Here is a 60,024-nt window from a genome sequence, read left to right on the forward strand (position 1 = left end):
TTCTTTGCCATTACCCAATCTCATTTAATATACTTATTAGACAACAGAAAGACAGACAATATGCAGGGTTACATCCTTAAATGACGATTCACCGTGAATGGAAGGGGTTCACTGCCAAGTTGAAGCTCCTTGTGTTGGAGAGGTATAGGTACATTCTGCGCTACGGAGTTCTCATTTCAAACTCTTTTCAGTGTAATGTAGAACTATGTCTTATTATGACAACACATCTTCATCAAAATGTCGAAATTTGAATATCCATTTTAGTACAATTTACCCAAAATGGAGCCTGAGTTTTAAGACCTTTTCTAATATAAATAAGAAGTGGAGTTTAGAACACCTATTAAAACATACCATCTTACATATTTCGACATTGAGTTTGCAAATAAAACATTCCCTTGAATGGTATCATCACACTGCTGTCATTTGAAATAAAATTTGCACTCTGAGAGAATTTATAAAGCGTTATTAGTGTACTGGAAAATGCCATTCTCTGTAATAGCACGGACTGTGACAAAACGTGAAACCGTGAGTTCTATATAAGTTTGTTGAACGTAAATAATTCCATTACAGCATTAAAACATGAAACTTAGTGCTGATGGTCAATTCAAATAATGGGTCAAATATTTTTTTAGTCTATGAAGACGAATCATGTATATTTTATGTAATAGATTGAGAGTTTCCTGTCACCCAGATTATTTGGAAATCTGTTTTTCAAAGCTAAATTTAGATAGCACCGCAGTTCTATTCAACCCACACATTTATAATTATAAGCAAACGCTGTTTTATTTTAGAATTATCTTGCGAGCATCATTGTTTGTTGTCATCAGAGTACTTCGCTAGGACCTACAGGACTCTATAGTAAACGTGTCGCTCTCCATGACCAACTTCTACAAAGTACCGAAAAATCTAATTGTTGAAAACATCACTACCGGTAAGTTGAAGATTATGAACTGGAACTCGAAGGCCTCAAAACACATTCTGTGCCCAGGAATATAACGGCACACGGCGTTTGAATCAGTCACAGTACCGACCGTTACATCGCGAGTCATCGAATAGTAGCACCGCAAACCAAGGGTCATTCAATAACCAAACACTCCCTTGCTCTGTCCGACTGTGTGCGACCCGAGTCCACGTCGCGAGCTCAGTTTCTATTTACGAAATACCAAATATATTGATACTAATGGGCCCGGCAACGTTAAATTATAATGTGCCACAACGCCATTGAACAATCAATACGTCACTTCCTGAGTCCTATTCGTGAGGTCGTATCTGTGAGGTTCTATTCGTGAGGTATATAGCGTGCGCATACATCAATTGATCCCCACCAACAGGATCGCAGCAGTCCAGGGCGCCACCTACGCCAACTTGTCAGGCTTGCCGCTCCGGCTGCAGTGTACATTTACCTCTATGTAGGTGCTGCCCTCACGACTCGACATGTGCAAAATGACGTCATTCCGTATGTAACAACATACGGTGTAATAGATTACCAACCTACCTCGACCTTTCTATGATTGATTGTGAACTAGTTTGAAAACCATTCATATATCTGTAACATTTGTTGGGATATAATATAGAAAGCTATTCAGGCTTGTTTCAGCAGGCTGCCTTATTTTCATGTATTCTCGGGGGCGAAGTCAGAAGCGTAAATTTTGACACGAAATTGTGCATGGAAGGGCGAGATCTGCTCACCAAACTCGCGCAAACTGGCGACCTTACTAGGGGGTCCGGGGGTATGCCCCCCTTAAAAATGTTGAAATCTGGGCCCTCTGAAACGCTATTTCTTGCATTTTGAGGGGCAAATTTTTCTGACACAAAGGATTTCAGCTTGATTTTGGAGGGGCGACCCACCCTGTGCCGCCGCCACTGAGGGTAGCAATATTATTCCTACATGTACAACATATATAAAATCGGTTGCTCAGGAGTACTTTAAAGTGAAGTTTGTACTGTTTTCTTGACTTTGGAGGTTTTCACCGGCGTTCCACAACAGCTCGCGCAGAGCGAATATATATATATATATATATAACTATTTTTCACGAAATTCAGTAAACGTGTACGTGAGCGTTGGCATTTCGGAATTTAGAACAGTAGATGGCGTTTGTGTGTGTGTGTGTGGGGGGGGGGGGGGCTCTCATCTTTTCCATGTTAAAATCAGCCTTTTACCTCTCCTGTTTTCAAGTTTTTTCCCAAATTATGGTTATATTGTTGGACTTTACATTAATTTTAGTTTTTACTGTTTTTGGCTGCAAGCTGTCTAACTGTAGGAACCATATAGATCTTATTGCATACATGTTATGAATACCTTACTACATTGTACAGAATTATATTCCTGTTAACACATGTATTGCTTCGTGTTTAGCTCTTTCGATCTGAACAATGACGCATTGGCACAAATTCATTAAAGCGGGGTAGTCGTCACCTGCGCGTGCGTCAGATGGCCATAGCCATGTGCTATCCATGTGCTTTTGCGTTTTTAGCTCGTGTTGTTATCGTCGCTTGGGACTCAATTCCCGCGCGTGCGCAGGTGACGAGCCTCCCGCTTTAATATAAGTAGATATCGTGAAATATCGTTAGAGCATGTAATCAGTGCCATTGTGTAACTGTGTCACTGAGCTGACATGTTTCCAACATGCTATTTGTAACAAAGCTATTGTAATGACTCGCAGTTGAGTCGATGCATATATACAAGGCAGAATTTGAGAATGCAAGCAGCTCTCTGATTGGTCTGACTGTTTGGTGTTAGGGTTGGGGAGCCAATCAGATACAATATTAATTGATCTCTGATTGGTCTGACTGTTAGGTGTTAGGGTTTGATAGCCAATTAATAGGCACAAGTAGCTAATTCGCTGACAACTTTGGTTTTGACAAAGTAGATTTGACCAACACAAACAGTTTTGCACCTCATAAACCTATTTAACATATTGTTTTTTTTAGCAAACCAACATTTAAAAAGATCGACTGTAATTAAATTGCATTTGTGGCCTCGTCATTATATCTTGGATCGGACATTATATAGAGAGTTTGAGAGTTCCTTGACCGAATCAGAATGCTTCATTGCAAAACTCGTTTTCTCAAGTCATTTATTTTTGCCCTTAACCGTAGGTCTATGTTGTAACACGACATATTCGCAGTCACCATTTCAACATGGCTATGATAGCACCATGGACGTACTAGTACGGCCATGATAGCACTAACTGCCTATGCCGACACTTCGTTTAACTTGTTTTGTTGTCTCTCTTCTACTGAGTGATTTTCTTCGATTGATCTGTTAAGATCAAAAGTCAACAATCAAATCACCATATATATACATTTTTAGATACAACCATAGAATCTATAAAATATATGATACAACTATGGACGTATACAAAACTTGGGGGTTATTTGCATGGAGCTAAGCTTGACCATTATGCAGATATTGCGTACAGGGAAGAAATGTGTTAACTCCATACTAGTATTGGATTTTGCAAAGGATTGTGGGGTAGAAAACCAAACTGTAGAGGACTCACATCTTTTCCATTGGATCCCTGTTTTCAAGCAACGCGTTAGTTTTTTTTTTAATTTAAATAACTTTATGGTTATATTGTTGGACTTTCCGGTAATTTCACTGGGAAGATTGTTTTGAAAGTTTTTTATTTATTTTTTTACTGTTTTTGGCCACAAGGTATAGGAACCATATAGATAGGTAAGTGTATTTGATTTTTACTCGTTCATTTATTATAATTTATGTTTTATTATTTTCTTTATCACAGTTGAAAAAAACATTGATCTATCTTTGGCTGATTTTAAATCATTTTTAGAAGAGATGTTAAGTCTAGAATTAAAACAATGGAAGACAATTTAGGCTTAATTTGTAAAGTGTAACTGACACCTTTTTTTAGACTGACGTAACCTATAAAATCCTGCTGTTCTAAAACTAGAATGTGTGCGTCTGTCTGATTATAGACAACAAATGCATATTCACACAAGCTAATTGATATTCTTCGTAGTGATGTCACGAGCTGTGACAGCCACTCATCGCAGTTTTAAATAGATGCAGGGCTAATTAAGGTAGAGATGCAGATTCGTGGGCATTTTTCGTGAATTTTTTGTTGTTGCTTTTTCTCACCCAGATAGTCTTGGCTAGATAGTGTTAAAATTTCAGAGCATTGTCATTGTTGGAACATACTCAAAAATCAATTTTAAAATATAGGAAACCGAGGCACGCGTACGTGATTAAAAGTCCCAAAAGTTTGTTTGCGTTGCTCTTTGATTGGCAAGTCACTGTTGATGTTATATGCAAATGCTGGCCCCAGTTACGGAGCAGCCGGTGTGCGACTTCCTGTCCTGGCTCTCTGTTTACTTACCTCAAGCGCGATCAACTAGCAAACTACAAAAAACAGACAAGACGTAGACGCTTCCAGCATGCAAGCAGAATGAAACAAAACATACACTTGTAACTGATAGTAAACTTTTTCACCCTTAAATAAATTGGTTTTTCATTTATTTTCATGTAGGAGGTAGCGTCGATAGGGGGATTTAATTTTCGCGCAAAACAAGGCCACAATTTTTGTTGTTTTCTTGGTGCATAGATTTCAAGCTTTTTCGTATTGTGGGCGAAACTAAAAAATGTTTTCATAAATTTTTACTCCAACGGCATTTTAAAACTGAAGTAAACATTTTTCGCTTCGATGTAATGATTATCGTGCTGATAGAATTGCGATGCAATTGACAAACAACACTGCTGTTGCTGTCATCGATAACTAACTTTTCAGTGCCAAAATACTCAAACATAAAATGCTCGGTTAATTAAAAATAAAAAAAATACCCTGGAAATTACCGAAAAATCGGCAATGAGATGCTGTTTTTAAACACCACGGAAAAATCATGCACTCTGCGATGCCATCTTGGTTACCTTAATCGGAAACCCCCTTGTCAGCTAGCATGCACCGGTAGCGTTGTCGCAAACTACGTTGTATGGTCGTGATCGGCGACCTCTGGTACTAAGGAACTCTATGAATGAGGTATTTCCAGCGGTCAGAGTTCGTTTAATTTGCATCGACCTGTCTCGTCTGTAGTTGAATGAAACCTGTATCGATTTACAACAGTTCCCTTTCCAATGTGACTTTATTTCGAATTTGTTTCACCGGCGGCGTTTGCGAATAGCCGTTGTGTAGTAAAATATTAGGGCCCATTTCAACCTGGTCGTCTAACTTCGCACGGTCCACGGAAACTGCGTCATACAAAGTATTTTTTAAAGGTTTGAGGGAAGGTAAATTTAGACTCAACCCACCCAATGGCGATCGCTATGTTTATATAACTGTATGAATAAGTCATCGGCTTTACGTAATCCATTGTGTCCCTCCCTCAGTGGAATTGATAATACGACGCCATGACAGTTTTCACGCTAGGTTGAGACTTCGCGGACGATTTTTTGTCCGTTTCCCTCGAATTGTAAATGTTTTTATTTTATTTTTTTTACCTGACGATTTAACATCGACAAATTACGGTGTATGGTGTATTTCTAGGAGTTTCTGTTACACATATGAAGCGAATGATTCGTTTTAAACCTTTTTTTTTACAAAATGGCGATTATCTCAGTTTCATTTTTTACTCCAAATTTCAACTTTAAAACTATTTAACTTCAAGACGGTTCATTTGTTTTCGATGAAATTTTCAGGGGTCATTATTCAGGTCTATCCTAAGTAAATGGCTTCGTATGGTTTCACTGTCTTTACTGGAACAGAAACAATAGAGCTGCCAATTAGCGGCTCTGTTAACTGTGAACGATTTATAAAATGTGAATGTTTCAAAGAGCACTGTGTAAAAACTTGTCAATGGAAGCACTAATAAATAAGCCATTATGTTCCTAGTAAACAGAAGTTTTAAATAAGTGTTCTTAAATTAAAATCAGGGTATGCATTCAAAAGTTAAATAGTTTTAAGTGCACTTTCACCTAAAATGCATGATTTTAACCCAAAATCAACACCACTTAATATGGTATCATAGTACATTATTGTAAACCATAAAACTCAAAAGTTTAAATAAAACTCTTTCAAATGATATATAACTTGATTGGTAAAAAGTATATTTTACTCATGTAATTACAGTAATTAGAGGCAATTAGAAATATAGTCTCCCAACCTGCATCTCTACCTTAAGACTCCATTGGGCGTGACGTGATGAGGGTGCTGATATGCACGCAATACTACTACATAAATATACCAACCGTGACCAGTAAATATACAGAGTAATATACCTTTAGCAAAATTGTGTCAATTCTACAATGCAAACTAATTACAGTGTGAGATCAACTGCACATTCTTCGTGTGAAAATGATACGAATCAACTAACTTACAATGTACAAAAGAACATAACTCTTAGCCATTTTAATTAATTAACTGAATTGGCAAAGCACTGTGAATTGTTTTTTTTTAAAAAGTAAAAGTTATGTCTCTGTTAAAGTTAACGAGTTCTAAAAATGGTCAATTTGGGTTTACTACTTAATGTATTGTATTCTCACTGAATAAAGGATAAATCATCTGATACTTGTTATGTATGCCCTAGTGTATGCGACTCAGCAGGGCTAACATAACATACAAAAGACGACAATCTTCATTCCTGGATTGTATTTGATAATACGTAATAATTGACACATATATAAAAGGTAAACTCCCTCACGACATATAAGCCAAAAGTATGCATACTCCTTACGTATATTCAGACATATGGGAAATAAGTTGACGGCTCACACAAATTGAAGCTAGGTGAAAGGTCGACGCGAACGTTGGGAACGTGGATACGGGTATGGTGAGGATGATGCCTTTATTGATCACATTATCACGTGATACCGGGTTCATTGTCTATGGGAGACTGAATGAGTTTCAAATGCCGGTAAGAAACTAACATTATTGTTAAGTTCAACTAGTATTTCATATTAATTTTAATGAATTTATTGGGAAAATATATACTAGTAAGTTGATATATTTCTTGACTGTTCGGGCGACTGGTCGGCTCGAATAAATGATTTTAAGCTACAATGACATGGTCAAGCTTGGATATGAATAATTGGGATGAAAAAGCGCGGTCAATAACGCCGTACTGCAATAAAACGTAACAGCTTGTCATGGCTATTTCGATGAACATACTGAGGCCTGATCTAGGCCTCTTAGCATACGTAAATATCACGAACACTCCATATTGCTTTGTTGTTGTACGTTTCTGTTGTTTATTTTGATGAGCAAAGTATAATGACGTTGGTACACACGTTATGTGCCGCTTGTCACGTGCTGCTGACACTAATTACATTTTAATAGTTACATACATACTGCAATTTCTCTTGGCGTAGCTTTGCAATTATTTTGATTCTTCACAGACGTTAAGTAAGATAACATGTTTTTATTTTGTATACTACAATCAGTTCAGTGTCGAGGATTCGTCTTTTCAACGGCGATTATTCCGAAATAGGTTGTTTGCTAGTTTCCCCGCGATTTTGTTATTTGTTAGACAAAGAATTTCATGATGTTACAAAAGTTTCAACATTTTTTTTAAATAATGAAAACTTACGATATCAACAATGATACTAGAGAAAAAAAGTTGAAAAAATAATAATATGAACATTATGCACAGAGAAACTAAAATCAATTTTATTGTTTCACAGAATTCGCTTTGTGCAGGTATAGTCTATATTTAGTAATTGTTGTCGTTTACATGTTAAATTATGGCATCATCACGGAGCACAGTGTGCTGCGCACCTCTTCATCCCATTCCTAAAGACACCCCTACAAGTTCCATGGCAGGAGACGAATATACTATCGAAAGTACGCAGCCAAACTCGCGTAAGTATGGACAGACGACAGCTGCGTTATCTTAGCATTTATGGGGAAAATATGTAAGTTAGGGTTCGACCGTATCAATATGTTGTACGTTATACCAAGAATACTAAATTTGTCTTTTGCTTTATTGATGCTGGTCGCACACTTTGTGTGTGTTTTGTCTCACACTGGACAGTTCCAACGGTGTCACGATGTGTCCTGTTATTTGCTTTCTTTCCATGTGAAATACTTGATAGTCATGTGTCGAAAACTATATTCGAACAGTTTGTATTTTGTGTTAAATCAATTATGGATATTGGGTGGCCAAAGCTGGTAAAAATAGCATAAAACCTACATCGCGGGGGCGTGGCACTTCTCCCCATGGGTGAATGGAATCAACTGGTGGTAGTGTACGCGCAACTATTTTGCGCAGGACCAGACTTCGTCATGAATATTGAGCCTTCATTTTGTTGTTAGTCTGTCCGATTAGTACTGTATTCGTATTGTCATCTTTAATAACATCATATCATATTCACAACGAAACCATGTCGGATGAAGACAGTAAGTTTGCTTTCATTGCTTCCATATGCTTCTCGATTCACTGTCAGTGTTTTGAGCCCGAGGTCGTGGCTGCGATTGAATGATGAACACGACTTGCGGCGGAATGACAAACGTTGACAGGGAAAGTGTATGGACACCAACAGGTGGCCGATTGTTGACTTGATTGCCGTTTATGCTATTATTCCATAATATAATCCGTGTATGTAGGTGTAGTAGACGAGCAATTAGTATCACGAACTACAGAGGTATGTCAAAGTGTGTCCGCTTTTCACTGGTGTCATATGTTACTTTGTGAGGCTGCCCGTGACTGTATGTGGTTGTAGAACGTGTACGTTCGCCGGCGAAGTGTCCGCTTGTTGTGCCCGTACTACAACACTCGTTATAGTATTTTCATATTACGTTCAGTTTCAGGGGGTGAGATGGAAGGTGAAATAATAGAAAATGAAACAGGCACAGGTACAAACAGCAAGAGAAAGAAACTATGGAACAGTTTTAAGAAGAAAACTAAACCCAAGCGATGGAGCAGCAAAGAGAAACATAAAAATAACGGTGACCCAAGAATGGCTATGAGCCAACCCGATATAAACAACGAGGCTAACATGGACGATGTGGATCGATCAGAATTTGATTCGCTATTTGAAGCAGCCAAGTCCAGACGTGACGACAAAATGGGGTTCAGCGATTCCGATCTTCCAAACCTAAAAGACCGCAGTGAACTCAATGGTACTGAAAATATGGAACGCCCAAAAAGTTTGTCGCTGGAAGAAGGGGCACCCAGCAGTCCAACCACTACCAGTCCTACAGAGGTAAACATTCTTTTCTTAATACATATTTGTAATTGTCAAGGTGTCATTAATGCTAACATGCCTCTAAGCAGAAACAAGCCTGCCCCACCCTTCACGAAAAAAAAAAAAAACTTTTGTTTTTTTTCTTATGTTGAGAATGCTTTGCAAAAGTTTATATATTATTATTTGAGTCTTTGTCATATATTTATTTCTTATGTATTGTCTGAAAAAAGTGATGCAGTTGAATCCAGATATTTTAACATTTTTAAATAAATAAAAAGATAATATGGATGTTGGAAAAGGTGATAGTATACCAGTATTAATTCATACATTAGTAGAACCCTGGCAAAATATGTGCTAAATTTAGCTGTACATTAATATTCTTAAAATAAACTTGTAGTGGTTGTTGTCCGAGTGACACATTAATTTAAATGTTGTATGATTAACATATTGTTAGTTGTCATTATTATATTTTGTATAGGCAATAAATAGGTCGCGTTAACTAGTTTGTTTGTATATGCTTCTTGTTTGTTTACTTTTGAAGGTTTCAATAATAATTCTATTTATTAATAAATGACAGTATAAATGACAGTAAGTGAGTTATGTTTAAGATCTACATGCATTAGTGAAGGTATAAAAACAACTAGACACTTCGAAAATTTGTCAAAACTCATGTGGCTACAATTGATGTATATTTTGACAAATTCCTTTGTCACCAACCTTTAATTTGCATGCTTTTTTTTCCCATAAAAATTTGAATGCCATTTGCACATTTTTAATTTCTTAAATGTTATTTTTAAAAAAGATCAAATTTTGGCTAAAAATCTGGAAATAATTTTGCTGTTAATTTTGTGAAAAGGTGATAAAAACTGACTTTGAAGGATTACAACTAGAATCTCTCAATATTTTACCCAATTTCATCAAAAAGTGTTGTTTTTTTTTTTGGGGGGGGGGGATATACCGGAATGGTTTCTGGGGCACACTAGATTGGTTTTGGGGGCATACCAAAATATTTTAGCGAGGCAAACCAGAATGGTTTAGAAACATATAAGAATGGTATATTGGGCTTCCTGGAAAGTCTATTCAGGGAAAAAAGTATCATGTTGCAATGAAAAAGTCAGGTTCCTTTTTGTTAAAGTGAGAGAGGAAAATGGAACACTATTTTAGAACTAAAAAACACTATCACTCTCAATGAGATTTCGGCGGCCATTTGTCTCTATTCTCAGGGGCAGACATTTTTGTCCGCCGTTCCAGCAGCTCACACCGAGCCCATAGAAATACATTGTCCAGTTGTGCCTGTCTTAGCAACGTAGAATGTTCTGTGACTTAGCTCGGCCCCCAGAAATAGGTGTACAATCCGTAAACAGTATTAGAATGCCGAAAATAGGGAGCTTCAGTCTTCCATATTTAGTTATAGGAAACTGTTCCATAATTTGCATCCTTCTCACACATTTTATTTTATTTAAAGTTATATGTTCCCACCTTGTAAATCGGTGATATCAGTAACGAGCATACGCTCGTTAATTTATATACCATCAAATGTTGAGAATGTCAATGGGTAATGTTAAACTAACGACAAAATATGTATATAATTAAATAGTTCTCCTAATTAAGCTTGAGTCAATGGGCAGAAATATGATCGGATATTTTTTAATGTATCATTTTTTTTTTTTTACATAAAACAGCATTATGCTTCATATATTTGCAAAGTGGTAATGCATTTTAAAAAAAGAAATCAACACTACAAATATACTTCACATTAAAAAGAAAGTTTGTAATACTAAATATGCATGTACATTTTGGCTGTCCCTGTCGCATAACCTGAATGTAAATTTGTTATCTGTGTACGACCATACAACTAGCTCAGTGCTGCAAATTGATAAATGCTGTATTTTTTTCGCTGAATATTTTTTTCACAATTATGTTTTTTTTTCTAAATACATGCACACTACACTGAAAAGACATCAAAAGAGAAATCGGTTAGTGACATTTATGATGTCATAGTATTTTTTTTTTATCTTGTTCTTTAAATATAATTAATGTCAGACTTAATGCATGTAAATCACTGACTCTTGATTAATTAGTACATGCCATGGAATTTACATGCAACACCAGTTTATGTCGTAAATTAAAACAATTTTATACATTACATTATACTCTATCAGTAAGTGCAGTAAACTCATTATTCAAGTAATCTGACCCATTATTGGCATGGAATATTGATGCTACAGTAAAATATGACCCTATAATTAATGCTCTAGTCATCTTGTGATTTTCATCTATTATCTTTTGTATAATAATTTTTTTGAAAACTTTTTTTCCTAATTTCTTTTTTTTGTTTGTTCATTTCATTCTAATTTGCTAATAGGTTTCATTACTCTTACTCTTAGTAACTGTTTTAATTTATATTAACCTTATTATTCTTTTCATCAAACAATTAATCTTGGTTTTTAATCATATATCTCAAATCTAAATAATACTTAATATGTTCTATGTTAACAAATAATGAATGAATGTTTGAATTGTTATGATTATATAACATGACATGTAATTGGTACCATTATAGTTGTCTCTACTACAGGCTGTTAAACTGTGACGTCATTGTTTTACATTTCTGCCAACCAGCATGTCTAACAATAATGCATTGTACCCTCCTAATTACTAGAAATCTCATAATATTTCCACCATATTTTGTTTGCGTAACATTTGGTAACTTTTTAGTGCATTTTTTTACAATTTTGAACCAAATTACCCTTAGCATGAAGGTTTGTTCAAAACTGTTGACAAAATATTGAATTAAATTATGTGCGTATGTTTCGTGAAAAGATTAGAAAAGTTTACTTTGGCGTTCAAAGATTAGCGAACATCCACATTATTTTATCTTTGAGTGCAAATGACTGGTTCTTGTTAACTGACTAGTCAGGGCACATGTGCATGTGTGCAACAAGTAAACAAATGTGACAGCGTATATACATATGTAGCCTTATCACTGAATTTAAGTTTTATAAATTCATCTAATACTCAAATTCAAGTAGCGTTTATTAGTCAGAACCGACCATAGGACAATTTACTCAACATTCTTTAAAAATGGATGCAAAATTTAGGAAAGAACATATTTCTATGTATTGATTATTCTTTGTAGCATCCCATCACCCTAACCATGGTTCCAGGTCAGAAAACTGCTCATGCATTAACCTTAACAAAATTGGATAGAATTATAAATTTTATAAAAATTATTTGAAGCATTTGGTAAAAAATATATTGACGCACAAGTCAGATGGCTTATAATACGTGTCGAGTATGTATTTGTTATGAAAACTAACCGTTGTTATTTTTTCAGAGTGTCAAATCTAGTGGCAATCAGTTTGCCTTCTACGTATTAGAAGTTGTCTTAAAAGAAGGCAAAGACCTGGCTGTTAGAGATAAATCAGGTAAGAATACATGTGCAAACATGTAAAAATGCAAACCTCATGGGTAGATATTTGTTTGTAAACAACGAAACACTGGCCATCTGCCACTTCCCTGCTCTAAATTTGCGAAAATAGTGAAATATTAATAACAATATATTCTGTTCTATATATACTTGACTAATCTTATCTGAGCTTTTATGGCTCTCTGTAAGCACTCTTGATTAATTATACATTCATTTAAAGGTTTATTTTAAACAAAATACCTGGTTGTTAAGCTGGACGACGACTCTGATAAATGCTTGTCCATTTGAAAATATTGTTGTTCACGATGACAACCACTACGAGAAACTGCTTGTCCACATAACAAAAATGTACATGATCAATAAAGCGTTTGTCTTTAAGCTTTGAATGCAAACACCAACTGTGTCAGTATCTGATTTTTGAAACAAGTAAGTTTTAAAAAACTTATTTTTGTGAAACTAGGACCACTTCCCACTTATTTTACCACTGTACAGCGCCCTCTGTTGACAAATTGATTGAACCATCAAATACTTTAGCTAAAAAAATCGTCTCACTGGTTTTGACTAGTAACATTTCTTTTTTTTGTAAGACCTAAAAACAACCTTGTTGCAAGTAACTGCAGTCCAATCGTGACAGAATTTATACTTGTTGAAGTGGATGTTTACACTTTGCAGATTATTATCAGTGAATTTTTAACAAAACTTAACTATATACTGTGTTTGCCAAATTGTTGATACCGTTAGTTTGGCAAACCTTTACAACTCAAGACACCTTGTTATAAACAATGCACACATTCACATTCATTGATAAGAAAAATAAAATCTGCAGAAAAAAAGAATTTTTACAGAAAATTTACAGAACAGAAAATATATAAAAACAACATACACTTGATAGAAAAAAAATTGACAGCAAACATCGTTGTGAAACAAAAAAATCAAAGAGAATATGAAACTTAATTACACAGTAGTTCTACCCTTTTCCATGGAGTTTGAAATGCATTGAAGTGATTTTCAAATCTACCTAGTCCCCGGAAATTTAACACAGCACAGAGAGTTAAGTTTTCATAAAATAAAATAAAATGCCTTGAATGATCTATTCAAGCATAGTCCCCAGTGGAATTCTTTGATCAGAGGTTCTGACAATTGCCTATTATGAATGCACGGAGGGATACATTTTCTTGTAGGTGAAACCCACACAAACCACCCCAGTCCTTTTTAATGTTATCATGCTGGCTATTAAGAACTCCAGAGGATGGGAGAACATATTTTTTCATTGTATTATTGCAGAGGTATATGGTTTTTTTGATGATGCTGTACATTTTTTTTTCGTAAACTCAGTTCTTCTGTCATGAACCCTGCAGTATTTATCATTTTCCTGATGTTTTTGTCAAATTTGTTTCCAAATTTACCTTCATCCTAATATGGTCTACCCCTTTTAATGTCAATTTTACTGTCAGGCTTCCCACTTAGTCATTATTGGGTAATAGATAGTGAAATTATCCTATAAGCTTTGTTATTTACAAAACATGTATCAACATCCGAATGTAATTATCATGTGCATAATTATGACAGTAATACTGAAATCATTATGACAGATTATTATATTTGATTAGTCATATTTACAACATCATATTGCAATATTAACCTAATTATCTAAATTTGACTGCCACTGCTAACCTCTCTGATGTTTCAGTACACCTAGTTGGGTTACTAGCATAGTGATCAGCACTCGATCTTTTTAAACATGACACCGATAGGGTACATATTTATTCAAATTAGTGTTTGAAATTATAGCTAATAAAATAAGAACTGATTCGTTAAGTAAACCAACTGTTAGGCCAATTAAAAAAATACTGCATTTCCGGTAACACAACCTTGCCTAGACTTTTCAGGTCGACCCTGTATCTTTTTATGGCCAAATTGGAAAAAGGTCATTTGTTAAGGTACCCTGTTAAGGTTTACTTGAAATTTTTCATTTTTGAACCAAAATGTCAGTCTGTACATGCAAGATGTGGTGTAATATTGAAAAAAACTTTCATATAACAGTATGGGCCAAGCATCACCGCGAAATAATTTTCATAAAATGAAAAGTTATGATAAAATAAAAGTTGTTACCTACCAAACTTTTGTTTGCAATGTTACCAAAACCACACTTTTTATTTCCTTAGCTTAAAAAAGGATTAATCCTAACTCATCCTAATAAAAATTACATTGGATTTTGAGTCACATTTAAATTACTGAAAATTATATGTACACACATAATATGGGCAATGCATTTTCGCAGAAAAAAATATTATCACACTGGAAACTGGAAAATATTAATGAGGTAATTAAATTTGTTAGACATTAAAATGTTTTTATTTTTATTAAATGGCTAAGGGTGAGGCAAATATATCATGATGGCTATAATTTGCGAAAGCCGAACAATGGTATGTATATTCCACAACTGAGCACATTTAAAGTTATTTGCAAATTCAACTTCTGGATTCTACAGATTTTTGCAATAGTTCCTTTATTAGAGCGCCCTAACCGCTAACTGTATTCCTAACCCTGCCCTCCAGTGCCCCTCTCCCATTTGAATTGTATACGTCCTAGGACATGTTATCTAGAGATGGGAAAATACAATAGCTACTGATGTACGTGTTAGGGTTTAGGTTAGGGGTGAGGTGGTATTTATAACTCTTTCCCAGGTTTTAGATTTACGAGCATACAAGGCACTTTGAAAGAATTTAGTTAATGTTTTACATTTATTGTTTATTTAAGTTCTACTTGTATTAGAGATCAGATTTGTTCGACAATAATCCCAGTTTCAAGTATTTGTGAAAAACACTCAATAGTGTTTTTGGTCAAATAACATTTATTGCATTGGAAACATTAATAAAAAAAATCATAAAAATAAACCTACACTACACTAGTTTGCATACATAAAAGTAAAATGTACAGGTGTTATCACAAAATTGAAAAATCAGTGTTTCCAAAAACATTTGGTTGTAGGATAGCTTCGTCATATGCTCTAAGGGCAAAGATGTCATGTAGTCAAAAAGGTTATAGTGGATGAGAGGCATTAAACTGATCACTGTAATAGGGGAAGGTGTCATTTGCATGGGATGGAGTTCTTCACTCACATCATGGGGAACAGTTCTATTAATGAGTGCATGAATAAAGCCGGAGCTCCTCATTAGTGGCTGTGAATAACCTCTGTCAATGTTAGCATGCAGTTCCTGAACTGACTAAACTAACTAACTAAATATTAATTAAATAACTTTATTGCATTTCATGGACAACATTTAGGGTATAGGCATACTCAAGTAATTAGTTTATGGTTAAATTCATTTAATATCACAATAACTACAATAATAATATGATTTTTAATTAAACATTGATGCTCTGGAATGAACCACAGTATGCAAACCACAAATTTCATATTATAGCTTTCACAGCTAATCTATATAAGCTGACAAGCTTCTTGTCTAGACTTCATCTCACGTTTTTAATTAATTTTGAATATTGTTTATAATCATATATAGGAGTTCTTTCTAATTTTTCTTTATATAGCTTTGTCATGAAGCTGAATCTTAGCTATTGTTCATTTCTTCACAGGTACCAGTGACCCTTATGTCAAGTTTAAGCTAGGAGGTAAACAAGTCTATAAAAGTCGTACTATCTACAAGAATTTGAATCCACGCTGGGATGAAAGTTTCACAATTCCTGTTGAAAACATCAGTGATACTTTGAATATTAAAGTCTATGACTATGATAGAGGAGCATCTGATGATTCTATGGGTGCACATAACACAGATTTATCCAAACTGCCACATAATAAGTAAGTATGTTGCACATAACAAATTTATTCAAACTGCCACTTAATATGTATGTTGCACATAACACGAATTTATCCAAACTGCCACATAATAAGTATGTGGCACATAACAGATTTATCCAAACTGCCACATAATAAGTATGTGGCACATAACAGATTTATTCAAACTGCCACATATTAAGTATGTGGCACATAACAGATTTATTCAAACTGCCACATATTAAGTATGTTGCACATAACATATTTATCCAAACTGCCACATAATAAGTATGTATGTTGCTCATAGCAGATTTATCCAAACTGCCACATATGCATGTTGCACAACACGGATTTATCCAAACTGCCACACAATAAATAAGTATGTTGCACATAACAGATTTATTCAAACTGACACAGATTAAGTATGTGGCACATAACAGATTTATTCAAACTGACACAGATTAAGTATGTTGCACATAGCATGGATTTATCCAAACTGCCACATAATATGAATGTTGCACATAACACGAATTTATCCAAACTGCCACATAATAAGTATGTGGCACATAACAGATTTATCCAAACTGCCACATATTACGTATGTTGCACATAACATATTTATCCAAACTGCCACATAATATGTATGTTGCACATAACACGAATTTATCCAAACTGACACATAATAAGTATGTGGCACATAACAGATTTATTCAAACTGCCACATATTACGTATGTTGCACATAACATATTTATCCAAACTGCCACATAATATGTATGTTGCACATAACACGAATGTATCCAAACTGCCACATAATAAGTATGTGGCACATAACAGATTTATTCAAATCGCCACATATTACGTATGTTGTACATAACAGATTTATTCAAACATGTTTATTCAGATTTATAGCTGCCACATAATTTTTATGTTGCACATAACACAGATTGTGGATTTATTCAAAACAGTGCATATCATGTCCTTTATATTAAATATTTTGAGTAGAACTAAATATAATTAAATTGAAACTTTTTGTCTTAGATTGAAGACTATGAAGTTGAAATTAAATGTGAGTGGAAGTCATGAGAAATGTGGTTATCTCATCGTTGATTTCAAGCTCATACCAAAGTCAGCAGAGGAGAAAGATGCTGTAAGTGATTTTTTTTGTTCTTTTTTCTCACAGTATTTTTTTCGGTAGAAATCTGAACGGAAAGTCATGAACTTACACATAGAGACCAGAAATAAATCATTTATTTTTTTACTGACATAAATATTGCTGATCATGTTAGCATAGTAATAACTGTGTCTGATTGTTGTTTTCATGTACTGGAAGTGAAAATCGTGCATTTTTTACAGAAATCATATTCCTTATTGTATGTATGCAATATCCTGGTGTCAACCAGGTTAATGCGATATCCCGGTGTCAACCAGGTTAATGTGATATCCCGGTGTCAACCAGGTGAAAGCTATATCCCGGTGTCAACCAGGTGAATGCTATATCCCGGTGTCAACCAGGTTAATGTGATATCCCGGTGTCAACCAGGTTAATGTGATATCTCGGTGTCAACCAGGTGAATGCTATATCCCGGTGTCAACCAGGTTAATGCGATACCCCGGTGTCAACCAGGTTAATGCGATATCCCGGTGTCAACCAGGTTAATGCGATATCCCGTTGTCAACCAGGTTAATGCGATATCCCGGTGTCAACCAGGTTAATGTGATATCCCGGTGTCAACCAGGTTAATGCGATATCCCGGTGTCAACCAGGTTAATGCGATATCCCGGTGTCAACCAGGTTAATGCGATATCCCGGTGTCAACCAGGTTAATGTGATATCCCGGTGTCAACCAGGTTAATGCGATATCTCGGTGTCAATCAGGTTAATGTTATATCCCGGTGTCAACCAGGTTAATGTGATATCCCAGTGTCAACCAGGTTAATGTGATATCCCGGTGTCAACCAGGTTAATGCGATATCCCGGTGTCAACCAGGTTAATGCGATATCCCGGTGTCAACCAGGTTAATGTGATATCCCAGTGTCAACCAGGTTAATGTGATATCCCGGTGTCAACTAGGTTAATGCGATATCCCTGGTGTCAAACAGGTTAATGTGATATCCCGGTGTCAAACAGGTTAATGAATATCCCGGTGTCAACCAGGTTCAGGCGATATCCCGGTGTCAACCAGGTTAATGTGATATCCCGGTGTCAACCAGGTTAATGTGATATGCCGGTGTCAACCAGGTTAATGCGATATCATTGTGTCAACCAGGTTAATGCGATATCTCGGTGTCAAACAGGTTAATGCAATATCCCGGTGTCAACCAGGTTCAGGTGATATCCCGGTGTCAACCAGGTTAATGTGATATCCCGGTGTCAACCAGGTTAATGTGATATGCCGGTGTCAACTAGGTTAATGCGATATCCCTGGTGTCAAACAGGTTAATGTGATATCCCGGTGTCAAACAGGTTAATGCAATATCCCGGTGTCAACCAGGTTCAGGCGATATCCCGGTGTCAACCAGGTTAATGTGATATCCCGGTGTCAACCAGGTTAATGTGATATGCCGGTGTCAACCAGGTTAATGCGATATCATGGTGTCAACCAGGTTAATGTGATATCCCGGTGTCAAACAGGTTAATGTGATATCTCGGTGTCAACCAGGTTAATGCGATATCATGGTGTCAACCAGGTTAATGTGATATCTCGGTGTCAACCAGGTTAATGCGATATCATGGTGTCAACTAGGTTAATGTGATATCTCGGTGTCAACCAGGTTAATGCGATATCATGGTGTCAACTAGGTTAATGTGATATCTCGGTGTCAACCAGGTTAATGCGATATCATGGTGTCAACCAGGTTAATGTGATATCCCGGTGTCAACCAGGTTAATGCGATATCATGGTGTCAACCAGGTTAATGTGATATCTCGGTGTCAACCAGGTTAATGCGATATCATGGTGTCAACCTGGTTAATGTGATATTTTTAAATGTAATTGGTTGTAACTTACCAGTATGAAGTTTTAGTCTATTTGTCAACAAGAAGTTTTTTCAGTTGTGCATAGTGTAGACAAAGCTGGTTGCCAAATATAATGCTTTCTGAGAATAAGCCCAGAACAATTTTATTACATTCAAAATGTCATTATGACAGCTTTTATCAAATGTTATATATATCAATAATGCTGTATTTAATAGAAGCTTATGTAGAATAGAATAGAATAGAATAGAATAGAATAGAATAGAATAGAATAGAATAGAATAGAATAGAATAGAATAGAATAGAATAGCCAACACTTGCATTTTGTATATACTGACTAATTAAAATATGACTTGTTTTGACTCTATACACATCTGTTTCATTTTCTTCAAAGCTGTGTTATTTGATATATTTTGTTTGTAGCATTTGGCATATGAAGTAGTATGTACGATATTTGCAAGATGTCTGGGTCAGAAATTGTTAGCAAACGGTCAAACATTTATGTAGATTTGAATTTTCAGAAGCTTTGCTAGCTAAACTGACATACGTCTCTCTAATGTGGCTTACCGAATTATTCAAAATTAGATAATAAGCAAGTCAGGGAATTTGTTCAAACACTCACTTCTCAATTTGCCCTGTCCTTTTATTTTTTAAATTTATAAATGTTAAATACTGTAGAATACTTTATTTTCGCTTGGAATTTTCGCTATTTTCGCTGGAGGGATGATTCCGTGAAAATAAAATCCAGCGAATATACTTTTTTTCCTATATTTTACATTAAACTCATCAATAATCAGTGAAAATAAATTCCATACAAAACGCCCAAAAAGCCTTTTCAGCGAAAATAAATTCCAGCGAAAATAAAGTATTCCACAGTATAAGATTTTATCAGTTGTCACTTCCATCCAAGTGAACATGGAACATTTCATTCTTTCTAGGCTAGTTGTGTTATTAAAGCTTGTTCTAAAGCAGGATTCGAAACAGCATTGCATGTTGAGATTGTCCATATTCCAGATTAAAAATAAAGCAGGCAGCTTCTGATATGCATAACATATAACTGGTGATTCTGATTCATGGATCATTTTACTACATATATTTTTTAAAATATGTTTAACAGATACCGGTAATGTAGCTTTAAATATAAAGTTTTAAATCTTTGTTTGATGATCGTTTGCAAGTGTTGTATGTCAAGCAGTATAGTTCACAGAATGTCAAAACTCTCAATTAAAAGCTGATTTCATTACCTTTCCCAATCTTTGATATGATTTTTTACTTAAATTGACTACTGTTAATGGTTGGTAATATAATGAACACATGAACACATGAAAAATATGTTTTCCATATTTTATGAATATGGTGAGTATGAAAGATGGTATAGTCTAATGTCTAAAACTGTAAATTCTTCCTGACTCGAAGAGTATAAACGTCGAACACCCTGCACAACATCCTCCAATCCCGTCTCCACACATAAAAGCTAAATTAAGCAAACAGAGAACCCATTGACCCTGACAGGTGCTCACCAAAAAAAAAATTGCAGCAGTCAGGTAGAAAAAAAAATACAGATCTCAGACCCGTTTTTAGAAATACCAATTAAATTTGACAGATTTTCAGATCAGCTAGTTGTTGTCAATCTACAGTCCCACACATCAGTCTCACTGTAAACATATTTGAAGTGCGCCCTCGTATTCAAAAATGGAAAAAATTTGAGTTAAAAATCCCATTTGACCTTACGATTTGTTACTACTCATTTGTTGGTGGTCTCAAAGAGACTGTAATTTTTACACCAACAAAATTGTGTGAGTATTATCTACGTACTATTATGGTCATCACTGAATGTTGTTTGTGTGAATTTACTATTTTAAATCATTTGCAAACAAGTTCGTTCTCACCACACAAGTGGTGATAAATATCGATAGAAGAAAAATGTTTCACTCTCTAAAATTGAGCTAACGTTTTTTTGGGTAGCAATTGCCTGGTATGATATTTGTTCCTTTACATTGTACCAAATTTGGGTGCTACTGAAAACTATGAACTGCCCTCTAGTGGTGAGAATTTGTGGTAATTGTAATACAAATTTGTTTGGTCTTTTATTACAAACATGCCTCGTCAGATTTCATTTAAACATTGAATTTATGCAGATGGTTGCAATGTGTTGTCAGTTTTTGATTTGACTTTCTTATCATTTAGTCAGAATCTAGACACTGCCTTATTATTTTATGAATTGGTAATGGGAATGATGATATCATCGATGAGTTCTATTAATGGTATAAGGAATACACAAAGTATGGTGATCATATCGACTGAAGCATAGCAAAGGTCAACGTGATCCTGTACTACCTGAGTGCATACTTTACGGTATTCTCGTGATACCCATATTATTATACACGTACATCCTTTCCCTGCTTGTATTAATAATTTAATGAGATAAAATCCTGAGGTAGCAACAAAGAATGTTTAGCGCTGTGCAAACGTTTGCTTTCAGTGATGAATTCTATTTCCATCACGTGCTGATAGTGATTCTGCATCTGATGTAAGCAAAGGAACATGTTTGAATGTGACGCGCAATTTTCAAATAAGGAAGACATTCAAACACATCCGTAGGCATTGTACAAACAGTCACCTGCGCACATGCGGGAATTGAGTCACAAGCTACGATAACAACACACTAAAAACGCAAAAGCTCATGGGTAAACGCTTGTTGGTAAACACTGACACGCTATGGCCATCTGACACATGCGAAGGTGACGACTCCCCCGCTTTAAATTCTATTGTTTTCAGTGTCTGATGTATAGTCATCTAGCAATTGTATTACTTCATTACTAATATCACCAATTATATAGCTACTAGTCTTTAAATATTGTACCTCATCGATGTTTGAGTGGTTGAATTCTGCAATTTCACAGTCATTGAATATAAAGGGTAGCCCTCTAGAGGGCAGTATTCTGATACTGTGGTTCAATACTTTAAAGGATAAATTAGTGAAAATACTTATTTTTTCTATGTTTTACATTCAACTCATCAAAATAAGTTGCAAAAATCTTATACAAAACAGTCAGGATGCTTTTTCATCCAAAAAACTAATCCAGCTATAATAATTTAGTATTTTATGAAATTACAAACATAATCACATTTACAAATCCTAATTATGGTAGAATGTTACTCATGAGTTTTTTTACAAGTGCGCATATAGCATAAAACTATGTTGTAATTTGTCTGTGATTAGTTGTTTCAGTCAATAGTATGTGACATTTTTGTTTTTTCGTAAAAAATCTTTTTTTTTAAATAGTAAAATAATATGCATAAAATGTCATTTTAAGAGCAGTTTCCATAGCCCACAATGAAAAATACATTTCCTCGTTTAAAACCCACTAAAAATATTGTTCATTTTTAAATACTTTTTTAATAATTTGTAGACAACAAAAAGTACTTTGTAATTTTGAGATATATTCTTGCCATAGGAAAAATACCCTAAAACAGACAAAACATGCTATTTTCACTGTATTTTATTGATAGATTTTCTCTGAACTAAGTACAGTGACCCCATATTTCCTTTTCTTCATCATCATTTTACATGATGTATCAAATATGTAAAAATAAAGCAAATGACAATATTCTTTCTTTTGTGTAGCATTCTACCTATAAATACATTTCTGCATGAATTAAAATATAAAAATATAAATAATTTATACCATACACAATCGCTGCTAAATCGGTCCAAATAAAATAAAAAAAAAATATGAGGGAATGTTGTATACCTGGAGACAGAAAAGAACTTTTGCGGAAAATTTGTATTAAAAATTATATACATTTAAACAATTTTTCTCCGTTATAGCTCTTTTAATATTTTGCCCTGTCGGATTCCACTAAGATTTAATTAAAACTTGTCAGTCAACCCAGGATACATACCAAAAGTATATATACGAATTGTCATTATGCTAGTGTGTTTAGCTGCCTTATTAACATATTCAAATGAGATAGCAAGTATATATAATGTATGTTGTCCACCCTAAACCTCACAGCTGTGTGAACGGTTAGTGAATGGCATCCTTCATAGTGGCACCCGTATGCATGGTGAGTTTCTAATCATAATTAGCTTCCTCACAGTCACATACATCTTAATTTTAATCATACACATTAATTATTATTCTCTCCCTAGTGTTATATATTACATGTTCTGTATGTTGTCATCCATCTTGAATGCTATTATCATCGAGGATTATAATCTTTAATACGCAGTACAACAAATACTATGAATAATCGAGCAGTAGCTTTCTCCCTAAAAAAGGCAAAATTTGCTAGTTCAAAATTTTAAATTCGCTGGTTATTCTTTTAATTTTATTTGTATTATTTATGCATTGGTTTAATTATATGGTGTACATATCACCAGATGTCTGTTAATATGTCGTTTCCCATACATGCACTTCTCTATTATGGTGCCACACTCTACACTGGCTGTACATACATGTACCTCTATATGTCACAACAAATCCCCCTATCTAGGCCTCTCCCGTATAGAAATCTCCCCGAGTTATGCCTCTCCAATATTTACCTTCATCTATTAAACACATCCTTGTGTTAATGACATTAATCGATGTCAGTATCAACAATATATCTGCATATACGTCTTAGACTGACATTCCATAACCTTTTAATATCACGTTTGACCTCTGGCAATTAGGAAAATAAGGGATTTTGATAAGACTGCTGCAAGTTATTGAAAATTATTATGTATATAATTGTTAAATTGATATTGCCCTTTTTCTTAAAATTATAAATCTTCATAAATAATATTAATTTTGCAAAGTAACATGAATTTTTTTCAGTAATATTACTGATATTAATAACTAGGCATTAAATTGTGATTCAGCATTGTGTACTTGCTCTGGGTACAAGACATAGCAAATACAATGCAGAATAATTGATAAGTGAATTGATGTTTTTATCGAGGAGTACAGAATATTTGTTTTTGGAATCAGTGCAGGCCTGACAGTTAAACAATTGCAATAATAATGACCCACCTGTTGCCACTCATGGTGCGGGAATTTAGCATAAACATGCAATGTTTTGTTAGATGCATATTGTAATAGGAGTCTGATCACATGGTATATTGTAGCATTTTATTTTTTATTGCTGACTCTGGGATTTGTAGGTAGTGGCCAGTTTCAATGCTAATAGGGCTGTAAAACAACTAGGATACCTATGCAAATAGGCAAGAGTAAATCTGAATAAATGGTACCGGCTCAATCAGGAGGCAAAACAAGATGAAATTTGGCATGTTCATGATGAAAGTGGTTGAGTAATTGCAGACATGCTTATGTGTGACATACTCGATATGATGGTATGACATTCTGTGAATTAAACACTAATCCTTTGCCATGGCAACAAAATTTGCCATGACATTCTACGACTTGACCAATACCATATTTCCTCTATTAGAAGCGCATCTCTAATATAAGTGCTTGTGAATTGTAAAAATTGTATAATAGATCATTAGAATATTTAAATCATAGACACACCACTGATATAAACCTAAGCACATGTACTTCCTGCTAATAGAACAAATATAGTAATCCATTGCCATAACGGCAAATGTTAGACAAAAATGACCTTTAGTCGATGTGTTTCTGAACATGTTGAGGTAAAAGGTTTATCGTAATGTACCAGATCATATGACAAATGTCATCACTCAAATAAGCAGCCATCTTTGATTTTCTATCGCAGTATGGATTATTCCCCCCCCCCCCTCCCACAAGTGGCAAAATGTATAAAATCAATGCAGATTCATGGACATGCAGTCAGGGTGTCGCAGTGAGACTGAGCCTTGCTCTGTCCTCATATCAAATCAACAAAAATGAAATAATATATAATGTATAATTATTTAATTGTTAATTAGGTTTTATTTTTGGTTATTTTGTTAATTTAATTGTTATCACAAACCAATGAAAGAACCTGTTGCTAGTGAACATCCCTACAGCAACAAGCTTTAAATTTGCTAAGATACAATCCAGTAAATATATTTCTGTTTATATTTAGTTTGTGACAGTGTATATCATTCTTAAACTTCTAACACCTCAAATATCATTCTTGGAGATTTTATTTTGACCTACTTTTCAAATATTAATTATCTTTCTTATTTTTAATTTGACCTACTTTTTAAATATTAATTATCTTTCTTGTTTTTAATTTGACCTACTTTTTAAATATTATTTATCTTTCTTATTTTTAATTTGACTGACTTTTTAAATATTAATTATCTCTTATTTTCAATAATTGATTTCTTTGCTGTAAATTATCTATATCACCTAGAAAGAAACTACCCTGAACTGTTCTATTTTCAGTGAGGGCATTTGCAAGGACAATGAGAAAGTTGCTGCTACTAAAATCACTGTGGCTTGCTGTGGCAATCCCAAATGAAGTGTTTATTGCTACAGAATATTGTGGATTTTCCTTGACTAACATAATTTAAATTATCCTGAAATTAAAGCTTTTTATCACCCCAAATCAAAAAAATAAACAAATCATCTCGTATCCATTTATTGCATTGTGTTACAGTTAAATGATCCCCTTGATCATCATGGCATATCACTGTATTTTAAAGTCAGATCTAACTCACTGGATTTAGAGGGTAATAAAATAACATGGGACAAATATAAAGGGAATGGAATGTGCAAGCTATGTAATGACGACAAAGAAGATATTTATCATTTTCTATTTTTATGCAAAGCAACTTATCATTTAAGACACAAATTTTATGGAGATTTCATGTACAAAGTTCAAAACCTTGAAGTAGACCCAACACTTATTAATAACTTTCTTTCTGGAGGAATTAATTTTAAGTTTAATGTACTTTTTAGCGACATATTGTGGAAAGTCAACAATAATTTGGGGAATATTGTATCCAAGGAAGTTGGAGTATTTATTACTCAATTGTATAAGTATAGAAAAGAAAGTTTGAATTTAATGTGATTTTTCTTCTTTCCTTTTTCAAATATGTATGATTTGGTTGTTTTCTTCTCTTTGTTTGCCGCTCCAAAGGCTAATAAAATATTATTATTATTATTATTACAGTGAAAAATCACCAAGATTAAGTCATTGTGATTGCTCTCGATGTTGTATGATTAGAACAACTGATTACCTACTCTGTTTCAAAACATTGTTGATTACCGACAGAGATTAGTCTACAGTCTACGCATAGAAATGTCAGAACTGTAGAATAATTCTGCCACTAATCCACAATATTTAATCAATAATAGAAGATGTGCCAACCCATAATTCATTGGCGGGAAGTTAATTATTGTTATTATTTTGTAGCCATGTCAATACCAGTTTTGAAAAACTCCAGTCAGTGGCCCCTGAATCTGCATAATATAAAACATCATTTTTGACATTTGTTTGGATAATCTCATAAGGCAAAAAAAATAGTTTTAATCCATCAAATATTAAATGTATTTTAAATTTTTTTACATTGTATTACATTGTGGCAGTGCCTGGCCGCAGCAGTCTTGCGCTGCGCTGCGCTGCACTGCACTAGTGTGTGTATATGCATAGTTTCCTGCAGATCACAGCTGCAGATCGACTGTCTATGCGTAGGAGTCATACCCAGGGTTCACAGACGTATAATCATTACTAATTTCATGAACATCATGTAGTCCCGAATCTAGAAGCGTGCATAGCAGATAGAACGCTGTGATCGAATACGCTTTGGTGTACAGAACAGCTACATGACTAATATTGAAATTGGCAGTAGACCATTTTATTCAATGCCGATTTTAGTATTAATTACTCATAGTTACTTTTCATTTTAAATTCTTTAATACTCTTTTATTCGTTTCTGAAAACAATATTGTATTCATATCCATGGTACAGGGCCTTGGTGCCCAATAATGGGATACATTATTGTGAATAATTCTGCAGCAGTGACATTTAACCTTTTCACCACCAGACTTTCTCACCCAAATTTTTCCCGCAATTTTTTTCTTAGTCTTTTATTTCTAGAAATGAATCCTAATTTTTGAGCCAACAAACAACATTTGAGTAAATTTTTAGTTTTTACTCAAAAAAATTGACTAATTTTTGTCCCAATCTTCTGAAGGAAGGTACAGACTATAAACAGGACTATTTTGCCAATTTGTGATGAAAAGAGAGCACTTGTGGTGAAAAAGCTAGAGCAACCTGAATCACAATTATAATCTTAGTGGTTTTTACTGTAATATTGTTAACTTATTGTATCTAACGTGTTCTGATTACAGTTTATATCAAAATAACTTTATCAATTTATTTTATGATTGTGAATTGTTGAATGTTTTAACGATGTGACAATGATTGATTCTGACTTTCATCATTTCCTCATAAACTGTAATATCGACCATTCCTATTAAAGCTGATAACAATATTCATTGCTTATATCTTTTTATGAACACAGGTTAATAAGAAGTCAGTGTTGTTTTTTGACGTAATGTTATGAATCATAAGGATTACTGAGGAGTTGCAGTGTATTACTGCAGGAATATAGTCTTCAATGATTTACGAGGGAGATCAGTAAAGCAATCAACTCTCCTGATAGCGTATTCCATCTCATACATATCCATCATGTTTGGGACAATCATGATTTATAAATTGTGATCAGTCACCCAGGACAAATATCTATTTGGTTTATGATTAGCAATTATTGTGAAGTAAACAGATCGTTTTGAGAAATTCCAATCTCTATTTTTGTTTTCAGTACTTAGCACGGAAGGGTCAAATGTCTGATAAAAAGAATAAAGTGCAATCCCGTGGGGGAGTAGTGTCGATTACCTTAATAGAAGGCATTGGTTTGATTGCTATGGATGAAGCTGGAACCAGTGATCCTTATGTCAAATTCCGTCTTGCCAACCAAAAGTATAAAAGCAAAGTAAGTGATATCAGCGATGTTAAATTTTAAACAGCAGAATTCCATAGGGCGATGTATACACCCTGTGAGCAGACAGCAGGCTTCACTCACTGGAGAATAGAGTTTAGTTACCATGGTAAAAACGACAATTTGTAGGTGTGTCTAACAATGCGACATTATCAGTATTATGGTGTGTGTGCTTTACACTTGTACATTGCAGTACAAGTTGAAATGCATTCTGTCAATGAATACAATCATTGTTAATCATTTAATGAACGTAATAAAGAACATTATATTGCCTACGTCATGAAATGAAACCAGTTCTGGCATGTAACATTTCGAATATTCAGGTACAAAACATTTTATTACAAACATGTGTATTTCATTAAAGAGGCATATATGCATATCTGTCTCTTTATACATTCAACCAATCACTGACCTCAAAAAGTCTTGCACTTTATATATGTCATGCATTTGAACTAAATTACAATGTATATTGTTATTCATTTCATGTTTAATTAGCTGCTGTCAGGTCCACTGTATTACAGAAGGACTGGTGGTCTAAATTATGGTCAAGTACAAATATATACATTGATTAATTAATGAAACATCTGTATCTGACAAATTTTTGATTAATTACTCAATTGGTGATTTTAAATTTTCATTTTTTTTTATTTATCTAGCTTGCTATATTCAGTGTTGAGCAGCATTCTTGTTGAACAGTGATAAAAAAAAGATATTTTATGCATGTCCTAAATTTGCTGAGTTCTTTGCATGAAAAGTAAAACAAAATGGTACCATTCGCTGCTCACACTCAGCATGAAAAAGTTAAAGGGCGGTAGTCGTGGCGACATTTGTGTTGATAAACATTGATTTTCCCACAATCCAATGCGCTCTTCTAATGGAAATCAATAAGTATGAGGTTTGACCTGGGCGTGACTTGAACTAATTACCGCCGGCGACTCCTTCGACACCTTCTAATCATCTAAAAAATACCTAATTATAGCTTGGTAACGTCTCAGTTTGTATTTGTTGATCTGCGCAACAGCCAAAGTCACCATCTTTGTTTATATGAGACCCATATATCTCGCACATACATTGTACGTGGCGCTACGACTACCACGCTTTAATGAGATGAGCATTTTTCATGTCTTCAACAAACTGAATTACCGTAAGATGCAAACAACTCGTTAACATATGTTATAAATGTGTGCAAATATTTCATTAACAAATTATATTTAACAGACATTCATGGTGATTTTTTTTTTCTTCAGGTATGTCCAAGATCTACAGATCCCAAATGGAGAGAACAGTTTGATTTATATTTCTTCGAAGATCAAAGTTCTGTCTTGGAAGTGACCGTATGGGATCATGATGTTGGTTCCAAGGATGACTTCATGGGAAGGTAAGTTTAATAAGGAGTAATTACTTCTCATTTATATGCATATCAATCAGCCATTAACCATAATTGAATGCCAAATTGAAGTCAGATTTTGTCACTTTCACTTATTTAAAAATTTTGCTCCAGATTTTTATTACATGCATATGTGTCTACAGTGTGACGTACATAATACAGAGCGGATCTAAAATACATATGCCAAAATTTGTTTCAATTTTCGTTGTTCGTAAGTTGTTCATAGCTTAAAGGGTGGTAGTTGTTGCTCCACGCATACCCGAGATATATGGGTCTCATATAAACAAAGATGGCGACTTTGACTGTTGTGCAGATCAACGAGTACAAACTGAGACGTTTCCAAGCTTTAATTAGGTAATTTTTAGGTGATTGGAAGGTATCGAAAGAGTCACCGGCGGTATTCAGTGCAAGTCACACACAGGTCAAACCTCATACTTGTGATTTCCATTAGAAGAGCACATTGGATTATGAGAAAAACGTTTTACAACACAAATGTCACACATGCGCAGCACGACGACCACCTCGCTTTGAGGGTTTATATATTGTACAAAAACGATCTGGTATATTTGGTCAAAATGGTTCATTTTGGTAATCCCATCTTTTTATTTTCGAAATATATATTCAGTTCCTCCTCAAAAAATGCACAAAGACAGTACATCGTGAGTATTGACCCATGTATTACTCCCAGGAATACATCATGGGAACACCGAAATCCAAAACAGTTTTAGAGAACTTTTTTGTGTGGGGTCCTAACAAACCCTGGGGGCAGCCATGTTTGTTTGTTATTATTAGAGGATGCTTACGCGTGTAATCGTTCCATATTTGGAATTCACATTTCTTAATATGGTAGGCTGAAAATATCCAGTGCAATACAGCAAGATTACGGTACATTGTAACTTATGGGTTACAGTGACAGATAATACATAAAGTAACCGTTGGGCAATTATGTCTATTTTGACCAAAATCGAAAATATGCAAAATATTGCAATAAAACTATGCCATTTAACCTTTTCACCACCGGTCCACCTTTTTCATAAAAAATTCACACAATAGTCTTGTTTAAATTCTTCACTTTCCTTTGGGACAAAAATAGCCAAACTGTGATTCAGGTTGCTCTAGCCTTTTCACGACTAATGCCCTCTTTTCATCATACACTCAAAATATAGTCCTGTTTATAGTCTGCACCTTTCTTCTGAAGAAATAGTAAATTTTTTGAGTAAAAACTGAAAATAGACTTAAATTTTGTCTGTTGGCACCAAAATTAGGGTTCATTTCCAAAAATATTGGAGAATATTAGAAAAAAGTGCAGAAGAATTTGGCTGAGAAAGTCTTGTGATGAAATAGGTTAATAGGTTAGAAATTGATTAAATTAAATTAGCATGTGCAAATATTGTATTTTGCATAAATGTACATCCCAAAATATACATATCCTTAACAATTTACCAAAACAACAAACTTGCATCTATTTTGTATAAATAATTCCTCCACATTCATAAACTGGGTGAATATAAAAAAAGGTATTGTAGTGAAATAAAATTAGCAATGTATGGAAAATGGCCGCCATTTTGGAAACTTTCAAATAGTAATGAAGTATGATAATTTCAATAATATGGGAAATATTTTTATCATAACAAACAGTGATATAAATATTAAAATTGTATACAAATAATGAAAAAATAATTTGTCAATAAATGAATAAAAATAATTTATCATTGCATTCAATTTATGATAACATTTTAGTCATTTTCCAAAAATACGTAATTTTTTTCAATTTCTAAATATCAATTTGGACATGTTAAGGAAATATTCTTATAGCTTATACATGTTTAATATCTGAACACTCAATTTTGTTGTTGTTTTCATGATGGGCTTGTTTACAGAAATTGTTGTTTATTGTTTACAGGTGTACAATTGATCTGAATAGTTTAGCTAAGGAAGAGACGCATACATTAATGGCTGAATTGGAAGATGAAGCCGGCGTAATTCACATGTTATTAACAATCTCGGGCACTGCTGCCGGTGGGGATACTGTCTCAGATCTGTCCACATTTAAAGTAGACCCTGAGGAGAGAAAAGCTCTCAAAGATAAATATGTGAGTACAGACAGCGATGAGTTACACGAATTTAAAAATAATCTTCAGTTCCTGTCTTTTGTGTATATATATAGTCCAATATAAGGACTTTCGTTTTGGATGTTATTCATGTGTGCGCTGGTTTTTCCACATGTTTTTTCGACATAACCTGATCGTTTTTGTTCAACGTTGGTACAAAGTCAAGCCATAATCATATACACGTTGATTTGTTCTGTTGACCTTTGAGAGACTGGTGGTAATTTTTTCATACATGCAATGACAATTTTCTTACAGTTAATACAAATACATTATTTTGTGTTTTCAAATGTTAATTCTGCATAATATAAACCAGGCATATGTCATTGAGAAAGACTTGTATAAATAGAAAGATAAAAAGCATGGTCTGTCTTAAAGCATAAAAAAAGTCTATGAACTGTTTACTAAAGCTGTAATTATTAATTATAGCAAAAATGCATAAGGAGATTAACTAATTAACTGTGACAAATATTTTGATTGAATTATACATTTCTGCAGTAAATAGCTTAATTATTACTTAGTGAATCAATTCATATACTATAGATTTTCACTGGGAATTTATTTTTGCCAATGGAATGATTAAATGAAAATAAAATCCAGCGAAATACCTATGTATTTCTCCTATGTTCTACATAAAACTCATCAAAATATAATGATAATATACTCAAAAAAAAAAAAAAAAAACACCGAAAAGGTCTTTTTCAGCAAAAATTAATTCCAGCTAGAATAAAGTAGTGGACACTACATACTTAATCTGTGTTCTCTGAAATATGTGTTGCTTATTTAATTTTCAGTAATTGTCACAAACTGCTGAATTTAAGACATTCACGCTCACATTACAAACTCACCAACTCATGATTAAAATTAAAGTCTTTTAAAATATCTTCATTCTGTTAAATCTATATCATCAGTGGTTTTTACACTCAATTACTGTAAATGCATTATTCGTTCATTGGATTATAACTTTGCCATTTTGGATGATAAGTAAAATCAACAAAATTAAACCTACGTGACCACGTAATATTTACAGAATTCAGTATTTCACTGAAAAGAAAACGTGAATTTAATGGATATGCTAAAAATATCAAAATAGTGAAACCAATGAAAATGTGTTTATAGTAGTTTATAATAATAATTTTGCATTCAAAGTATTCATGAATAATTCATGAGACTTATTCCAGCAATTATTTGTATTTATTAAATTTTGTTTGTATTTTTATTTTATTTGAAAATATACTTCTTATTTTTATGCATAAGAGTAATACTACTTTATATGCTGCCAATTGGCTGCGACTATTTTTGTTTTAATAATAATAATAATAATAATAATAATAATAATACTCAACTGTTATTATTTTTTAGTCGTGGAAAAACTCATTCAAAAAGATCAAGCCATGGGATGTAGGCTGGCTGCAGGTCAAAGGTCAGTGTTAATTGGTTATTAAATATCGTATCTTACAGAGATAATTTTTTCACATTCAGGAATTTTACTTAGAGCCATAGTCATTATTGATATGAATCCTATTATTTCAAATTTTCAAAATAATTACATTTATTGAGGTAAATTTCCATGTACATAGCATTGATGTATGCTATTATGACATACAGTTAATCTTAGCTGTTTTGTTTCTGTGCTTTGTATTGTATAGTTTATAGTAATTATAGTAATAGCGTTTTTAATTATATACATGTGTTTTTTGAATATTTCACTAAAATGGATATTTTTATCACATGAATGGACAAAGAAACAAATTTCATAATTACATGTAATTAATTAAATGACTTATAGTGACAGAATTTCTACTGGGATTTGTCATCAATTATTTTATTGAACTATATGACCCTTGTATATCTGAGCATATCAAGTTTTGTATTGTCCATATCTTTGTTTATCAGTACTGTATTTGTTCTATTTAGTAGAGCACGTACTTTATAATATGTCATTTATGTGACTATGATCAACACAAGTCATTTTAATAATGAATCATATAATAAATGTAATTTTAAAGTTTTCTGTGTTTCTAATAAAGCAAATACTTTTTTTTATTTATACTCTCTAGCGTAAGTAAAGCTTGGGACAAACCATATTTATTGATTTGTTTAATAATATAATAATAATTTTCAAACAGTTGCTCACATATTTAAATCAATATAAGATAGATACTAAAATCATATATAAGTATAAAATGGAATATACAAATATACTTTCTCACACTTACATCACACTGTTTTCATTTCTCTGCAGTAATCAAAGCACAGGGACTAAGTGCAGCAGATATTGGAGGTGAGTGTCTCAAAAATTACTGTGCTACCTTAGGATCCAATTTGGCCTTTATATTAGACCAAAACAGAGACAACAGTGAGGTCACTGCATATTAGACAGTTGGTCTTTATATACAGGTCACTTTACTTTGTAAACTACATTGGGACTACAAAACAAAGTGCATTTCGTATTGCAAGTCGTCTAGTGTGTTGACACAAAAGATCAAAAGTCATGTGAATGACGCTGATAGAACAAATAAAACTATACTACCATATCATTATGATTTAACTATTATTAAATGAAAGTGTGTAATGTACACTTGTATTGCAGGTAAAAGTGATCCACTATGTGTACTAGAATTGGTGAATGCTAGACTACAGACACATACTATTTATAAAACATTGAATCCTGAATGGGGTAAAGTCTTCACATTGTGAGTGTATATAATAATTATCATCATAGTGTGGCATATATCATAGTGGCTTATATCAGTGATGCATATATCAGTGTGTAGCATATATCACAGTGTGGTGTATATCACAGTGTGGTGTATATCACAGTGTGACATATATCACAGCATGTCTTATATCACAGTGTGGTGTATATCAGCGTGTGACATATCACAGCATGTCTTATAGCACAGTGTGATGTATATCACAGTGTGGTATGTATCATTGTGTGGCTTATATCACAGTGTGATATATATCACAGTGTGATATATATCGCAGTGTGGCTTATATCACAGTGTGGTATATATCTAGTGTGACTATAGTACAGTGTCACAATGTATGGTTACCAGTATATAACATTAGCAAAATATACAATTAAATAAATAGCTGAACTATTTTTCATTAATTCATTCTTTTTATCCCAGTACTCTTAAAGATATCCATTCTGTACTGGAACTTACAGTATATGATGAAGATAGAAACAAAAGTCTAGAATTTTTGGGAAAAGTTGCCATTCCAGTACTGAGGGTGAGTACAAATTTGGTGTGTGAAATGAGTTTAACTTAATAATCTCTATACTATATTTCTATACAACACTTTGTAACCTGTTATTTTGGCGATATATGTGGGGGAGGGCTCATAAAACCATAATAATAGTAGATCGTATTGCAATACAAATATTTATATCAATTCAGATCAAGAACGGTGAGAGAAAGTGGTACACTTTAAAAGATAAGAAGCTGAGAGGCAGAGCAAAAGGCGCTATTGTTCTCGAAATGGAGGTTATCTACAATCCAGTAAGTTTGTACAGGTTTTCATTGCACTGTATATCAGTATTTTTTACATCTGCATCAGTGGTATACTGTATTCAAAATTAAAAAAAGGAAATTTTGGATTTATTTGACAAAAACCTGTTTATTATATAATATCATACTCATGTCAAGTGTTCTTTTTGAAATAGTTGACTTTTGTCAAAACTATATGGTGTGTAAGTTTAGGTTCAGTGACCATAATTCAGAGATAGAGTTCGGTAGAATGAAGAAACCAAAAATATTAGTATCCGAAAGAAAATGTAAAAAAATGCAATGAAAATATGATTAAAGATGAAAAAAAATGTGAAATTAATAAAGATGCTGAAATGTCAAATAAGATAATATTCATTACTATTACGAATTTCAAATAGGAATATATTTGAAAAACACAATATATAAATGAGTAGAAGGTGAGAACCTAGGATAAATTGTATTTTCCTGTCATTTATTTTAAACTTGCAGTTCTTTCTGAGCTGCTAAATTACGATTTTGTTAATTTGAGCATTAAGCCAATTTTTCTAAAAATGGCATGCTGTTGTATTTCAAAGTGTTTTACATGCAGTTACTACACAAATGACCAAGTAGTGCAAAATCATTTATTTCTAATTTCAAATTTATTTATAATTCTTATAGGTCAAAGCTGCTATTCGTACGTTCAATCCTAGAGAACCCAAATATCTTCCTGATAACCAGAAATTTTCCAGAAAGGTAAGAACCTCATGGTTGTTTCTTCAAACACTAGATAATATCTTTCCACAAAACTGTCATTTGCATATAATGAGATAAAATATCTGATTTCACTATTTTTCTAGTAATCTGCAGTACATGTACATGTACATAATAATAATTTTTAAAAATACAATAAAGTTTCAGATACATTCAAAATCGCAACACAAATACAAATTAAGACAAATAGAAAGCATAATAAAATAAAATAAAATAAAATAAAAGGAAGAGAACAAGGTCTGATTAAAAATTACCGAGTTAATTTGAAACACTCAAAATATATTTTGCCAAATGAATTAGTGATTGTAATCATATGTAATAAGATCATATGACCTTGTAACATTATGTAATATAGATGCAGAGAACACTCATAGATTTGTCTATGATATCTATCATTTAATTGTGAATATCTTCCAGTGTATATACTGGGTAGTTTACTTCAGAATCAATATTTTTTATGCACTCAGTAGGGTCATACCTTAATGTGTAAATATATTAAAAAATCGTAACAGTAAATACAGAATACTGGATCATTCAAATCTGACTCAATTTGTCACATGTCATTTATATATAAAGTGTGTGTGCTACTAATAGTACAGTATTGTGAATAGCGTCACAGAAATACAGACATAGTTAGGTTTCCGATAATGATACAATCACAACCTGTATACTATTTATTTCCAAAACGACTCCAGTAAAATACAGCGGTAAAAACAGAAATTTTGAGAATAGACACATTATGTTTCATTTATGAACTGCTAATAGATCAAATACTTTACACAATTTCTCGACACATCCCACATATGGGCAATAACATCGTGATTTGTTGTATTTCGCAGTTAAATTCTGAAAATCTTCTTATGCTTGCAAATGCTTATATATATTTCAGATACTCATGAGGAATATCAATCGTGTCAAGAAACTGGCAATAGGTTTTGTCGAAGGTGGCAAGTTTATTGGAAGTTGTTTTGCCTGGGAAAACAAAGCCAGAAGTGCCTGTGCATTTGTTGTAAGTCATTAGTATACAGTTTAAAAAAACAACTTTTAAATATGAATTTATTTTAGGTCTGTAATTATTATTATATTAATGTTGCCTTGTCTTTGCATATAGATTAACTTTGTTGTGTTAAGTATTCATATAAGATATTTTAACATGTCAGTGTCGTTGCATGAATGTGTCATTTGATTATTGATGTTTGCACATTGTAATAAAAATGACTGTAATTACCCAGACATGTGGTGTGACCTATAGACACCATATGTTGCATAGTGAACTAACAGTATACTCACAATTTAGGATAATTGACAGGGATCTGTAGTGAACTGAATTACAATTTAGTGTAATGTGAATCATAGTGAGTTGATTTGACTGTGTCATTGAATTCTAAAATCTGTATAATAACAGGCGATGATGCTCCTATTGTTTTACATGTATGAAAAATAAAATTAAAAAAAAAAACAGGAAGAATTTCTATTGCTATATCTGCTTCACAGCAAGTTATAAAAGTTATATTTGTAAATAGGTGTATCATTTGTATCATTGCATATCTATTTTTTAAATTGTATATATTATTTTTTTTTTCGAAAATGAGTGTGGCAATTTTGTTGTTACAATTTTCAACAAAAATATGGCACAACATTTTTGCAGGTTTAATTAATTTGTCAACACACAAAAAAATTGTCATTTTTTCTTAAGTGATGTGCACACAAACATTTTTTTTATTAGGCTCAATAACATTGGTTTCTCATTTATAGGCATACGTTGTTGGCGTTTACTCATTTGAGTTGTATTTAGCACCGATTGGTTTGTTGATGCTCTTCCTTAAAAACTACATAGTATACAGCGTAGTGGGACACTTGTTGAAAGATAAAGATGATGATGTAAGACGTATTTATTACTACACATAATTACCGTAATCTTGTATATTGTAATACGTACCTTTAGTTACAGCATGCCAACGTTTTCCAGTAATGAGAAGGATGAATTTCAATTAAGGAACAATTACCCAACATTTTCAAGATATGTTTTAAAATGAAGCTCATTGCGTGAAAGTTCCACTAATTTAATTTATATATTGGTAGTAGGTTCAGAAAGATATATAATGTTATTATGAAGATTTATGCACAGAGTCGTTATATGTGGAATATTAGGTGATGTGTAGTGGGAATGAATGCAGCCATCTCATTTATGTATATTTCCTCAATATGTTTAGCTTGTACATTTTATAGGGAAACCATGCAGTTGTTACAAATTGACCATTTTCCGTTCACTGCGAGAATCACGCGTTATGCGTGAAATCGAACGTAAAAACAGGACAAACAAAGGTCATAGCGGCGTAGTGACGTCAAATATCGCGTGGGATTCGACAAACACAAAAGTATTTTGGGGATATTTCCATGCTTAATAATGTGCTGTACACATTTGATGATAGGTAATTTCGATTTGGTGAGGGTATTCGGAAGCAATATTCCTTTGTCGAAAATCGGCCGGTTGATGTGAGCTACGAAATAAAGAAATTTGAGTTCAAAATCAAATCGTTCAATTTTTGCGACAGACGTTCGACGCGCGTCTTTCATGCATCTCACGAGATCTCGCAGTTGAATGGAAAATCACCTATTAACATTTCTGTAAATCGTGTGATGGAAACAATTTTAAATCTTTAAATTGTTTGTTTTTTTGTCAACTTCTGATTGAGGTATGTGATGTATAGTCATTTTGATGACATTTTTATCATTTTAGCCGTATGAAGACAGTGAAGATGAAGATGATGATGAAGTAGAGGAAGACAAGAAATCAAAAGTAAGTTGAATAACTAGCTTATTTTGTATTGATTTAAAGTCTGTTAATTCATCTATTCACAGTAATGTTGTCACTCAACACCAACGATCTCATGTGAAAGCAGTAACTATTATGTGGATAACCAAGCAATGCTAGCAAATTGCATATATTATAAAAAGAATTTTTGAGTATTTATGATATACAAGAATTATCTTTCTAATCAAACTTTATTTATTTTATCTTTATGCTTACTCAGAAGAAAAAGGTAAAAGACACAAGATGCATGTCACCTTTGCTTATATTACATTTAACAATCGCTTTTATCCATATGCATTGTAAACTTCCTTTTAAACCAAACAACTTTCCCATGCAGTTCTGTTGAGGTTTAGAATTATATAAATTGTGTGTTAGGTTTCATTTGCAGCCGTTCAGATCAGCTTCAGCTTCAGTTTCCGTTATTATTTATTCCAGTTGCTTTTTAGCGGGTTTCAACTGGTTTCATTCGATGCAGTTGGTTTACCTTTCAGCAGTTGTGATTCAAAAGGGTTTCATCTGCTGTGGTTCTGATGGGTTTCATCTGCTGTGGTTCTGATGGGTTTCATCTGCTGTGGTTCTGATGGGTTTCATCTGCTGTGGTTCTGATGGGTTTCATCTGCTGTGGTTCAGATGGGTTTCATCTGCTGTGGTTTAGATGGATTTCATCTGCTGTAGTTCAGATGGGTTTCAGCTGCTGTGGTTTAGATGGATTTTATCTGCTGTGGTTTAGATGGATTTTATCTGCTGTGGTTTAGATGGATTTTATCTGCTGTAGTTCAGACGGGTTTCAGCTGCTGTGGTTCAGACGGGTTTCAGCTGCTGTGGTTCAGATGGGTTTCAGCTGCTGTGGTTCAGATAGGTTTCAGCTGCTGCAGTTCGTGTGTTTTAGTTGCTGTGGATGGAGTGGGTTTCAGTTTCTGTGGTTGCAAATGTGTTTTAGTTGCTGTGGTTCAGATGGGTTTCATTTGCTGTAGTTCAGATGGGTTTCATCTGCTGTGGTTCAGATGGGTTTCATCTGCTGTGGTTCAGATGGGTTTCATCTGCTGTGGTTCAGATGGGTTTCATCTGCTGTAGTTCAGATGGGTTTCATCTGCTGTGGTTCAGATGGGTTTCATCTGTGGTTCAGATGGGTTTCATCTGCTGTAGTTCAGATGGGTTTCATTTGCTGTAGTTCAGATGGGTTTCATCTGCTGTGGTTCAGATGGGTTTCATCTGCTGTGGTTCAGATGGGTTTCATCTGCTGTGGTTCAGATGGGTTTCATCTGCTGTGGTTCAGATGGGTTTCATCTGCTGTGGTTCAGATGGGTTTCATCTGCTGTAGTTCAGATGGGTTTCATCTGCTGTAGTTCAGATGGGTTTCATCTGCTGTAGTTCAGATGGGTTTCATCTGCTGTAGTTCAGATGGGTTTCATCTGCTGTAGTTCAGATAGGTTTCATCTGCTGTGGTTAAGATGGGTTTCAGCTGCTGTGGTTCTGATGGGTTTCATCTGCTGTGGTTCTGATGGGTTTCATCTGCTGTGGTTCTGATGGGTTTCATCTGCTGTGGTTCTGATGGGTTTCATTTGCTGTAGTTCAGATGGGTTTGAGCTGCTGCAGTTTGTGTGTTTTAGTTGCTGTGGATGGAATGGGTTTCAGTTTCTGTGGTTGAAATAGGTTGCTGTCGTTCAAATCGGTTCCATCTGCTGCAGTTGAAATGGGATACAGTTGATACCATTCAAATGGGATTCAGCTGATACGGTTCCAATTGGGTTTTAGCTGCTGCTGCTCACACAGATTGCAGTTGCTGTGCTTTTGATAGGGTTCAATTGGATTTTAGCTGCTGCTGCTCACACAGATTGCAGTTGCTGTGCTTCTGATAGGGTTCAATTGGGTTTTAGCTGCTGCTGCTCACACAGATTGCAGTTGCTGTGCTTCTGATAGGGTTCAGTTGGGTTCAGTTGGGTTCAATTGGGTTCAATTGCTGCAGTTCTGTATTTCCTTAATAATAATTTATTATAATAGACTGATTAATAAATGCTTCCTCCCATTTTCCCACCCTTATTGGATAATTCAACTGGTGCCTGTGGAGATAATACTAACATTAATGCATCTTAAGCTACCCACTATGGGTACACAGGCATGCTTGGTTACTATTTAAGGTTAATCTTGTGTAATATGTATTTCTCAAAATGCTGCACTCCAATAGCAGCCGGAGGAGAAAAAAAGTTTTAAGGAAAAACTACAACAGATACAAGAAGTTTGCTTGCAAGTACAAAATGGACTGGGTGATGCAGCTAGTATGGGAGAGAGGGTCAAAAAGTGAGTATACAATGTGTGCACGTACTTGCTGAATTTTATTCATTTTTTTTTCTGAAACTCCATGCTGTATTAAATTATGTATAATTTAAATAAAATATCGTGTATTGGTGTTTATTATAATATCCTGTTTATATATTTCAGTACATTTAACTGGACAGTACCCTGGTTGTCATGGTTACTAGTCATTGTATTGTGTATCGTTACTGTAGTCCTGTATAATATACCAATTCGCTATCTTCTCTTAGCATGGGGTGAGTATATGAGACCGCCCTCTAGTGTTCACAATTGAAAATTACTACAATTTATGGATTTATGGTTGAGAGAACTATGATGCATATGTGAAATATTGTTGTATAGAAAAATATTACATGTTGCTAAAAACCAAATCATTTACTTTTATTGTTGTACGCAACTGTATTTTTTCCAACCAATTGTTGAGGGTCATAATATATATATTTTCAATCACAAATTTATAGAGATACTATAAGTAGTAATAGGCCATGATATATTAATCACATTCTTTGTTTAAAAATTAAAATTTAATATTTGTCCGCGTTGAAGTGTTTGTCTGTTCACTCTGCGCAGTAAGATGTCAAATATGTTGAAATGGAAAAACCATTGGTTTGTTGTTTGCACAAATATACAATCTGCCGGGTTATTCAGTGGTTATAAAAATTTCAAATGTAGAAATTTGTGATAGCTGTTTCAATAGCAATATTTCGTAATATTTCTGATTCACAGCAAAGCATGTCTCTTATATTATCAGTGGGTGTAATATTTCATATTTAAATTTATTTTTAATTTTTTTACAGGTTGTAACAAGTTCAGCAAAAAACTTAGAAATCCTAATTTTGTTGATAACAATGAGTTAGCGGATTATTTATCTAGAGTTCCGTCTGATGATGAATTGGTAAGTTCTTTTAATCATTCCAATGATGTCTGAAATTTCGCTAAAGACAAATTTCGTGAGTCTGTAAAAACTGCTAAATTTTGTAGCAGTGAAAATTATTCTGGTGTCATTTGATGACTTTCGCAAAATTTTGTTTATCTCAAAAAAATCATACGATGACGCCAATTTTTTCTTTCCATTTTTGGTATTCTAATGGTATAAACTCATAATAATGGAAGTATACAAAGAAAATAATGAAAAACATGACATATAATCTTTAATTCGGCTTGAATCTATGTAATATAGAGATGGAGATGGAGATGTACAAACTATAACCATACTATATCTTTTTCACTTACAGAGTCAGTACAGAGAAATTCGGCCTGATTTGCCTGCAAGTATTTTGGCAGCAAAACGAAAGAAATTGCAACCTTAAGATGGATACAAACAGAGGCTGAATGTTATATTTTCCCAAGACATAAATGTTTAAAGGATGGCAGGACAATATATTTGTATTAATGGTATTATAGTAAATTTTACTGAAAATAAAAATTTGGTGAAAAGTGCACTTTTTCTATGAAAATCAGTATTGAGAAACAAAAGTGAGTTGTTGGCATATTATTGAGTTTTAATTTTCATATATTGTTTAAAGCGGGGGAGTCGTCACCTGCTCATGCATCAGATGTTCATAGCGCGTTATTGTTTATAAACAAGAGTCTTTGCATTTTTAGCATATGTTGTTATCGTTGCTTGGAACGCATGTGCAGGTGGCAACCCTCCCGCTTTAAGTAAATGGATTTTTATCTGTATCTCCATGAATACCTTGATATGCCAGGCCAATTAATGGCTCATCTTTTGAAAGTATCAGACAGTGAAAAATTTTATTTATTCACCCGTGGTATGATACACACTTTATTTATTATTGTATTTTTGGCTTTAGATTCCATCCACATAAAATACGTGCAATATCTGGTACGCTGCCATGCAATACAGGGCTTAATGCAATATTCAATATTAATTTTTTTTTTTTACATAATTTGATATTTAAAACTTTACATGTATTTCTGATAAATATTTATTGTCACAGTTTCAGGCTGAATTCTATTTCACAGTATTTTCCACATTCAATATCTACCGATATTTGCCTGAAACTAGTGTTGCATCTCAAATGATAAGTTCTGGGTTCTTTCCTTGTCCTGTTTACAATAATATTGATTTAATGCATGAAGTTGAACCCTAACCAATCATCATGAATGTAAAGCTTATTACAGATATTTAATATATCAGCTTTACATCAAATATTTGTAAAAACAATTAATCGACTTCCCTGCTTATCACATATTCATACATGCTCAGTGACGTTCCAACCAATTAAATTATACATTTGTAATTGACTAGAGTACGCCGATATATTACATACTTCCTATTGTGTTGCATGTGAGCGGTGTCCGATTCATACGTGCTGCATAGGTGTCTGCTAACTTTGCATACTCTCTGGCCACCATAATTTCATACGCAATATAGATAATGTCAATCTGTCATAAACATCTTGTCCCATCTGTATATGTTTTGAGATGCAACACTAGTGTCGCCGATTTGTTATTACTAATTTCATTACTTTTAGCAATATATTAAAATATAATCTTATGGCCAAAATGGCAATAAAAACAAATTATTCTTACACAGTTATATAATCTTTGCATTTTGGTTCATTCAGTATTTACAAAAATATATATTCAGTAAATTCTATTTATCACGGTTCAGTATCAGATATGTAAATATTATATCTATATTATCCAAGATCTTGAAAAATTTCAAATTCTTGCTCTATCTCAAAATAAATGTATGTACATTGCTTACAACTGTCACTGCCATAACTAGTCATGTACATTATATTACCAAATCTTTTTGAATTTTTCTTTTATTTATTGAAGTCAATGAAACATTTGATAGGAATATCGAATATTCTGTTATTAAAGCTTTAATATTTATTATAACATGCCTTTGTGAAACTTCAGAACGAGAAAATTTTGGGGGGTTAGTAAAGCTTATAACGGACCACTGCTTTTGTAGAAACTAGTTTTTCTAAATGACGATGCCAAATCTCTACTGCATTCATAATTATAATCTGATATTTGAATGGTTCAAGAAAGAGAATCATATGATAATAATATATCTGATAAATGACCCCCCAGTGTGCAGGCTGTAATTTATAAACTATTTTCATTACTTTCTATTTATTTGTCTTCCATTTACATCAATCCAAGATGGACTGCTATTGGCTGTTTATGGGATCACCCATTGTATTCAAATGCTACAACTTTCATTATCCAATCACAATGCTGCTATATATTACAACTGTCCAATCAGTGTATTCCATTTGATAATGTGTTGATGAAATGATTTTGAATAATCACTTGCCAGTAAAAAGACAATTCTGTTATTAGTTATCTATTCTAGGCTGCGTGAATACACTAGAGCAAAAGTCAAAATTCTTTCTTCTATTACCTTGCCATTGTTGTGCTTGGTGTTTTGTATATACTGGAGGTTGCTATGGAAACTATAGAGAACAAACTTCAATTTACAAATGATAACGGTGCTTTCAGAAGGATCTTCTAGTTAGCTGTTATTTCATCTATGCATATTTGTCCGTTTAGTACTATGCAATATTTTATCAACTTTTCCCAGGTTTTCATTATCGATAATGAGCAAATAATGAAAATGTGGTTCAAAAGTTTATTCATGGTTTCTGACATCATACACTTGTCCTAATGTATTTGCATATTTCCCATAATGCAATGTTTGATTTGACAATGATTTCACCAATCAGTGTTTTACTACTAACAGCTGTTAAATGTTACCTTGTTGCATTTTTACAAAATATTTTAGAATCCTTCAAATTAGTGACATTGGTAATGATCGACATGTCACAGAGTTCTTTTATGTGTCGTAGCACTTGCAATTTGATAAAAACCTTCCAGTTTGAAAAAAATAAATAAAAATTGTTGTGCAATACCTATCTACATTTTCATGTTTCAAGGGAAGACGTATTTGGTTATAGACAGTTTTATTACATCTTCCATGCAGTTTTGTATTTCATACTGCAATTATAGACACACCTTGTATTATATACACTTATTAGTATTTTATACACTTTTACCCTTGATGCTTTTTTATTTTTTGATTAATACTTTGTTACAAGAATGTATTAAAACTGTACTAAGTTATGTTTTGTAAAATGGTTGTCTTGACAATCATAACTCGTGTATGTTGTGCAGATCACTTTACTTGTGAGCAGTTTGTTGTATTTCTTGGCTTACTGTATTCTTGGTATAGAGTCTAATTTACTGTGGTTTTAATGTTATTACTACATACTTGTATTTACGTGATGGGGGTCCGGTTTAATCTTCATTGATAATTTTTATGAATAATAAATGGGAAATGGTTTTAAAAAAAGACAATGTGTGTTATTATTTTCAGGATGATTGTGATGTCATATTATTCTATCCTTATAGGGTGTAACTGGTCGTTAGTAACAAAGCCTGCAAATTTAATGCTAGTATTAATGACAATTGCCACTTACACTTTTTTGCTCTCAATCGCCTCATTAACTGAATTTTTTCAAATACAAGGCTAACATAAAAGGTAGACTTGTTTTTTCCCCCAACTTGTCTCGGCAAAAGGGACAAGTATCCACTTCAATTTACCAGCACAAATTATGGGAATCTAATTTATTTAAGATTTGTTTATATACTACCGATAATGTGAATAATACTATTAAATTTCAGTTGTGATCATGCAAAAAAAAGGCAAAGAAATAAAAAATTGCTAAAACTGGAATAAGTATATATTTTCTTTCTGCGAATTGGAAAGTATTTTCAGATTTCAGTTCAGCATTCATGAGACATAGCGCCCTCTATTGCCACACTGTATGGAAGTCAACTGCAGGGGCGCCATTACACAATCAACCCTTGAGTTTTCTGTACACTATGTAGAGCTATACGAATAGACAATACTTGCAGAATTCTAATAATCCAAGGTGTTGGATTTTACCCCAAGAACTAGAACCGATTCAGTTTTCTATTATATATGTACCTACTTTAATTCAAACCCATGCAAGTTAATTTTACTGACCAAACAGCTTCTGAGAAATCAATCCAAACACATTGGAAAGTTAAAGTGACCCAGTGGTCATAACAGCTTTGCTGTTTTAGGTGTCAATTTATCACAAGGTTCTAGAGTTTGTAAAGGTGATTGTTTCCCTTGTATCCTCCTTAAATTAAGGGTCATAAAATAATGGGAGTGTTGCCAGTGCAATTTTTTTTTGTGTCTACATTTTAATTTTGCCAAGAATTTACCCCCACAATTTCAAATGGTCAACCCCTTAGTGTATGAATGAGAGACTGTGGTACCCCTCCCATCTGATTCCCGAGCACAATCAACCATCTTTGGTATTGAACACGAGGTGGATTAGACTAATCAAAAGGTTTTTGATATGCGTGGATTTCATCCATAAAATAAGCAGACCTAACGAGAGATTATGCAATAGGTGATTGACCTTAGATTTTCACTCATCAAAACTCCAAGTTAAAGCAATAGCATGGCATAAACACTTAGCAGTGGGATAAAGAATGGGTTCAAAGAGAAGTGTAGTGAAAGATCACATTTAAAACCCTCCTCCTTGACCAACCACAATGCTCCATTACAGGACTTTACAAACACTAAATGTCTTGTTTCAGAGATCATGCGACATCAAATATGCAGCAATGACCAAATTTTACTGTGCCAAAAAGAAAGATGGGCTTCAAGCTCGCACAAGAGTCAATCTGACAGACATGCTGTTCATTCAGCTATCTGGTTATTGGCTCTTGGGCAATTTCATTCTTTGAGTTTTCGTGTTCGACCATGAATGTGCATAAATAGATTATGCCCATGCACACATGTTCTGTCATTCACGTGCTGTGTAACAAATGTGCAAGGACTTTTATAGCATATTTCATTTGAAAATTGTTCATAGAACTAACCGACTTTAAAAATACATGAATTTCCACAAAATCTATAGATTGTTTGGGGCAGTGGGTTTTAAAGTGAGATAAGACTCCTGGGGTAAAAAATTCTCCCTGCAGTAAAATGTCTCAGTTTGCAGGCATCATCTGAGGTCAAACTTTATATTTTAAGAAAAATACAACCACTTTCCTTCAGAAGAACAATTTATTTTTTCTGATTTTTAGCAGTGCCATCCATCAATGTTTTAAGTTACAAATAATGTAAAATCTATTTCTGTGCTGCTTTTCTTTGTGCTGTGAGCACATTTACCATTTCTTCCCTCTTTCTCTTTCCACGTTTGTGTGTTCCAAGCTGCAAAAAAAAAAAATCAATCTCGTGCAATTATTAATTTTAAAAATGCTCACTGTGTTGGATAAGGGCACAAATTGGCCAACTGATTGTCAAACTCAGAGGTCAAAACTTTGTTATGGTAAGTAAACACTTTCTTTTGAAAAGAGTTCCTTAAGGCCCCTTCACTCAAACCCTAACAATCCAATATCATTCAATATGGTCTTCCAAATGTTACAAGTGAGATATGCAAGAGATTTATCAGTGATTTGAAACAAGTATACAGCACATTAAATGTGAGTGCATACATAGCAGGTGCAAGAACCCTGGGGAGACCCCCTGGTGCAAGGGCCCTAGGAAGACCCATGGTGCAAGAGAACCGGGGAGATGCCCTGGTGCAAGAGCCCTGGGGAGATGCTCTGATGCGAGAGCCATGGGGAGCCCAAGTGCAAGAGCCATAGGGAGATGCCCTGGTACAATAGCCCTGGGGAGACAGCCCTGTTACAAGAGTTATGGGGAGATCCCCAAGAGCACAGTGTATCTATAATTGATGCCGCTACTCTGAGAGATTGCCCGCAATGCAGACAGGTTTACTCTAACGCTAAAGGAATCCCACCAAGTTTTATTGTGAATCTCTTATGTACTTTTACTATTTCCGGTGTTTATTGACACGTTAAACATAAAAAAAAAACAGCATCACTTTTGAATTCGCTTTGACGTAAAAGTAATACCAGAGTGCCGGAGAAATGACAACATACATGACCGACCTCTCATCACTGACCGTGCTGTTAAAGACCAGACACATCAAAGCAAGTTTATCGATAAATCGAACCTCTGTCACCAGAGACACATTTTCCTAATCGGCTATTTATTTCCTTACTGATTAAGTCAGTGGTACAGTTTTAATACTTAGCGAGCACAATTAACCTCGATTTTGAGCATAAAAATAAATAACAGACTCCAACTGACGTGGATAATTCTTAACGACAACCATGTTTTTATCCACTGTTGACATGTGGTATGCAAATTACATGCACATAGTTTATGTTCTGGGGAGAACACTAGTCCAAGAGCCCTGGGGATACCCCTTGGTGCAAGAACCCTGGGGAGATCATTATTTGGTTATTAAGATACCTACCCTTTTTTTGACGAACTTGAGTGCTCGTTTGTCTTTATTTACTTTCAGCAATTCCATTGCTCTCCTCTCATAGGGAGAGAATCCACACACTTCACGGACAATATCACGTACAAATTTAACATGTTTACGCACCATCTGTGAAGATATTGACAGATTTTACTTAATTATCATCTGCTAAGTTATAATAAGCAAGACAAATACTGATACATTCTGTATGTAACTCGATGAAGACCCCTCTCACTAATGTTTCTTTTTTTTTACTTTTAAAAAATAAAATGTTTTTGTGCCAGGCGACAGCTCTGACAATTGAATGTCTCTGTCGTATCTCTTGACTTTTTCTATTTCGTAAGTAAAAATTGCAAGTGCTAGTGCTGACACATAGTGCATTTTGCCACAGAAGTCATTTCCTGTTTGGGACTACATGACAGGACTGTGTGCCCATCTCCCTATCAAATGGCAATTTGAATGCGCTATTCTGGCATCAACCGGGCTCGGTCGAACACAAGCACCTACGGACCTTAGCCAAGGTTCCCCCAAAGTCGCATTCGTTAGTGAATGAATCTCGGCCAGTGGAATTGGCCTTCCCATCGAGTCTGTGGCACTCTCACCCAGGGTAGGGGTCAACCCTTTTGATGGTCAGCCTAAGGTAGGATTTGAATTTCGGTCTACCGATCATGAGTCTGATGCGACAACCACAATGCTACCAGTGACAGATCCCCTCACCAATGTTCCAAACCACCTACCGTAGATACCCTAATTTAGACGTCCCTCTAATTTAGGCGTCCCCCAAAGGTCAAACCTAACAAAAGAATTCTAATTTAGGCGTCACCCAAACCTGAAATTGTACACAATGTATCGAAGTTGTAAAGTGCACTAAGCTAAGAACATGTGTTAAATTTCCCGGTCAAATCCAGACAGCTCGACTTCCTGTTAGAAAGGCACTTTCTTTGTTTCAGACCTAGTACATCAAGTGTGAATTGCCAAACCATGCATACGAAAAACAACTTCACAATTTTGGTTGAGCGATGATCACATGGGCACAGTCATATACCAGTACCGTATTTCGTTTGATCTCCGATGTACATGTACTGCCATAGTTGGTATGATGCAAAGTGACTTATCTAAAAGTCTGATAGCTTCTAACTAATCGACGTCATGGCTAATTAAAACAAGAAAATTTAGTGAACGCAGTACACCAAAGGAGCTTATGGCGTCTGCACGAGACAAAACAATGCCATTTCAATAAACTACCAATCAAAGGAATTTACATTTATCATTTCTTGTTAATATTCATTCCCAGTTTTATGTTCGTATTATATTTCTTCCAAGTGTTACACAGCAATGATTTTTGTACTTAAAAAGCATCAAAGGCATACTGCGTCCGGTGTTTTGATTAACTGTTGTGTGAGCGAGTATGTAACTTTATTGCGTCTGCAGCGGTCACTGGAGCGTCTCGGAAAGTTTCTGGGGATGTTGCTAAGTCCCTCGGTAATTACCTACCGGGTGCGGGAGTTAGGTGTATGTAAATATTATGCGCATGCTGTAAATTATGTCTAAATGTAATGTTGTTGACATTAAATGTGGAAAACAGATACTTCTCATTCTAAAAAAAAAACGATTACAGACCACTATATATTTTCGCTTTTTTTTCACCTCTCAGTCTCACGAATTCATCGCGTGAGAAAGGACCGCCTTAATGTGTTAGTTTGTGCCACAGTCTTGAGGGACTGTTTGTGCATCGTTTGACAGGAGGTCACATTAACATCCAATCAAAACGCCGCTTTCACGCACTTCTATTGCTACATATTGCGGAGTGTTTGAGCACAACTTTTGGTACAGTCGGCAAAACAAATCTCTGTTGTACGATTAAAAACAAGATTGTTTAAAATACATTTATCCCGGATTAATCGTAACTCTCGACTGAACGATGAGGCCAGTTACTTTCAAATAATTGAGTATGAATTATCTCTCGCCTCTCGTGCTAGGCATACAGTCCCGAAAGCGGGCCACCGGATACTCGTTTACCAAGTCTGGCACGTACCTGTGATAAACACTTGTTTTTACGGTATAAATATAGGACCAATATAGTTGATGAATCACTCTTTCTCGCATCGTGATGCACAACGCCACTCGACAATGAATTCTATTACAAATTATTTTGCCAAACGTCCTACAGAAGATGATTCATGCACTCCACCGCCTAAGAAGAAGTCATTTCCTATTTTTCAAAAGAAAATAGGCCAGCTACCACATACTCAACTTGGTAAAACAGTTTATGAGCAGTCACCTGATCAATCAGACAGCTCGAGTCGTGCCGGTGACACGAACTCCACAGCCGGATGCCATGATACAGCGATCATTCGTCGCCGATATTCGACAGATTAGAAGAGAATGGTTGTCCGACATGCGAGGGAACATGGCCAAAAATGTGTATCTAGAAAGTACGGCGTTCATCCCAAAAATGTTTACCGTTGGGTAAAAGATGAAATGAATGGAAATCTCAGCCGACAGCGCGTTTCAAAATATGGGAACAAGCACGGAGCCGGAAAAAAATTGACGTACCCACAAGAAATAGAAGACGAACTTGTAAAGTTTATTTTGGTGTTGCGTGACAACCACGTTCCAGTTACAACGCAGTTGTTACGGCAGCAGGCAAAAAAACTTATCAGCCCACATTGTGTCGATTTTAAGGCATCGAAAGGATGGGCCCAACGATTCTGTAGGCGCCATTCGCTGGTTATTCGTCGACGCACTTCTGTTGCACAACGCCTTCCAAGAGATTTAGAAGAAAAAATAACTGCCTTCCATGAATTCATAGTTTCACAGCGACAGAGGTACGACTTTCCCCTGGATTTGATTGGAAACATGGACGAAACAGTCCTCCCCCTATGGTTATTTTCAAAGGGGTGCGTAAGCCCAACATTAACGTCCCGCCTGGTATGGTTGTCGAAGTCCAGAAAAAGGGCTGGTGTGACACGGATATGATGAAAATATGGTTGCGGCGAATTTGGTTTCGTTATACAAAGTCACGCGAGTCACTACTAGTTTTGGATTCTTTCCGTGGTCACTTGCACGACGATATCACTGCTCTGCTCAAAGCTAACACTTCACGACATGCTGTTATACCAGGCGGGTGCACTTCCAAACTTCAGCCTCTTGATGTTTGTATAAATAAACCATTTAAGCAATACATGAGAGAATAATGGTTGGCGTTTATACGACAACAAGTAGAGAACACCCCAGAGGGACAGCGACCGAAGACGGCAACCAGACAAAATGTTGTCGACCGGGTCGCGAGTGCATGGCAGAAATTGATAGACAACCCTGAAATAATGAAGAAGTCGTTCAAAGTTACTGGGATTACAAATCCGTTGGACGGCAGCGAAGATCAGTTGTACAGATGCCCAACACTACAGAAAGAGGTGGAGTCATCGGCAGCCGATAACATGAACGTCAACTTGACAGAAACGGAGGACGAACATCAGAACGACGACGCTTCCGGCTCCAGCAGCGATAGAGACTCCGAGAACCTTTCGTCCAATGAAGAAATGATTCTGATTTGTTTAAATATGTTCTAAACGAAACGTATTTTTACTTTTTTTTTCCAGGTTTCGTATTTCGCGAGTTATTTTGTTTACACTTGTCTAATGTGGACGATGTTTGAACTCCTGAAATTTTTCTTAATTATTTTACCGTGATATCATGCACACTATTTTGTTTTAATTTTTCATAAAAATTTTGGTAATATACTTTTTTTTTTTAAATTACTAACCTGACAGTTGTATTGTAAACTGTAATAATAAATTTTCACGTCAAGTACAAAAAAATGTGTTGATCACTGCTTGTTTATTTTGTATATAAAATTTACATTTACATGAATAAATCACCTGGTTCTTCATCAGTAAATGTCTTGTTCCATTTTGTTGACAATCCTTCTAAAAAATGTCCTGTTCCAATAAACACTCAACCAAAAAGGATGCCTAAATTAGGGTATCTATGGTACTCAGTACAGTAGTATCATCAACATTAGTTACCTTTTTCCTCGGTCTTTTCACATTTTTGCTAACTTTGTGTCCCTTATTGAGACCAACACACATCTCATGACGAACTGCCATGGCTGCCAGTCTGCAAAACAAAATAAAACAAATATTTAATTGTTGTAAGGAGTGATATCATTTTATCTATACTAATATGTCACCTTACCAATTCCAATGCGGTGAATCTTTAGAAGTGAGCTCAGAGACACCACTTAAAAAAGATTCAGAAAGTGGAAGAAATCTAAATACTGTAATTGTTTATTTGGTTGCACATTATTCAAATAAATCACACATGTGTCTTAATATTGGTTTACATTTTCATGCGCTTCAAATACAATACTTTATGTTGAAACTATGGCACGACCATTATTTTTGTTTCACAAATTATGCAAGACACTAGTCTCAAATATTTCAGAAATGTGTTTCACTGACAAAGAATTTGAGCTCTAAACATTTGTTTTGAGCAGCTGCATTATATAACTGTAGTGATGGCATCTTCAAATTTATCTCACTAGGACATGAAAAATAATTTGTATTATCAGCAAAGTTGCAATATTTGAGAGTTGTACTAATTGCAGAGTTTGTTAACATAAATATTTGTCTTCATTACAATAAATCCTGTCATGCACTGCTGTTTGAATTCTGTTTTTGATTTGGCTGAAACAACAAATAACCTAGGAAGTATGTAATGATCATTCAGACACGGTGGTATCACAAGTAAATTAAATGTTTTATAGGTCATTACATTTTGCTAACCAGCATGCTATGTAAAATAAATGTTTCTAAGATTATAAATATTGATTTTTTTTATTTTTAAATGTATGAGCTAGTTCTTGAATTACAGAATAATTCCATTTTTATCTCTTACATGAAAACAAATCTGCATCACTGTTTGCATTTATTATAGTACACTTACTTAGCATGACAAGTGCACGACAAGACCGCTATTGTATTGTATCTTTAATTCGTGAGCTAGCTCGTACATGCATTTAAACACAAAATAGGACAGCGTCAAAGCGTATTTATCACAATAAACATTCTTCGATTTATCACTCCAAGAATTTAAAATTATGCAGTCAATTATTTAGTCTACCAAATAAGCACTGTCGCAATGATTTTTTTTCATTTGCCGCAGTTTTTTATAATGGCTACAGCTATAGTCACCTAAACAAGTATCGTGCTTGGGTACCATCAAACTACTAAAAGTATCACAACATGTACATGTTGAGGTCATCCGACCAACGTCAAAGCTTTTTAACTAGTCACTCTACAATTATCTTAATAAATACTATCAAAATACATTTTCAAACATATAAATAACTTGTGAGTTATCGTCGTGTGTTCCCAAATAAACGGATGGTGACGATTTTCGTGGATAAAATACAAGACCCACATCAAAACACATCTTACCAATATTCAATATGGCGGCGAAAGGATCGAGTCTGTGGGATCATGGGTAATCAGAGTAGAAGTTGACTTTGTTTTAATGAATTTAAGACTTAATTCACTACTGTGACTTTACAAACCAGTTTTCATTTAAAAAAACATAATAATAACTACACCTAACTACTTCTATCATTTGTTATTGTCGACACTTGTCAGAAGGGTGAAAGTTTATTTTCAGCCAATCAGTGATGTATACGAACGGGCGCCATTTTTCATTTTCCTCTGTTCATCTACCTAAACTCGAAAATGAACTTATGAAATAGAATTTCGTGTTTTACGACAGGCTGCAAGGTATAGTACTTACACACACACTATACATGTATATTGTATTATAGGCCACACTTAGCAACTATTATTCTCGGTTCACTTTCAAAAAGGTAGTTCATTTTACACACAGGCGTTTGGTACCTTTCGTTGATCAATACACAGTCACTGTGATGTAAATAGTAAACACGTACACTGTATATCCGACCCTACTCACCTTCAATTTCTAATGTCCCGGCATACCGCCTGCATGGTGAACTGAATGATCAGACATGAAACTATGCATGTTTATTTATTCTACGTGTATTTATTTGTTCCATGATTTGATATACAGGGAGTGTATGAAAGGTGCCAAAAGCCAGTGATTTTACAGTGACAGTGTGAATTCATTTCATGCCCGTGCTGAATTCATGCTAACAAGGCACCAAACCAGTCGTTTTCACCAACACTGGATATTTATATCAACTGCAGCTAGTCATAGGTATGTGCTGATATATGCAACATTGGCCGTGAGTGCAATACTTATTAAGGTGTCATGTCATGAGACATGCACAGTATTTTATTAATGGCTAATTTCTGGAAATACCACCATTAGTCAACCGACTTAGCGCCCATGCTTGACTAAGTGCTCCCACTTCTGGGGGCTTTCTATTTTTGGTGTTAGTTTCCAAATTTTTTGTTTGTGTTAAGCTCCCAACCCTTGCAAAATACTAGTAACCCAAATTGCACTGTGTAGTAACGAAACCTGGTCATTGAATTTTACCCTGTTTTTATCTGGTTATGTACATTTGATTTGGGTCACATACTATGCATAGCAACATATAATCTTGAGGTGAAATACATTGTCTATTAAAGTGCCTGTGAAATGGCTGCTATTTTCACACCTAAAATTATCCATTGATACATAAATATTATTAATTTATATGTTTCTAAGCACAAATTATTTTTTTTAAGTGGAAAAATGCGTTTTAAATTCAGTCTACGGCAACTTTATTTTTGTGTATTTTAAAACCAGACTCCTCATTAGCTTCTCATTTGCATACAGAAACTCCCCCTGTGACGTCAGGGAAGTTGCTGGGTAGCTTGCATTGCCAATACGTGTAAATAAGGCAAATTTCTTGTGCTGTTTTCTCGTCTTTGACTAAATTGCCACTTATGTACTTGTTCGTCGGGGAAGAATGGATCATAATGAACCCATAGCAGTGTTCTCCCCAGGAATTTAAACCACTGTGGCGGACTAATTTGCATATGATTTACTAGTGTATAATAATAGAGATTGACGAAAGCACATTTACACCCACATAACAACCAACATATATTTTCAAAAACAATGTGGCACATATTTATTGCTTCATACAGTGTTATAAACACTATTCTTTTGGGCACTTTTGTAATATTAATGAGCTCGGTCACAGTGCAAATATTTTTTTTTATTGGAGTCAAAATATTACGTTTCACATTTTAGAAGAGTTTGAATTTAAAAATGAAACATTCTCGAATCGAAATGCAAATGCTGCAGACTATTAAAATAAACAAACAAACAAATAAATTGTAAAAGGCTAAATGAAATGCATTTGAAACGTTTCAGCCAGGAATATGTTCTCGAGTTCCATGATCTTATTTACTACAAAAACATTCTCCTTCAAAAAATTGTTCATTATTCGTACCATCAGCTTCTATAAACGTTTACATTTACAGTAATGAATGAACAAATAAAACTTCCAAACGATCATCAAAGTTACGGTGTGACTTAACTTACTTCGCGATGTTATACACCGTTATACCAATAATTCCTCTTACTCGGTCATGCCATGCAAAAAATGTTACTTCTTTTTTTATATGAAATAAACGTAAAATTTGAGCGATTATTTTTGATCACTCGATCGCTTCGGTGAAAAACACAGACCGCCATGATAATTGTGACGTATTAGTTGACCGGCATGTGTCCTTTGACCCGATGGGTCAAAAACGCTTAACCAATCAGAATACTGCATGGTAATGCCGGCAGAACGGTGAACCCGAAGTTTTCTGAATGGTAGTGATCATAAAAATTACATTGCGGAAGTAAAGCGATGTCGTAGCACGATGTGTTGGTATGGATTTCAGATGAAAACTGCATGATGTTTTTTGAAATACAAATGTAGGTGATAAGCAATTTTTAAAAGGTAAAAGAAGTCTTGAAAGAAGAGTTTTTACATGATTTGCGATGATAAAAGTTCAAATGTATTTTACCCAATCACGCAATAAACATGTTTTTTTCTTGAGTAGCGTAAACTGATCGTGAACTCCGCTTTGCCCATGTTATATCGGGGTGTAATTGATTTTGAAAAAAATGTTAGCTTTAAATCTAAAGACTGCGTCGATCGTCAAAGTATTTACTTACGAACAAAGAGGTGCTAATTTTACAAAATTAACTTGTATTGTTTATAAGCCACTACCACATCGTGCGACTACGTTTACAAATTATAATCCACGACTGGCAGGATGCGTGTCGGTTGGTACGTCGGACAATAGTCCTGGTCGGAAGTGTGGAAAGATCAATTATAGCTACGTATTTCTATATTTCGTAATACAGTTCACAGGATGAACAATGAAAAAAGCACTGTGGCGGTCTTATTAATCACCGTGGCTGCTCAAGACCACAGTGGTGGGCAGGGAAAGCAGCATGGCGGCCCCACACACGAATTGAATGTTGGGGAGAACACTGCATAGTATCAAGTTTGTTACATGGGGTTGAGTAAGATGCAAAATATGTCGATGTGGTGTAGCTAGTCACCGTGGTCATCACAGTGAGTCACCGGCGCATGTTTGTACACTGTTGCTGGACTCCGGCACTGGACAAAATCAAATTTGACGCCTGAATCGTCTTGTTATTTAGCAGGTTACTAGGCACGTCACTACACTGTTTTATTTCATCGATCGTCCGAGTAAAAAAACACATTCAAAATTAAAATAAAAAGAGAATATTTTGACATTCTAAACATTAAACTATAGTGATTAATAAAATAGAGAAATAATAAAAAAAAAAAAACGACAAAACACAGTTACTAAATAAATGACTGTCGCGTGGAAATAAATTTGTTGTACCCCCCGGTAATGGGTGAACGCATCGGGTCATGACGGGGACAAGTGCGTGAATGGCGGCGTTTAATTGGATAATAATTAAGAACGACTCGTATACAAATTCAGAGTGGATTTAGCGTGATTTTCATAATTATGACATCATATTTAAAAAATACATTGACAGCCCAAGCCCGGATTCTTATTCCATAAATTATTATGCAGATTAAGCTGCAAGTAAAGGCAACAAAGGTGTGAATTTGACATTCAACACCAATCACCGAACAATTCAGACACTTTTAGCCTGGTCTCTATAAAGTGATAATCAGGATCTCAAAAAAAATTAAATCATTTGAAACACTCACTCGACGTCTCTCTCCCTTCTGAAATCCACCTCAGTGATCATGGGCTGGTCTGGAATCTATTTTCTCGAAAACATTTTGTATTGCGCCAAGTTGTCGGCGTTTCTCGTTAAAACCTAGTTGTTTTGTCATGGACAAGGACAGTTTTTCGAAAAAAAGAATCTGAGGTGAAGTGGTCACTACATATGACGCTGTAAGGAGAAAGTCCACCCCAACCTTTTCTAGTTATTTTCACGGCTTTCGTCCACCGATTTCGCACCTTCGGATCGATTGGAAATGTGTAAATACTTACACTATGACTATACGCATTACTGTAACCGCCCACAACACAACGTTTAACCATCATAAATGTTTGTTTTGAAAACAACTTCTAAAAATTTGCTCTCTCAAAAATAAAATAAAATAGACAAAAGAAACGCCGATTAAAAAATGTATATTGTTTAAAAGTACAGTTGTACGTTGAATGACACAGTGATATAAAAGTACGGCCCAGGGGTATGGCTTCCTCTCATATTTTTGCATTTGGTGGCGCACTTTCGGCGAGAGTCGGAAATCCGGAAACAGTCGACCGTTTCAGGATAGGTGGGTGTGGCTACAGCACGGGAAATATCACAAATTTACTTGGATACGAGTAATCATTTTCAGCAAATAAATCACTAATTGCCCACTTCAGTGGGGCACAGATCTAAAATGGGAAGCGTGTGGGTGGGCATTGCACAGGCACTTTAACATAAAACTCAAATGCACATAGCCACAACAATAGATCACATTTGCAATTGGCTACTGAGATCTTGATGAGAACGCGAGAGTCACACAACTTGGTTTTTGCCACCCAAATAATGTTATTGGTATATTCCATACAGCCATTATGTCCTCTGTTTTGCTGACCCATGTAACTATGGTATTAGAACAGAGGATGTGATGGTGAACATTACAATGTGTATGGGAAAGGCAAAAAAAAAATTGTGTGACTCTCTCGCTCTCTCGGCGTTTATTTTCAAATAAGATCTTACCTCCCTTTCAAATTGTTATTGATATCCTGTTTTGGTGTCGTATACACTGTATTAGTACATTTATATCTATTGGGGCATTATATATCAACAGATGAAATATAGCTGAAAATTTTGTTTCTCTAAGTATAATTTGTTTTCCTTTGAAGTAAATCAGTACCGTAAAAAATTCCAATATGAACTTTTTGCCTACAGTATTTGCTGACTTCCTTAATTTATTCACCTCCACAAATGTCCTTGAAATTATGTAATTTGTAAGTTTGTCCTATTGATTTATCAAATTGAAGGCTACACAAATTTTACTTCATATGCTGGTATAAGCAGCATGTTGCTATGGCAAATGGCCCATCCCTGGACTCATTTACTAATACACAATGTGACATATTATAATTTAGCCACAAGTTTAGAGTGAAAGCCTATTATTTGATTCTAAAGTAAGCCTCATGTTACAGTCTGAGTTTCACATAATATAAAAAATACACACAAAATAAATTAATTAATTAATTAAGGAATGATCTATAACCTGTTTACTTACAGTCTAACTTCAACTTCTTAGTCACAGAGATGCTGAAACCAAAAAACAACTACAATGAACAAATTGGAAAGTTCCTTCAATTATCAGAGCAACCTCAACGTGCTCCAAAAACAGCATCTCGCAAGTAAGTTATTTTTGAATTGTTAGCATTCAAAAGCATTAATTAATTTTCACTGCAATTTAATTACACTATTTTGATCATACATTTGTATACTCTGGATTTTAAATTTATGAATTTTCCTGTAATTGTAATTTTACATTATTTTGTGAATATTTTTAAGAGAATTACACTTAATAGTGAAAATAATTAAAATAAAATCTATTAAATATCGATAGTTTATGTATTTACAGTAGTTTCTTGAGCAAATGTTGTCCATAAATTTGTCTCACTGTTCATGATAATGAAGCAGTAGTGTTTATTATAGGTCACGATTTAGACTGGCAATGTCGGGAGTTCTTTTTTTGTTTTACAAAAAGAAATTATTAATTGTTTTGAGTCCTTTTAGCATGATCGCGAAATCTAATATGACCGCGAAAGAAATCCTTACTTGACGTATCTGCGGGCATTTGACTGCTATTAATTAACTGTGTCCAGTCGGGATTTCTTTTGTGATCACACTAAAAAGGCTAAATTAATTATCATGTATTTGTAAAACAAAAAAGAAGTCCTGACTTTGCCAGTCAAGTGATGATTATCCTTTCTTTCTTGTGTAAATTATCAGGCAGTAAAATATCTTCTTGACCAAATATTATTTTGGCAAATTAATTGGTGAATAGGTTAAACATTGCAGTATTGGGTATTCAGTGCACGCTGTTCGACATATCAAACTCATTGTTCAAAAGGTTCAATCTTG

At 34.4% G+C, this 60,024-nt stretch overlaps 2 protein-coding genes across 2 annotated transcripts; one reads left to right on the forward strand and one right to left on the reverse strand.

The window, feature by feature from the left end:
- Positions 1 to 7,646: 7,646 nt before the first annotated feature.
- On the forward strand, positions 7,647 to 45,445 carry LOC100369196 (multiple C2 and transmembrane domain-containing protein 1-like). Its single transcript, XM_085506932.1, has 22 exons — positions 7,647 to 7,811; positions 8,754 to 9,154; positions 11,095 to 11,112; positions 12,474 to 12,564; positions 16,164 to 16,386; positions 17,402 to 17,510; positions 28,061 to 28,231; positions 29,485 to 29,615; positions 31,528 to 31,717; positions 33,095 to 33,155; positions 33,978 to 34,016; positions 34,326 to 34,428; positions 34,870 to 34,972; positions 35,140 to 35,241; positions 35,890 to 35,964; positions 36,872 to 36,991; positions 37,738 to 37,863; positions 38,723 to 38,782; positions 40,983 to 41,095; positions 41,237 to 41,346; positions 41,908 to 42,005; positions 42,346 to 45,445. The coding sequence occupies exons 1-22, from the start codon at positions 7,694 to 7,696 to the stop codon at positions 42,418 to 42,420; spliced, it is 2,637 nt and encodes an 878-aa protein (XP_085363058.1). The 5' UTR covers positions 7,647 to 7,693; the 3' UTR covers positions 42,421 to 45,445.
- Positions 45,446 to 47,176: 1,731 nt separating this feature from the next.
- On the reverse strand, positions 47,177 to 53,974 carry LOC100368594 (large ribosomal subunit protein eL36-like). The gene is made up of 4 exons (XM_002738693.4): positions 53,904 to 53,974; positions 52,491 to 52,581; positions 48,457 to 48,591; positions 47,177 to 47,342 (listed from the first exon to the last, which is right to left on the reverse strand). The coding sequence occupies exons 2-4, from the start codon at positions 52,569 to 52,571 to the stop codon at positions 47,259 to 47,261; spliced, it is 300 nt and encodes a 99-aa protein (XP_002738739.1). The 5' UTR covers positions 52,572 to 52,581; positions 53,904 to 53,974; the 3' UTR covers positions 47,177 to 47,258.
- Between the last annotated feature and the right edge of the window lie 6,050 nt (positions 53,975 to 60,024).

This window comes from Saccoglossus kowalevskii, chromosome 13 (genome assembly GCF_978046115.1).
Source record: "Saccoglossus kowalevskii chromosome 13, keSacKowa6.1, whole genome shotgun sequence".
In the NCBI taxonomy this organism is placed as follows: Eukaryota; Metazoa; Hemichordata; class Enteropneusta; family Harrimaniidae; genus Saccoglossus; species Saccoglossus kowalevskii.

Bases quoted from the DNA above. Each gene is read 5' to 3' on its own strand.
- LOC100368594 (XM_002738693.4), bottom strand. From the start codon at position 52,571: ATGGCAGTTCGTCATGAGATGTGTGTTGGTCTCAATAAGGGACACAAA. The intron at 48,592-52,490 runs GTAACTAATGTT...ATATCTTCACAG, and splicing joins TGAAAAGACCGAGGAAAAAG to ATGGTGCGTAAACATGTTAA. The intron at 47,343-48,456 runs GTAGGTATCTTA...TTTTTTTTGCAG, and splicing joins TCAAGTTCGTCAAAAAAAGG to CTTGGAACACACAAACGTGG.
- LOC100369196 (XM_085506932.1), top strand. From the start codon at position 7,694: ATGGCATCATCACGGAGCACAGTGTGCTGCGCACCTCTTCATCCCATT. The intron at 35,242-35,889 runs GTAAGTTTGTAC...TAATTCTTATAG, and splicing joins TGGAGGTTATCTACAATCCA to GTCAAAGCTGCTATTCGTAC. The intron at 38,783-40,982 runs GTAAGTTGAATA...GCACTCCAATAG, and splicing joins AGGAAGACAAGAAATCAAAA to CAGCCGGAGGAGAAAAAAAG.